The sequence below is a fragment of the Chiloscyllium punctatum genome, chromosome 2 (assembly GCF_047496795.1).
Source record: "Chiloscyllium punctatum isolate Juve2018m chromosome 2, sChiPun1.3, whole genome shotgun sequence".
Lineage (NCBI taxonomy): Eukaryota > Metazoa > Chordata > Chondrichthyes > Orectolobiformes > Hemiscylliidae > Chiloscyllium > Chiloscyllium punctatum.
In genome coordinates this window covers 73748278-73809225 of record NC_092740.1, presented here as the reverse complement: position 1 = coordinate 73809225, position 60948 = coordinate 73748278, and the positions used below count along the sequence as shown (strand labels likewise).

At 41.5% G+C, this 60948-nt stretch overlaps 1 protein-coding gene across 1 annotated transcript; it reads right to left on the bottom strand.

Annotated features, from left to right (window-relative positions):
• Nucleotides 1-2076: 2076 nt before the first annotated feature.
• LOC140485695 (cysteine dioxygenase type 1-like) lies at nt 2077-24916 on the bottom strand. Its single transcript, XM_072584121.1, has 5 exons — nt 24707-24916; nt 9958-10035; nt 8908-9062; nt 5217-5386; nt 2077-2726 (listed from the first exon to the last, which is right to left on the bottom strand). Exons 1-5 carry the CDS (start codon nt 24874-24876, stop codon nt 2697-2699), a joined length of 603 nt encoding a protein of 200 aa, XP_072440222.1. The 5' UTR covers nt 24877-24916; the 3' UTR covers nt 2077-2696.
• Nucleotides 24917-60948: the final 36032 nt, after the last annotated feature.

The window sequence follows — 60948 nt, the reverse complement described above, 5'->3', positions numbered from 1 at the left end:
CCAATGGGCTGAGAAGTAGCAGATGGAGTTTAATTCAGATAACTGCAAGGTGCTGCATTTTGGGAAAACAAATCTTAGCAGGACTTATACACTTAATGGTAAGGTCCTAGAGAGTGTTACTGAACAAAGAGACCTTGGAGTGCAGGTTCATAGCTCCTGCAAAGTGGAGTTGCAGGTAGATAGGATAGTGAAGAGGGCTTTGGTATGCTTTCCTTTATTGGTCAGACTATTGAGTACAGGAGTTGGGAGGTTGCAGCTGTATAGGACATTGGTGTAATTCTGGTCTTCGGAAAGATGGTGTGAAACTTGAAAGGGTTCAGAAAAGACTTAAGGATGTTGCCAGGGTTGGAAAATTGGAGCTATAGGGAGAGGCTGAACAGGCTGGGGCTGTTTTCCCTGGAGCGTTGGAGGCAGAGGGGTGACCTTATAGAGGCTTACAAAATTATAAGGGGCTTGAATTGGAAAAATCTTTTCCCTGGGGGTCAGGGAGTCCAGAACTACAGGACAGGTTTAGGGTGAGAGGGGAACGATATCAAAGAGACTTAAGGGGCAACTTTTTCAAACAGTGGGTGGTACATGTATGGAATGAGTTGCCAGAGGAAGTGGTGGAGGCTGGTGCAATTACAACATTTAAGAGGCATCTGGATGGGTATGAATAGGAAGGGTTTGGAGGATTATGGACTGGGTGTGGCAGGTGGGACTAGGTTGAGACATGTTGTTGGCATGGGTGGGTTGGACCAAAGGGTCTGTTTCCATGCTGTACATCTATGACTCTGCAAGATCACATTAAGCTCAAACCCTGGAGATTACATAACCTTGTTCCTATTCCACATTCCTCCTCAGCTTTGATTGGATCTAATTACTTTAGAGAATCCCTGCAGTGTGGAAACAGTCCACTTGGCCCAACAAGTCAACACTAACTCAGCATCACAAGCGGATTTACCCCACCTATCCCTGCATTCCCCATGGCTAATCCACTTAATACACATCCTTGGACACCATAGACAATTTAGCATGACCAATCCATCTAACCTGCATATCTTTGGATTGTGGGAAGAAACTAAAACACCCGGTGGAAACAGACAGTGCAAACTCACAGGTAGTTGCCAAAGGGTGGCATTGAACCCAGGTCCCCCAGTGTTGAAGCAGCAGTGTACCAATTCTTCAAACTTCTTTCCATTGGCGAGCTAAAAACAAACATTCACTGAAGAGGGGTTGTCTGAGGCAGTTTTCATTTTATAGGATTTGACATCCATGATTATACACTATGGAGACAGATGTTTAATTGTATGCAAGTCTCATTTTTAGAATTTGAATTTCATTTAATTATGTGAATAGCTTTTATTTTTAAAAAAATGGTTGATCTTTCTGGAATTGACTATAGCCAATTCTAGAGAAAAAAAATCAGGTGAATGTGAAGCGCAGTGGTATTAAATGGAAATTCAGATAGAAGCATGCAAAGCCATTAGCTTAGCATTCAGTTCAGAAGAATCTAGGATTGAACAAGTTTAATTCAGAAGATAACTTTGTTGTAATTCAACATAGTATTCTTTTTCCTCCTAGAAAAGAATTTAGGAGGGTTCAAGGACCAGTTACTTCAGCAGGTTTAGCCTGTGGAACATAGTCAGTAGACTTCTGCTAGGTCAGAAATCTCTTGTTAGAATGGAGAAAAAGTTTAGACTGAGATTTGTGAACAGTTCACTGATTATTCAAATCCTTTCCAAATCTTCAATGGATGGCAAGGAAACAACTCCTAAAGAGAAAAAGGGTAACAATGTTATTTCTCCAGAAACTTACTGAGAACATCAGGAACCAAGTTGAAAAACTGTTAAGATCATCCTGAATTATCTATGTTTCTTTTTCATGCAATAAGTAGTTTGTTCTATTGTTAATGAAAGTCTACAACCTCATGATGAATGTCTCAGAACCATGTTAACCAGCTAGATGACAACTTATCAAGCCAGGCTATATTCTGGGAGCAACCTTGTCTAGTGCTGCCAAAGGATCAATTACAGCACTACAAGTTAATTCTATCAAAGTGATTATCTTTAAGTTTCACAAAAAACACTTCAGGAATTTCAAAGCTTAAAGTAATTTATTAAGTGACAAACATTAAAAAACATATGTCTTTTCAAAATATACACAAGTTACTTTAGACAATATTAAGTGAAAAGATGAAAGCTTCAAGCCAATAGATTCGCAATTAAAATCAATACATTTACTGGTGTTTTGTGCAGGATAATATTGCATATCATTTTAAGTAGAAGCCAACATTCTCCCAAAAAAGTGTCAAGAGAAGGAAAACAAACTGACATTTTAATTTAGAATAAAGATGTTCTAAACTCAGGTTGTATTAAATGAGAGAAAAAAAAAAAGACTTCATGGTGCACTGGCAAACATTGTTACAAGTGTACAAGATAACAGACAAACAGTTTGGTTAACATTAACTCTGTAAACCATTCTTGGCTTGGGATGGCAAAGATGATTGATGAAAAAAAGCAATGTTGCTTAAAATCAGGTTACAAATGTAAAGATTACCTATTTAATATTGCAGCACAGGCAAGGTTATAATAATTTTCTTCCTGGTTTATAAATGTAGAAGCCAAAATTAGGTCACCAATAGGTTCACATGTAATGTTGCAATACATGCATTTTCATAAAATCCATTAAGCTGGCCGATAGGTCTACTGAATTGATCAGTTGTTCTCTTGAGTAACAGTCTTCGTCTGCAAGTCACAGAAAAAGAAAAATGAAGCCTATAAAAACTTGTCAAGTTTAAGTTGTTCGTGACTTTATTACTTAACAAAATGGGTTTTAAAACCCATATTTTTCAAATGATGGGCTAAAAATGGAGGAACATCCATTACATTCTGCTTTGTGGATGAGGAACAAAAAAGTTCTGCCTTCTGCCATTTTGACATGTGGAGCAAATCTAATTGGCTGAAAACTAACATCTGTTTATGGAGAAGAGCCTGGAATTGGCCAGGTGGGAAGAAAATCATCCACTCAGCACTGCTGGATGGAGAGATCGTCACAAATTATTTGGCCAGATCACTGTTGGTTTGGACACTTAAAATTAATAGAGTGAAACTCTGGTATAAAGCAGCATAAGTTTTGCCCAACTTTCTAGGAAATCCAGAATGGTCAGCCATTAAATTAAAATGTTAGTTTACCTTTTGAAACTTAAGTTTCAAAATTTTACTGTAAAGCTGTACAATGAAAGGATTGTATATGGAAAATATTACAGTAATCAGTTAACATGCTGGAGGCATTTGGAATCCTCCCAAAGGGAGTTGGAGGATGGGAAATTTCTTTGGGCTGATAATTCCAACCTTTAAGTCAGAGGCATGGTTTTCCCATTTGGACTCAAACTTTCAGAATATTACTAAGGCATAGGTTGCATGTTTGGGAAAATTTAAACTTAAAAATATTAAAAACAAAGCAGCTGGAAAGAGTTATATATAGTTAATCAAGGACCAAGTTGACTTCATACTGAAATTCCAGTGTGTTCGTTTGCTACCTTGAAATAGCATACACATACTGCAATACAGTGAATACCCAATTATATGTAACTAGATACAAAGTACAGGCTGGTGAGCCTTATGTCAGTGGTAGGAAAATTGAAGATTCTTAAAGACAGCATTTATTCACATTGGAATAAATAAATTAATTAGTGACAAGCAGTATGACTTTGGGTAGGGGTGATTGGTTTGGAAATCCAGTGAATAATTTTGCATCCCTGCCCCACCATGGCAAAAGCAATTCAGGGCAGAGTGATGGACTACATACACTTTAGCAAAAAGATTTTGATGAAACTCCTCACAGCAGGCTGGTACAGAAAGTGAAGTGACATGGGATTCATGGTAAGTGGGAAACAAACTGGATTGGATCACGAGACATTTGTAGAAGAGTATTTTTCTGACTAGAGATCTGGGACTTGTGACTAGTGGGGAGTTAAGGATAGTGAGGAGGATTGCAAGATTCTACAGAATAATGTAGACACGGGAGACTTGGGCAGAGAAATGACAATTAATCTCAGACAAGCCTGGTGACATTTTAAGAGAATAAAAAAAAAGGTCTGATACAGAGGGCTTTAGGTGCCCAGATAGAAAGGCTGGGAACATTTTTCACTGGAGTATAGAGTTTGAGAGGCAGCTGTGTAAATGTTAATAAAATCATGAACAGTATAGATAAGGTTATGGTAGTTGTCATTTCCCTAGGATAGGGATCAAAATTGGGGGTACATGGGGGGGGGGGGGGGGGGGGGAAAAGAGATGTGGATACAAATCCAAATGTCTCAATGTTGTAATAAGTACACAACTAGCAAAGTTTGAGAGAAATGGACCAACAGGCAGGTGGGACTAGTTTAGTTTGGAATTATGTTTGGCATGGACTGGTTGTATTGAAGGATCGGTTTCTGTGCTATATGACAAGTGGGAAGGTTGTCAAGGCTGTGTATGGTACTTGCCTTCAGTTGCAGTATGGTGTATAAATATTGGCAAATCACATTGCAACTTATTGAATTTTTTCTTAGGCCACATTTTAGAATATTGTATACAGTTCTGCAAGTGTGACAACCAGAAGCCTACGGAAGGTTTGGAGGGGGGTATGGAAATTGTTTACCAAGAGGATATCTGGTTGAATGGGTTAGCTAGGAGAAATTAGACCAATTAAAAAATGTTTTCACTTGAGCACTGGAGGCTGAGGGCAATCTGGATAGAAGTTTACAAAATTAAGAAAAAGACAAGAAAGAAAGAATGTGAAGTCAGAGACAATTAGGTTAGAGAGAAACACTTAGCAATGCATTCCTTGCCTTATCAAAAAGGCAAACTGCACCAATTCTTGTGACTTTTGTTGATGTCTGCAGAATAAATTGGATAGCTGTACATCAGCATGAACAATTTTGAGCCCAAGTTCAGAGCTCACCATTTAGCAGGATGAAAGTTACACAATTATGTCAACCAAAAAAAAAACACTAAAATATTCAATTCTTGTAGCATTAAAGATAAAAATTTCCTGTCAGGCCATAATGGTGAAGTTGCACCATAAAATTACATTAAGTCATGCACCAACTTTTCAGCAGGTTTATAGTACTAGTCCCAGTAGGGGTCAATACCAGATGGGAATTTCTACAAGGACATTTAGTACTGCATGCATTTTCTTATCACCAACACCTCTCCCACCCCCCGAAACATTCCAAGTCATACAATACTTACAGAAGGAATTATTTCCCCAAATTTGCTGGTAAAGGTAACGCCTACTTTCTTTTTATGCCCAGTTCTTTCATCAAAGCAATTGCAGGAGTCAAAGGGTGGACTATACAAATGAAGGCTGACTGCCACCTCTGTATGACTCAGATTTTCAACTCTGTGCACCCCAAGTGAATCTGAAAATGAAACATCAATTTAGATTAAAAGATGAAAATATTGGGAAATACTCAGGTCTGATGGTACTGGTGGAAGAACTACCATTTCATTGTCAGAAGTTTAACTGCAATTTTTAGGAATTAACTTCAAGTCAATTCCTATGCTATTGCAAGGATACTTTCACTTAGATCTTCCTTCAATATAAAAAGGTAGCCATAAATTTTAAGTTTGAACAGCAACCAACTGGAGACTGGGTTTTGTTCCCTGCAAACTCAAATAAAACTCAAGGGAAAAAGGTAAGCAATAAGCTACATGAAACAAAACAGACTCAAAACATTGGAGAGATAGTAAGAAGAATTTTCCAAAAAATCTTGAAATGAGATCTCTCAAACTTGCATTCCAAAAGAGTTGATTTCTTGTTCTCAGCATTGATAAGTGCTGAGAAAGCTTTGGCTTTCAGTCTCTTTAGTACCTCACTTAAAAAATGCAGCATCATTTCCCTTACGTTACATTTTTAAAAAAATCACTAAAAGTTTCAGTTGGATTAATCATGTGTATAGACCTGGTCTCAAATCAGACAGGTTCACAGAATGCAAAAGGACAAGATGAAACAACATTTTCCACCTCATTGGTTCTTTCAATGGCTGCAGACCAATTCCACATGTCTTTTAGGACTTGCCAGCTCAGAAAAGAGAGATGACTTGGTAACATTTATTTTGGAGGTGGACATGGAATTCCTCACTCAGTAAATTGCACTCATACCATTCTCAAATGGTTCTTTCAAAAGGTGGGTTCAAATTGGAGTACAAGTTCATGAGGTGGGGACTATAGGTGTTGATCAGCAGGGAAAAAAAGTTTCTTGACCATCCATCCATGACTGACATTTTAAGATCTTGAATCAAAAATGGAGTTACAGGGAACTTCTTCCTGACTATATGCCATTGTGTTGCCAACTCGAGTAGCAACCCTCAAAAAGGGATGAGAGATATACATGGATGGAAACACTGATAATTAGTAGATCATATGTTAAGATTTTGGGATTGTTAACCTAGCAAACTAGGGAGCCCTGGCTGACAGCTAAATAGGAGATTCAGAGTCTCCTCATTCTAGGGGCTGGCTTGGGAGTCCATATACTGGGTGTAAATAAAGGGTAAGTTGGTGACAGAATACCAGCCTCTGCAGTTATTTCAGTACAATTCTGGACCATGACAAAAGTCAGGTTGGTGTTTACACAAACTTGAATTGAGGACAGCATTAAAAGTTAGCTTTTCTCAATGTATTTAAGCCAATTCAAAAACTTTAGAATGCAGAAGAATAAAAATATTTTTAAAAAGAAACATTTCACAAGATAGGAATACAGGTAGAATTCCCCCTTCATTGCCCTAAAACAGTGGGCACAGGTGTTGTAACAGAAACCTTAGGGCAGATGAGTGTCCTAAAAATAAAGAAGGAGGAGGTTTGATTGAAGAACAAACAAATTCTGTTGACTGATTTTGAATAGCTCCATTTGAAGTTAGCTGAAAAGCAGCATCCTACAGTTAGGAAAAGTAATGGCCTTGGATGCCTTTACACAGCCCAACAAAAATAAAAAAAAATTAAAGCAGTCAGGTACACTTTGGAAAAATGTAAAACTCATGCTGTTGATACTACATGAAACCTAGGGTGGCCTAGTGAGGAGAACCTTATAACAAAATCAAGTCAGAAGGGTTTGGCAGCTTCAATTATTAGACAACAGTATTAAGTTAGAGGGGTGTTTCCTGTAGAGATTACAGAGCAATCTCCTGCAAACTTAAATACTATGACACTTTACAGTACCTTTTGACAGGCAAAAAAAAAAGTGCCCTCAAGAGCTTGGGAACTGTCATGATTGGAACAGATTTACTATGTCCACACCTCTTAAAATTCAGGAAAGAGTGGGGTCAGCAATTTTCAGTTCAGAAACAAAAAAAACTTGTTCCACAGTCACTTGGCTGTTTAAATAGCCATTATTTGTATTGCCAAGAGGTTTGTTTTGGTAACTGAGGCCATTATGAACATTTGTCAGGATTTCAAGTGTGACAAATCACTTATCCCAGCAGCAAGCTGTTCAGTTTGATTGACAGTTTTATGGACAGGTTCGGGATCATCAGCCTTAGATTACTGGCTAAATCATTTGTAAAAACAAGCCAATGACCAGTTAAAAGGTTGGGGAGGGAAAATACCAAATATGATTAATTTCTTATAGGTTTAGAGGTGGTGTACTCCTGAATGTTTGATTAGGTTTGGCTTGTATTTGTCAGCATTGAAGATGAAGAGCTGACCATGTTAAAATGTCAAAAAATTCTTATTGGAATTCAAGGTGGATATGGGAAGGTAGTGTCCCATTGTGGGAGGGTCTAGGGACTAGAGGGCATAATCTCAAATTTAAGGGGAAAAAAAAAGTGTTACCCATCTAACGATAGACATGAAAGAGGGTAGCAAGTTTCTTAATGACCTAGCCTTCTGCAGCAGAAAAGTATATTCAAAATGGAAACATTTAAATTGGCACAGGAATTAGGGTTATGAGGAGAAGGCAGGGATGTGGAGTTGAAGATTCAGATCAACCAGTGTGTCATTTAAGTGGTGGAGTAAACAGAATTGGCTGGATGGCTTATTTCTGTTCATATGTCTATGGTCTTGCAGTTTTAATGTTTAAAAAATGCCATTGCAATTACACATTGGCTAACCAGTTTTAACACTATGCTGCACACCTCCAGACCATACAAGAGTTGAACAGAGGTCTCTTGGTCAAGATGTATAGACACTACACCACTCCTCCATTGCAATTACATGGTCAGAGGGCTGGAGGGCAAGTGGCAATGGAGGATATAGTGATACATGGATATTGAAAGAGCAGAGAAGGGTTAAGGGTCACAAGGCTCATTTGAGTCAGCTAATCTTGGCACCATTGTAATGTGACAGTGCCTTCAGAATCATGAACACTGACTGCTTACCTCTAGGGAGACAATGTGTTAAATCACAACGTAATTGTAGGTTCAATTAAAATAATTTTTTAAAAAGTCAGACAGTTCCCCATTTAAGGTTCAACATGAAAACCCAGCCTCTAACATTTAAAAAAAGCTGTTTTTCACCAATAAAACATTTTCTCTACCCACCAATTAGAGAATACATAAAACAAAAATTTACTGCAGAGACCTAGTATGTTCTGGGTCCTGGGCCCAGATCCTACCAGAGGAGACAGTGGAATTCACATTCTACTTAAGAGAAACAAACCTGGAAGTAAAAGTCCAAATTCAGACTACAAATCAATTGTTGATTGAAAGAAAAAGCCCCATCTGAGTCACTAATAGCCTTTAGGAAAGGAAACCACCATCCTTACCTGGTCTGGTAAGAGACTCCAGGCCAACAGCAACGTGGCTGATTTTCAACTGCTGTGATTAATAAAATCTGACCCAGCCAGCAACAGCCTCATCCAACAAATGAAAAGTCGAAAGACAACTTAAAGATGAAAACTTTAATCTCAGTCACAAGTACATATTTGAGACCAAAATGAAAGCCTTACCATTGATGTAGGTACATTGATTTTCTTGTAGAATGGTCTCAAGCTTCTTGTTCAGTTCTTTTCCTTCACCATCAGGCCAGTGAAAGAGTGTTTCCTTCAACTGCCCCTGAAGCAGTTTTAAGAAGCAGTGGGAATCAGAATGATCATGGATACTGCTATAATGTGGAAAATAAGAGACTCCAGTATTGTCAAACAATGGTTCTACAAATCTTGATTAAAAACAAATCCTTCAAGGGGAATACAAACTCAAATCAACTGAAAACTCTGAAAAACCAACTTTTTGATTAGGATCAGTTTTCACATTTCAGCCATTATTATTTTAATAAGCAAACAGACATCATAACAGTGTACTTGAATTGTTAGATAAAGTGACATGTAGCTTTGATACCACTTCCACCATTTCTCAAAATGTGGTATTAGGGAGGTACATTTGAGGCCATGGACTTTCCTTTGAAAACGAAAGAAAAAAATAAGCAAAAATAAACAAACAGTTTGTCATATTTTTTGCAGCTTTACCAGAAAAAGAAGTCAATCTGCCATTGCTCAACACAGGATACACCATCACAAAAAGACAAACTCTTGGGGAAAAAAAAAAAGACAAATCAAAAGCAAAATCATTTAAGAAGTAACCAAGCAGAACAAGCTCAAGTTAATAGAAAGGAAAAAAGTTAATGCCAGGTTATAGTCCATCAGGTTTATTTGGAAACATTAGCTTTCAGAGTACTGCTCCTTCAACAGGTGGTTTGTCACAAACTACCTGAAGGAGCAGCACTGAAAACCAGTACTTCCAAATAACACCAGGTTGAGATTTAAACCTTTGTATACCCCAGTCCAACACCAGCACCTCCAAAGTCACAAAGCCCAAGTCTTTGATCAAAAGCAGACAGTTAGTAATGTTGTTCATGAGAATTAGTGGTGTAAAAATGTAACCATCTATGTGCTTCCAGTTACAATCCAACCACAACAAAAGCAAGAAGAGCCAAACTATTAGGTATAGAAAAGGACTGAAGTGATTTAATAGTCACAAACAAAATACTCAAAACAGCATACCTTCCATGGCCTTCGCCCCAGCAGAGTATCATCAGATTAAACTTGCCATTTCCTTCATCAACTAGATTTCTTGTGTACCTGTAACAGGGAAGAATTATAATTAGTGTTAAAACCAAAACTAAGACATTTAAGGTGTTTACAAACCAGAAGCACAAATGCCAAAAAGAAGGTTTTTGATTATGTTGTGCTCAACTGAGTTGGGCATGCAACGCTTGATAGATTTGAATATCAACATTAACCTGGAAAATCAAAAGCTATTTCCAGGAGGGACGATTTCAAAAAAGCCAAGCAAAACAATCCCAATTTGAATTTTAATTTTCCCCCTCAAAAACAGACAGACATTCAATAATGGTTCAATGTTCAATTAATATTTAAATCTCAATTCTGTTTTTTTGTTGAAAGAAGTTTCCCTCATTTATGATTCTAGATTTATATTGTACAGAAACCCTTTTGACCCATTGAGTCTGTACCAAAGGTTAACATGCACACTAGATTGTTTTTCCTGCACTAGGCCCATAACCTTGAACATTATGACAGATGAACAGCACTGACAGACCCTTTGTCCAATTCATTCATGCCGACTGAATATCCCAACCTAATCAGTCCCATTTGCCAACACTTGGCCCATATCCCTCTAAACCCTTCCAGATGACTCTTCAAATGCTGTAGTTGTACTAGCTTCCACCACTTCCTCTGGTAACTCATTCCATGCATGCACCATGCTCTGCATATAAAAGATGCAAGGGGCAACTTTTTCATCTTTCCCCTCACCCTAAACCTGTGCTCTCCAGTTCTGGACTCCCCCACCCCAGGGAAAAGACTTAGATATTTACCCAATCCATACCCCCTCATGATTTTATAGGTCTACAAGGTCACTCCTCAGCCTCCAATGCTCCAGGAAGAAACAGTTCCAGCCTATTCACCCTATAACAAATCCTCCAACACTAGCAACATCTTTGTAAAGCTTTTCTGAACCCTTTCAAGTTTCAGAAGAGCCTTCTGATAGGAAGGAAACTAGAACTACACACTATTTCAGTGGCCTAAGTGTCTGAACATAGAACATAGAACAATACAGCACAGAACAGGCCCTTCGGCCCACGATGTTGTGCCGAACTTCTATCCTAGATTAAGCACCCATCCATGTACCAATCCAAATGCCGCTTAAAGGTCGCCAATGAATCTGACACTACCACTCCCTCGGGCAGCGCATTCCATGCCCCCACCACTCTCTGGGTAAAGAACCCACCCCTGACATCTCCCCTATACCTTCCACCCTTCACCTTAAATTTATGTCCCCTTGTAACACTCTGTTGTACCCGGGGAAAAAGTTTCTGACTGTCTACTCTATCTATTCCTCTGATCATCTTATAAACCTCTATCCAGTCACCCCTCATTCTTCGCCGTTCCAACGAGAAAAGGCCGAGAACTCTCAACCTATCCTCGTACGACCTACTCTCCATTCCAGGCAACATCCTGGTAAATCTTCTTTGCACCCTCTCCAAAGCTTCCACATCTTTCCTGAAGTGAGGCGACCAGAACTGCACACAGTACTCCAAATGTGGCCTAACCAAAGTCCTGTACAGCTGCAACATCACTTCACGACTCTTGAATTCAATCCCTCTGCTAATGAACGATAATACTCCATAGGCCTTCTTACAAACTCTATCCACCTGAGTGGCAACCTTCAAAGATCTATGTACATAGACCCCAAGATCCCTCTGTTCCTCCACCTGACTAAGAACCCTACCATTAACCCTGTATTCCGCATTCTTATTTGTTCTTCCAAAATGGACAACCTCACACTTGGCAGGGTTGAACTCCATCTGCCACTCCTCAGCCCAGCTCTGCATCATATCTAAGTCCCTCTGCAGCCGACAACAGCCCTCCTCACTGTCCACAACTCCACCTATCTTTGTATCATCTGCAAATTTACTGACCCACCCTTCGACTCCCTCATCTAAGTCATTAATAAAAATTACAAACAGCAGAGGACCCAGCACTGACCCCTGCGGAACTCCACTTGTAACTGGACTCCATGCTGAATATTTACCATCTACCACCACTCTCTGCCTTCGACCGGTTAGCCAGTTTTCTATCCAATTGGCCAAATTTCCCTCTATCCCATGCCTCCTGACTTTCCGCATAAGCCTACCATGGGGAACCTTATCAAATGCCTTACTAAAATCCATGTACACTACATCCACTGCTCTACCCTCATCCACATGCTTGGTCACCTCCTCGAAGAATTCAATAAGACTTGTAAGGCAAGACCTACCCTTCACAAATCCGTGCTGGCTGTCCCTAATCAAGCAGTGTCTTTCCAGATACTCGTAAATCCTATCCCTCAGTACCCTTTCCATTACTTTGCCTACCACAGAAGAAGTCTGGTACAGCAGCAACATGGCCTCCCAACTCCTATACTCAATCCTCAATAAAAGGAAAGCATACCAATTGCCTTCTTCACTGTCCTATTTACCTGCAATACTACTTTCAAGGAGTGGGAGCCTGTATTCCAATGTCTTTGGACATCAACATTCCCTAGGACCTTACCATTATGGTTCAAGTCAATAGACAATAGGGCAGAATGGCCTACTCTTGCACCCTTGAGCCAGCACCACCATTCATTATGATCCTCAGTATCCTGTTTCTGCCTTATCCCCATAACCCTTGATTCCACCATCCTTAAGAGCTCTATCCAACTCATTCTTAAAAGTATCCAGAGACTTGGCCTCCACAGCCTTCTGGAAGAGAGCATTCCACACATCCACCACTCTGGGTGAAGAAGTTTCTCCTCAACTCTGTTAAGGTTTGCTTTCCCAAAATACAGCAGCTTGCATTTATCAAAGTTAAACTCCATCTGCCACTTCTCAGCCCATTGGCCCATCAGAGCAAGATCCTGTTTTAATCGGAGGTAACCCTCTTCACTATCCACTACACCTCAATTTTGAGGTCATCTGCAAACTTACTAACTGTGCCTCTTCGGCTCACATCCAAAACATTTAAGTGACAAAAATTAGTGGACTCAGCATTGATCTTTGTGGCATGCCACTGGCTAGAGACCTCCAGTCTGGAAAATAACCCTCCATCATCCTGTACCTTCAAGCCAGCTCTGTATCCAAATGCCTAGTTCGCAGTATTCCATGAGATCTCACCAGTCTCCCATAGGGAACTTTGTCAAATGCCTTACTGGAGTCCACATAGATCACATCCAACACTCTGCCCTCCATCTTACTTCTACAAAATACTCAAATTTGAGACTGATTTCCACAAGGCCTCGTTGACTATCCCCAGTCAGTCCTTGCCATTCTAAGTGGGTGTAAATCTTCTCCCTCAGGATTCCCTCAAAACAACTTGTCCACCAACATTAGGCTCACTAGTCTATAGTTCCCTGGTGTGTCCTTACCACATTAGCCAACCTCCAGTCTTCTGGCACCTCACTTGTGACCAATCGATGATACAAATATCTCAGCAAGGGGCCAACAATCACTTCCCTAAGCTCTCAGGTACACCTGATCAGGTCCTGGGGATTTATCCAGCTTTATGCAGAGATATCCAGCACTTCCTCCACTAATGAGATCTTTCAAGATGTCACTGTCTATTTCCTTACATTCTGTATCTTCCATGTCCTTCACAGTAAACACTGATGCAAAATACTCGTTTAGTATCCCCATCTCCTGCAGCTCCACATAGGCTGCTTTGCTGATTTGAGGGGTCCTAGTTCTCTCCCTAGTTACAAAAACCCTTTAGATTCTCCTTAAACCTGTTTGCCAAAGCTCTCATGTCCCCTTTTTGCCCTCCTGATTTCCCTCTTAAATATACTCCTACTGCCTTTATACTCCGGGATTCACTCAATCCCTCCTGTCTAGAGGAGATGCTTCCTGGTTTTTAAAATGTTGGATCCCCACCTCATTTACCCTCCTTGGGTGGGCACTCTAAACCCCCCACCACCCTGAGCAAAAAAGGTTTCTCAAGTCTCCTCTAAACCTCCCTTTCACTAATGAGTGATCATTTCCTGGTCATCAACTCTTCAAATTAAGTGGATCAGCTTCTTTCTAGTCACCAAGTCTGTGCCCCTTGTAATCTGATACAACTTCTAAACAGAAACCTCAAAACCTCTCTGCAAAGAGATCAACCTGAGCTCATCTAGTCTCTCCATAGCTGAAATGCTCCATAGTCATATGGAAATATACACACCTGTGTGTACAGACATAGTAACCATTAAAGAGATTTGTTTTTACTAGTGTAAAACTGAAAAACTAATTTTCCAAAATCTTAGTTGTGGTCTTTATATTCATAAAGTAGTGAATGAAGAGAATTCAAATTAAAAAACACATTACAAAAGGATGCCTATGTGGAAAACATCAGGAATAGGCAAACAGGTTTGGGCTCTGGAGAGAAAGGCAAAGGGGGTGGGGAAAAGAGGAGAAGTAAACAAACATTGACTTGTTCTGGTGGTGCTTTAAAAATACATCCCATTTAAAATCAGAATTTTGAAGAAAGCTCATTAGCCAGAGACTAGAAAGTGTATGCCAAGAGCAAAATACTATATATAGTTATTGAGAATCTAAGAAAAACAAATTTCTCAACAGAGGTTGGCACCTGCTGAATATTTTCAGCATTTACTACTTGAGAATCTAGCTTGTTACCAGAGGCCACAAAAAGTGTACGAGCCTGACAGAAGGCACCAGGACAATTATAATTATATATTTAAAAAGTTAGCCACAATAAACAGTGAGGCAGGAGTGAGGAGAAAACCCAGTTTGTAAAGCTTGCAAGCTTTAAAAATTTCATAGCTCATTTATATTTGGTTTCAAGGCTTTCAAATAAGTGAGTCCAGAGGAAAAATATTTTGATTAATTTCCCCAGTATAAAGTGCAATCAGCACAGGAAAGGCAGCTCATTGGTGAGTAACATATCTAATCAGCAAAATTTAAATAAATAGTCTCAGATTAGGGGAATGGCAGAAAGGCTCATACCTGTGGAGTACACATCCTGCTGTGGGCAAACTCCTCATTAACCAGAGGTTACAGAAAGTTTTAGTAAAATCGGTGAATGAGTTAGTGAAAGAGAAAATGTAAATAAGGAGCAGGGAGAAAAACAACTTAGTGAAGAATCTCAAGAACAGCCCAAAAGAAAATACAGCCCCATTGTAGTGTGCTTGGTAATTGGAGGAAATCCTAGTTTTCTTCAAATATTGCTCCACAGCAACAGCTCAGGTTTTGAAAAAAAGGATTATAAAAGCTTAGTATTTAGAAAGGTGTAATGGGAGCGGTTACAAGAGAAAGCTAGTTTGATCTGTCAGACTGTTACATCTATTTAAGTTACTGGGAGCTTTAACTGTTAATAGAGTTTACAATATAGGAATACTAAAAACAATTCGCTAGAAGGCTTAGAATGGTAAAGTAGGCAAACAGTACCTGACACAGCTACCTTTCAAAAGCCTAAAAATGCTGTCCCAATCCAAACTTTGAAAGCTAACAGTTAGTCACCATTAATTTTGATCAGAATGGTGAAAAAACAAATTTCACTTTTTAAAATAGCACAATACATATTAAAATTGAATTACTCTACCCTGCAAGGTTATCCCATTCTCCCATAAGTTCAGCTCAAAGCTGCAGATGGGGGTTAGCAGAGGTTGGGTGTGCAGATAAAACACAAACACTATCACATAGCATACCAAGTAAGGTATCCACTGGCAGTGGAATAATTCTACATATTAGATTGTAAATGTTGTCAGTCCTGGGGGTTGCTGTTGTGTAGATTTCTCCAAGTGCAATTAATAAACTGAGATGTCTAGTAAATCAGTACTCAGCTTCTAACATTGCCCACACTTTTCCAATAGGAACATAGCAGTTCTGACAGAGGCAGGATATAGGTCAGGCCAGTGCAAAAGTCCCAATGCAGCTGATTCTGCTGAAATCCTTCAGTGGGCACCAACTAGCATCTGAAACCTTCTGAAAAAGAATGGCCAACTCAAAACTTAGCCAGACAACAAGGGATGCTGAATGCAATGGTTAAGTAAAACTCAAAACATGAAATTGACTTAGTGCAAACAGCAGCCAGCTGCTGGTTATTAGCATAACCAAAAAGGCAATTATTCTGGATAAACATACTCCAACCTATCTACTAAACAAAGGCAAGCCAGACAGAAAGGCACCAGGTACTGCTACACAAAGCAACTAATAGTAGCATGCTATTTAGCAGTTTGAAACAAGTCAATCATTTAAGTGCATCTCCCTGATTGGTCAGGACTATGAAGTTCTAGAACACCATCTATAAATCATTAAACTAGGGCTCATCTGCAAATGTCACTGGGAATTTGGAATTGTCAGAGACCATAGTAAGAGAGGTAGAGACCAGCTGACCAGGGAATTGGAAAGTATTTAACCATAAAGGCCAAATAGGATTAGGGGCAGTATGTTTAGTAAAAGGTTATTGTAACTTTGTTCCTAATAAAGTTGGACTAGAAGTTGCTGCTGATAGCTTATTTATGCTACTTAACTCTGATCTGCCTATATTGCTCACAAGACAAAGCTTTTCACTATGTCTTGGTACATGTGACAATAAATTCAATTCCTTTACACTGGTACCAGCTTACATTCATAATGACTTGTCTCAATGCAAAAGCAGTCACCTGGACAAATACATAATTTTCTGCTCAGTTGACAGAATGGTTTTAAAAAGAGAAGACCACATAACACTGTACCCTCAATTTGCTCAAAATGTTGCCCCACCCCATCCAGCTGGGACTTTTAGGCTTTGGCCTCAGTAGACCAGATCCATCTTTCACATCTTTGTCACCACTTCCACTGCCTTTGCCTTTTGCTCTGGGGTATTCTATGCACTTGCGCCTCTTCTCCAAGAAAACCAGCATTTTCTCTTCAAAGAAAAAAAAAATCAACCAGACTTGAATGGTTCCTCCCCAGCTGCTAAAGGAAACACCTGAGTTTAACCAGCATGGTTTGATATTTCCAACATCCAGAGGAATGTGCTTTCAAACAATTAAGGTTAAGTTTGCCTTATATTTTATGGCCCTTTAGAAAGCCTCTTGAATAGGTTGTGGAAAGTGCAGATCAGAGCAGGACTTGTATACTTCACGATAAAGATCCTGGGGAGGGTTGCCAACAGAGACCTTTGAGTGCAGGTTCGTAGTTCCTTGAAAGTAGAGTCACAGGTAGACAGGACAGTGAAGGTGGCCTTTGGTACACTTGCCAGTCAGTGCATAGAGTAAAGGAGTTGGAAGGTCATGTTGCAGCTGCACAGGACATTGGTTAGACCACTTTTGGAATACTGCATTCAATTCTGGTTTTCCTGCTGAAGGAAGGATGTTGTGTAACTAAGATTCAGCAAAGATGTACAAGGATGGTGGAGGGTTTCAGCTATAGGGAAAGGCTGAATAGGCTGGAGTGGTTTTTCCCAGAGCAGAGGCTGAGGAATGACCTTATACATGTTTAAGGTACTGAGGGGGGTGGGTAGTGGGAATAGTCATGGTCTCTTAGGGTAGGGGAGTCCAAAACTAGAGAGCACAGGTTTAAGGAGAGAGGGTGGAAGATTAAAAAAGGGACCTAAAGGGCAACTTTTTCCATGCAGAGACTGGTGGGTGGAATGAGCTGCCGGAGGAAGTGGAAGCTGGTACAATTACAATTAAAAAAGACAGCTGGATGGATATAAGAATAGGAAGTGTTCAGAAGAATAAAGGTCCAAATGCTGGCACATGGGACTATATTAATTTAGGATATTTGGTTGGCATGGAGGAGTGTTTCTATACTTTACTGTTGCCCACAAAATAACAGCTTAAAAACAGTTCTAAGGTTCAAGTGCTTTCTTCAAAAGGAAGTTCTCAAACAAAAAAAAAGGTACTCCAGACTTTTCACACGTGTATAAGCATTTAAAATGAAGGACATTCCTATATTGCTTTTACATGCAAGTATCCTTCTGTTTTCTTGAAGGTGTTTAAGAGCCTATTTATAGGCAGCTTGCAACATTATACAACCAAGAGAAGACCACTTGGACCTGCTACACTGTTGGAGGGGGGGGGGGGGGTATTGAAACAAAAGAAAAAAGGCTGGAAAATCTCAGCCAGTCTGGCAGCATCTGTAAGGAGAGGAAAAAAGCTGACGTTGCGAGTCTAACTGACCCTTTGACTTTTGTCAAAGCTTTGACAAAGGATCAGTTAGACTCAAAACTTCAGCTCTTCACTCCTTACAGATGCTGCCAGACTTGGAGATTTTCCAGCATCTGTAGTGATTTGCTTTTATAGAGGGGATTTTGGTTGATTTGATTTTAATCAGAATTTTCATTCCTGTAGAATCACCAATCACCTTTCAGTCCTTGGTAAGAAAGGATTAAGTAGGCAAAAATTCTGTATCCATTGCCTTTTAAAGGTACTGCCTCCCTCGACAAGTAATTGGCTTGACATTAGAGGACCAGAGTCAAGTCTGTATCAACTAACAGCTACCTTTATTAGTTTAGCTAAAAACATTATTCATGCCATTGGTTAGGAAAACAGGCATGCAATTCAAACAACCCACAAATCAGATATTCCCAAGAACAGTCAAAAATAAAAACTAATGCCCAAGAATAGAACATCACACTGGCCAGGGGTTTCTTCCAGACATTGGAGTCTTTTCCACACTGAAAATGTGGGCTCCACACTAATGTTGCTCTCTGGAATTTCTGATAGTACATGGAAATTTTTTGTCCTTATCTTCCCAAACTGTCTTGTTCTAGTTGGTTCCCCTGCTTATCTGACAGGGGTGTCTTTCCAAAATAGGCTCACTCCAAGGACACCTTTAAGATTGCCTTGTTATTTTTGCACCAAGTGAGGATTTCCCAGTCATCCCTCACAGCTGAACCAACTTAAACCAGCAGCTAAGACTCAGGTAGCTTCAGTTCACAGCTACTGTTTTATGTGAACAGACTCTGGTCAACAATGATAACGCCAAAAGACTTTCAATCCTCAAAAGGATTGAAAAGTTGAAGGATATGGTCATCTTCAATACTCTGCTTAGACACCATCAGTAATATACATCCCAGTCACAGCCAAGACAGGGGTTAGAACATACAAGCACACATCTTCAGTTAACTTCTTTGTCTTTTGTGCTTGTCTAGTTACTAAGATTGAAGCCATTGATGAGTTTAATATTTGATAGATCTAATTGCTATAGCAGGTAACTGGATTTGTACAAGTTGAAATATGGATTTTCAGCTTGTGCAATGAGTAAAAAGGATGAAATGGAGCTCTTAAATACCTCCTGTCCAAGTAGGAGGCCGGTGATTAGAGACTAAAGCTGGTGGTACAGCTGAAGACATTTACTTTAAGCAACTGAACCTCCTCCTGGCACTGGTCATCTGTTTTGATCAGCTCCTAGTATCTGCTGTTAGAGGGAATGGGGAATTTTTATGACAGTGTGCTGCTGAACAACATGTCTACCCTTTAGCAAGCCCAGGGATATGCAACAGTCACTCTATGCATTTTTATTCTCCACATTAAGGAGTTAGTTTTCAGGATTATTTTGATTGCGAACTGAAGGAGAGAAGTTTTAAAACAGGGCAGTGGAAAGAATTGCTACACCTTTGGGGAAAAACAGTTACTGAATCTCATTATGTGGGGTATTTACACTGCTGCTTTGTTTAAGCAGTTGGTAGGGGCAGGAAACCAGCAGGAATGCACAATGATTTTTGGCCAGTAACATAGCTTATTGCATCAATGACTGATTTGTGCAACTGAGCAAAGTGTCATCAGCTTGATAACTGATTGGAAGCTGAACAGTGTCTTGATAAGTCTAGAAAACAGCTTTTGGACTGCTAGAAGGGGCCAGTTGTGGGCATTTTCAACGCAATGACTCAAAGTTAGATTTTTCTCCCACCAGTTGTTCTAAATTGTTGCCTCCAACTAGCAGCTGTAGTTTTTTTTTCCCCTTTCTATTCATTTTTTGAACTGGGAGGTCACTGGCTGGGTCAACCTTTATTGCTCAAGGTGCCTTCTTGAACCAGTGCAGTCCATGAGCTATAAGGAGACTGACCACTGTCGTGAGAGGATTCCAAGATTTTGAACCAGTGACACTGAAGGAACAGGAATATATTATCAGGTTAGCATGGTGCTTGTGTGGGACTGCCAAGCCTGTGCTCACATCCACTGTTCTGAGCTTCTCGATGGTTGTGGTGATGGGTTTGTAAGATGCTGTCACAAGGATTGTTGCAAAGGAGGTTAAACTTTTAACTAGGGGTACATGTTGATAGCTCATTGCTTGAGCTTAAAGTTTAGATAATTAAAAGAACATAACCATATTTGCCATTAGTTTGATTCAATATAGACATTGAGAATCAAGGAGGGAATGTGCACTATGGGCAATTTTCTCACTTCTACATCAAATCTTGCCTTATATATTTGTACATCTTGATTCTGTTAGAGATATTACAGTCCATTGCTCCTTGCTCATTCGAGGTTTTTAATTTTAATACCTGTCCATCTCATTTTTCAGTGAAGATCATACACCCAAAAATACTGTTGTCAGTTGCTGGTTTGACTAAGGAGTACTATGAAATGTAGTGAGTGAATGACAAACTGACTAAGAGTACCTCACAAGACAAATAGCTTAAGAGCTGTAAGAACAGACTCAATTTAAGCTTAAATGAGAATTCTGTGGGAAGCTAGAGAAGTGATTGCTGGGCCTCTTGCTGAGATATTGTATCATAGATAGTCACAGGTGATGTGCTGGAGGTTGGCAAACATGGTGCCACTGTTTAAGGAGGATGGTAAGAACAAGCCAGGAACTATAGACTGGTGAGGCTAACCTGTGGTGGGCAAGTAGTTGGAGGGAATCCCAAGGGACAGGATGTACATGTATTTGAAAAGGCAAGGACTGTCTAGGGATAGTCAACATGGCTTTGTGCGTGGGAAGTCATGTCTCAAGGTGCTGCATTTTGGGAAAGCAAATCTGAGCAGGACTTATACACTTAATGGTAAGGTCCTGGGAGTGTTGCTGAACAAAGACCTTGGAGTGCAGGTTCATAGCTCCTTGAAAGGAGAGTTGCAGGTAGATAGAATAGTGAAGGCATTTGCTCAGAGTATTGAGTACAGGACATTGGTTAGGCCACTGTTGGAATATTGCATGCAATTCTTGTCTCCTTCCTATCGGAAAGATGGTGTGAAACTTGAAAGGGTTCAGAAGAGATTGACAAGGATGTTGCCAGGGTTGGAGGATTTGAGCGATAAGGAGGGGCTGAACAGGCTGGGACTGTTTTCCCTGGAGCGTCAGAGGCCGAGGGGTGACCTTATAGTGGTTTACAAAATTATGAGGGGCATGGATAGGGTAAATAGGCAAAGTCTTTTCCCTGGGGTCAGGGAGTCCAGAACTAGAGGGCACAAGGTTAGGGTGAGAGGGGAAAGATATAAAAGAGACGCAAGGGACAACATTTACCAAAGGGTGGTACGTGTATGGAATGAGCTACCAGAGGAAGTGGTGGAGGCTGGTACAATTGCAACATTTAAGAGGCATTTGGATGGGTATATGAATAGGAAGGGATTGGAGGGATTTGGGCCAGGTGCTGGCAGGTGGGACTAGATTGGATCAGGTCATCTTGTCAGTGTGGATGGGTTGGACCGAACGGTCTGTTTCTATGGTGTAGACCTCTGAATCTATTCACTATAAAGACATGAAGGCGAACTCAGCAGTACAGAAGGGTTTTCCTAATACGATAGTAAAAGATGGGTGTGTTTGTGGTTTGCAGGGGGCAGGTATCTGATTCCAATTAGAATAGCACTCTAGCCAACTTAGTGATGCCAACTGCATGGGTTCAATTCCTGAATAAGCTCAGTTACCACAAAAAGGAGTCTCCCCAACCTTTCTCCTTGCTGGAGGTGTGGTGACCCTCAGTTTAAGCCGCCTGTCGGAGAACAATCCCATTGTCTGGTAGGGCAATAGCTGCTTAACCTTTAGGGGTAGGAGAAGGCCATTCAGCCCTTCAAGCCAGTTGAATCACCTGTTTTATTTACACTGTGGGTAAAGTGGTATGTGGGAGAGCAGAAATGGGGGTGGGGTATAAAACCAGATTAGCCATTATGAGTGAATGGAACAGTAATCTTCAATAAGTGCCTAGCCCTGCTCTAAATTTTATATTTAGATAAGATAAAAAAAACATTTATATTTTGTTAGATTTGTGACTTCCAACTTTAAAGCTGACTGTTGCCTACCAACCTGCTAGATTGGCTTTGTAGGGACAAGTAGAGAGTCAATTGCTACATTTGACATCTACAGTGACTCCCTCAGGATATATACACAAGAGATTCAGTGATGGGAATGCAATACAACAAAAACAAAACAGCCAAGATTCAGGCTTGTTGGCCATGATCATTTTCTGGCTCTTGCACAGAGAGTGTGTTAGTTGCCACATTTTACCCCAAAACTGATCTGTGACAGTGATGTTCTGGAATGAGTGATTGGCCAACTATGACCAACTTCCTTTCTGTTGGTTAAGACTCCAGCTGGCCGAGAGCTCCCCTGCAGTCCCCTCCCACTGAAGTCAATCTCTGTGCTCCCTGCCACTAGTCAATGTTCACCAAAACCACTCACTTCAAGAATCCAGTTCTTTTCCTCATATGGAGGGGGGGAATTAATTACTGAAAAATTTATTGCCACTGGGTGGTGGTTGATGGTCTTGAGGTGCTAAATAGTCAATGACACCTGCCTTCACCTTGTGACTTCAAGTAGACAAGTGGGAGTAATCATTCTTGCTTTATGGAAAAATCATATCCAGGCAAAAGTAGTTGGCAAAGTTCCAGCTGCACAAGAACAGCTTGATTTTAGAAAAAAGTTGCATATCTTTTAAAAAAATGGTGATGCTTGCCAAATCTTTAGCACAAGCTGTTTTCACTTTCTATGCTTCTTCAGAAGATTGCAGACCTTGAAGTTGGATCCATTTGATTTGGGCCTGAAGCACACAGATCTAACTGGATTGGTTCAGGCACAGTACATTTGCATGTCACTTGTTCAGCCTCATGACCAAATAAAAAGTAGATGAAAAGGTAAAGTCACCATAGTCTTACTAGACTATAATTGCTCATTACAGATGACTCATGATGGTTTAACCAAAGGATCAACACACCCCAGGTGAGGAGAGAGAGGTTGAGGGGGAGAATGCTTCATTATAAAATCTCAGCTAGCACAGAAATTGAACCCATGCTGTTGGTTGCACTAACCAGGAGGATACACTTTCTTTTAAAAGTGTTAACCACATATACAGCTATGATAGACAAAATGATTGGGTAGGAAACTATTCACTAAGCCTCAGGAAAACAATCACCAGCCACCATTAGTAACTTTCTACTTCTGGCCAATCTTACCTATTCATCTCAAATCTGTAAAGCTAATGAAATATAATTTTGTAAGTTGAATGCTGAGGTATGATTCTTCATGAATACAAAATCAATTTTGTGCCACTTTTTAAAAAGAGTGGCAGAAAAGCAAACAAGAATTTGCACAGCATTAGGTCTCCAGACCAACAGTAGTTTGGTGAACCTCAACTGGGCAGTCTTGAAATTGGATAAGTTTGTTGCTACCGAAGACCGATCACATTTTGGAATGCAACTACAATACTGGCTTCACTAAATAATGATGCTAAAACAACATTCTAGAAAGTCAAGGCCCACTCTCTGCAGATTTGCACTACTTCAGCATCAGTGCAAAGAGAGAAAACATTGAGGCAAGAAAAAAACCAAACCAAAAAAATTTGAACAAGCTAAAATATTCCAAAATGCCCAGTTATTTTCTAAGCTTTTTCCAGGCATAGTACATTGGAGTTGTCTGTTCCCACCATAAGTCGTCAATGGAAAGTCACAAAAAAAACATTCCACAACCCTTACAACAGCTACTTAGGGCCCTTCCAGAAGTTTTTTCTGGACACTTGTCCCTCTCGTAGTAAAACCACTAAAGCCGAGAGACTACAGGTCAAAGGTCACATTGCAAGACCCTTTTAAAAAGCTCCAGTAATATGCAAGACGTAAAGTGTTACTCTCAATGAGAAGAGAGCAGAGTTAACGGTTCAAATCTGCCAATTTTCATTGTCACCGACAGATTAAAGATAATACAGTACAACTTGGCAGTGTATTGTTTGTTTACTTTAGGTCTTTGTTCAAAGATTTGCTGTTGGCAAATTAGGTTTGTTCTGTTTCTAGGACTTATTCGTAGCCTTTAGGAAAATTCCATTTAGCAATAACTTTACAGTTCGAACTGCAGGAGTCAGAGTTTACAATTCCAGACTGACAGACACGTTCCACAAGTGATACCAGAGTAGGGGGTGGGGGAAGAGAGAAACAGAACAGCATATTTTAAATAAAACCATCGTACCATTTGAGTGCAAGTCCTCATGGCAGAAGGGACGAAAACACGAAGTGAAGTAATCAATCATTAAATACAAAACAGTTTTAAAGAAACGAGTGCGGGGCACGGGTTACAAAAGTACCCCCTCGGAGTAAGAGTCATTTTTGTCTAAAATCTGTAGGAACATACAGCAATACTATTCTTTGACGTTTGCTGAAAACAGCGCGGAATCCCTGCACATTTACACAGAAAGAAAAAAGTGTCCGGATCTATCAGAGGTTCAGCCTGGCCAGTGGTCACTGTTTTAGCCACAGGCCTGTCTCACACTGCGGCTCTCTAACAGGCTCCGACAAGGGGCTGAGTATTTCCCACAACCAGCCCCTTCACCGAATACAATGCTGATGGCTATTCCCTCCGCAATCCCTCACCTGTACTTATCAAACTTCGCGTATTTCAACCACTCTGAAGGGTCACTCTTATATGACTCCAGCAGATCCCGCACCTCGTCCACGTCAATCTTATCATTCTCAAATATTTGGTGCAAAGCCCGAATTAACTCCACCAGACTCGCCGATTTCAGTTTTCCTGCCTGCTCCATTGCCAACAACGATACGACTCCCCCGGCAACTCTGCAAAACAGCTTCCTGCTATTTATCGATCCAAGCACTGCAGGACCAACCACCATTCGAGGGGAGGGCTTAATTTCGTTCACTGAATAATTTAGATTTTCCAACATTTCAATACATGACGTGGAAGCCATATGAGTTGATAAAGCAATGTAGTTGCATATTACCATATATAATGAAACCGTCATCTCCCTTAGATACGTTAATAACGAATCTGTACACAATCACCCCCTTTACGATAAAAGATGTGACTGGGAACGGCTAAAGTTCGCAATGTAATGAGATGATTTAAACATGCATTACACGGCTGTCAAAGTCATAATAACAATTTGAACTTCGAAACTACGTTTAAGAGTGGGACAGTGCATGGCACATTCATAGAGGTGTTACTAAATACAATTTGATATTGAGACCCTGAAGAAGACATTATGACAGGTCACCAAAAGCTCGGTCAAATAGGTGAGAAGCAACTTGAATGAGGGGGAAAAAAAATTCGAATTCCAGAGTTTAACGCTAAGGTCATAGGAGATATAGCCACTAACACTGGGTAGTTTGAAACACGGAGTTAAACAAGATTCTCTCACCAATAGAAGATTTCACGGCCCTCCGCAGAAGCAATAGAAAACAAATTATGATGCCAATTATCCATGAAAGGATTAAATGGGAATCACAACTTGCAAACGTTGTACCATTCCATGATCAATCAATAACATTTCTGCCAATTGCCAAATTCAGCGTTTAACATTTCTGTAAGTACCATACAAAAACATATATTTTATAATAACTAGATTTTCAAATTCTGCTGTCATCTCTGAATGAAGATCAGGTACTTTGCCTATTTTGCTAAATAGTACACTTTAGAAAATATAAACAATGGAATTTATTATCCTAACTCTGTATTAGAGGAAGTGGTGGAATGGTGATAATGACTAGTAATCCAGAATCAAAAACAGATACTGCTGGAAAAGTTCAGCAGGTCTGGCAGCATCTGTGGAGAGAAATCAGAGTTAACATTTCCAGTGGAGTGACCCTTCCTCAGAATTAATGGTAGCGAGGAAAACATCAGTTTTTCTGCAGAAGATAGGATGTGGGTGCTGGGTTGGATAATGAGTAAACAATAGGTGGGGATAGAGCCCACAGAGAAAGGACAACATTTGGACAGACATAACGATCTGGCTAGCGGGATGAATCTTGGGGCTCTATTTCCATCTATCCTTTACTCCTTACCCCCTTTCCCCCACCCTATCTTCTGCATATAAACTGATATTTTCTTAGCTATCATCAGTTCTGTGGAAGGGTCACTCGATCTGAACCATTAACTTGGACTTCTCTCCACAGATGCAGCCAGACCTGCTGAGCTTTTCCAGCAATTTCTGCTTTTGTTTCTGATTGACAGCACTCGCAGTTTTTTTCGGCTTTTACTTAGTAATCCAAAAGTCTAGGCTAATGATCTGAGGGCTGGCATTCGACTCTCATGGAGGAAGATGGTGAAATCTGAATTCAACTAATAAATATGGAATTAAAACTCTAAAGATGACCATTAAACCTGTGCCAATTACCATAAATCCATCTGGTTCACTAGTGCCCTTTAGAGAAGGAAATCTGCGAAATGTACCTGGTCTGGTCTGCTTGGGATTCCAGACTCTCAGCAATGTTGCTGACTCTTATGTCTTGCAAAATAGCCCACAGCTGCACAAAACTACCATTATCTCTAAGAAAAGGAATGAAATTGGACAGAGCACCTAGCATCCACTTGGCACCAGAATCAACCATGGCAAACATAGCTGAGGCCCATACGTGTGCCCATGGCTACCCGTTTGGTCTGGAGGAGGTGGGAGGATTCGAAGGAGAAATTGTTAAGGGTGAGGACCAGTCCGGCCAAAAGAGAGTGTCGGTGGAAGGGTACTGTTGGGGAAGTCAGGAGAAGAAAAAACGGAGGGCTTGGAGGCCCTGGTCATGGTGGATGGAGGTGTAGAGGGATTGGATATCCATGGTGAAGATGAGGCGTTGGGGGCCGTGGAAACGGAAGTTATGGAGGAGGTGGAGGATGTGGGTGGTGTCTCGAACGTATGTGAGGAGTTCCTGGACTAGGGAGAATAGGACAGTGTCGAGGTAGGTAGAGATGAGTTCAGAGGGGCAGGAGCATGCTGAGACAATGGGTCGGCCAGGGTGGTCAGGCTTGTGGATCTTGGGAAGGAGGTAGAACCGGGCAGTGCGGGGTTCCCGGACTATGAGGTTGGAAGCTGTGGGTGAGAGATTCTCCTGAGGTGATGAGGTTCTGTATGGTCTAGGAGATGATGGTTTGGTGATGCGGGGGTGGGGTCATGATTGAGGGGGCAGTAGGAAGAGGTGTCCTCTAGTTGGTGTTTGGATTCAGCGGTGTAGAGGTCAGTGTGTCAGTGTACCCCCCTTTATCTGCTGGCTTGATGGTGAGGTTGGGATTGGAGCAGAGAGATTGGAGGGCTGCGCATTGTGAGGGTGAGAGGTTGGAATGGGGGAGGGGGGTAGACAGGTTGAGGCGGTTAATGTCCCGGCAGCAGTTGGAAATGAAGAGGTCGAGGGCAGGGGTAATAGGCCAGCACAGGGTGTCCAGGTGGATGCAGTGTGTTGGAAGTGGGCGAACCAGATCAATCATGGCAAACACACTCCTATTGATCTTGCAAAGTCCTTCTTAAAAACATCTTGGGCCAAAATTGGAACAGTTGTCCCCAAGACTAGTCAAGTAAAACCCTAGCATCTCATACTTGCAGATGTGGGCAGCATGGGTTCAATTCCCACCTCAGGCAACTGTCTGTGTGGAGTTTGCACATTCTCCCCATGTCTGCGTGAGTTTCCTCCGGGTGCTCTGGTTTCCTCGCACAGTCCAAAAATGTGCAGGTTAGGTGAATTGGCCATGCTAAATTGCTCCTAGTGTTAGGTGAAGGGGTAAATGTAGGGGAATGGGTCTGGGTGGGTTGTTCTTCGGAGGGTCGGTGTAGACCTATTGGGCCAAAGGGCCTGTTTCCACATTGTAAGTAATCTAATCTAATCTAATCATAATATATCACAGACACCACCATAACCATCCCTGAGATGTCTTCTCTCAACGCTAAAGCAGACCCACCAGAGATGGTAGCACAGTGGTAAACAGTCAAGAGGGAGTAGACCTGGGAGTCCTCAGTTTTGGCAGCGGGCTCCATGTCAGTCCTCATGACAAACATAGAAATGGACAAGGAAACCTCCTGCTGGTTACCCTCTACTGCACCACCCCCCTCACAACAGATGAATTGGCTCTCTTTAACATTGAATGCCAATTGAAAGAACTGAGCATGGCAGGAGCACAAAATGCATTCATGGTGGAGGATTTCAATGTCCATCACCAAGAGTGGTTGATGGCACCATTACTGATTGAGCTGAAAAAGGCCTTAAGGTCTGTAGCAGATGGTGAGGGAATCATCAAGAAGGGTACAAAAAAACCTAATTAACCTCATTCTCACCAATCTGCCTGTCATAATAAGGTCTCATCTTCATACTGAACATACCCTCCATTGCGTTACGTGGCACTCCAACTATGCTAAATGTTTTAGTTTTTCAATAGACATAGCAAGCCAAAACTGGGCATCCATGAGGTCTGGTAGGACATGAGTGACTGCAGAATTGTAGTCAACAACATTCTGCAAGCTCATGCCAAGTATGTCCCCCGTTCAACTATTACTACCAAGCCAGTCGTTCAAACCTGGCTTAATGCAGAACGGCCTGCCAGGAGCAGTACCAAGTATGGTAAAGCATGAAATCAGCACCATCTCCATGCTAAATAGTACATGCAACACACATTACATAATCCCACAACCACAACCCATCCCACAACCAATGGATCAGATCTAATCTCTACCATCCTGCTACATCCAGTTACAAATGGTAGGGTGGACAATTAAAAAGCTGGGGAACCCAGCACATCAATGCAAAAGACGAAGCTGATATATTTCCATCCATCTTTAAACAAAAATGCCAAGTAGATGATTCATTTCTGCCTCCTCCTGAAATCCCAAGCATTACAGATGTCTGTCTTTAGCCAATTCAATTCGCTCTATTTGACATCAAAAACTAGACAAAGGCAAAAGCTATGGGCACTGACAACATTCCAGCAAGAGTACAAAATTCGGTGCTCCATAACATACAATTTCAATGTAGTTTTAATACTAAAACCAGTAATAAAGCTGCAACGAAATTGTTTGGGAAATGAGCACAGTTATGGAGCACAAAACTTTTGTACTCTTGCTGGAATGTTGTCAGTGCCCATAGCTTTTGCCTTTGCCCAGTGTTTGATGTCAAGTTAGAGTGAATTATGGAAAACTGTCTCGCTATGTTCACAAAAAGCAAGACAAATCCAACTTGGCAATTACTACCAAATCATTTCACTACAAATCATCAGCAATGTGATGGAAGTGGTCATTGGCAGAAATATCAAGCAAAATGTCTTCAGCAATAACTTGCTTATTGATGCCTATCTTGGGTTCTGCCAGAGACAATTAACTCCTGCCTCAATACCTCCTTGGTACAAACATTGATAAAAGAGCTGAACTCCAGGAGTAAGAATCATTGCCCTTGACATCAAGGCTGTATTTGACTGAGTGTGACATCAAGAAGACCTTACAAACTTCAGTCAATGGGAATCGGGGGAGAACTCTTCAATAGTTGGAATCATATGTGGATTGAAGGAATTGGTTCTTGTTGTTGGAGATCAGTCATTTCAGTTCTATTGGAGTTCCTCAGTGTAGTGTCCTAGTATCCCAACAATTTCAGTTGCAACATCAATGACCTCCCCTACATCATAAAGTCAAAGGTGAGGATATTTAATGATCATTGGCACTCTTGAGACATTAAAACTGAATTGCCAATGTAGTGTGAGCTTTACCTCTAGCAGGATATTTATACCTGATGTGGAAGTGCTTATGTTAGAATGAGAGCATGGGTAATGTGGTAATTAAATATTCAACAGATGTTTGTTATAACTCCTGATGTATACAAATATTGCAACCTCCAACACACTGCATCCACCTGGACACACTGCATCCACCTGGACACCCCGCGCTGGCCTATTACCTGCCCTTGACCTCTTCATTTCCAACTGCTGCTGGGGCATTAACCACCTCAACCTGTCAACCCTCCTCCCCCTCTCCAACCTCTCACCCTCACAACGTGCAGCCTTCCAATCCCTCTGCTCCAATCCCAACCTCTCCATCAAGCCAGCAGATAAAGGGGGCGCAGTGGTAATCTGGCCCTCCAAGACTTCCGTTTCCCCGACCCCCAACACCTCATCTTCACCATGGATATCCAATCCCTCTACACCTCCATCTGCCATGACCAGGGCCTCCAAGCCCTCCGTTTTTCCCTCTCCCAATGTCCCCAACAGTACCCTTCCACCAACACTCTCATTCGTTTGGCCGAACTGGTCCTCACCCTTAACAATTTCTCCTTCGAATCCTCCCACTTTCTCCAGACCAAACGGGTAGCCATGGGCACACATTATGGGCCCCAGCTATGCCTGTCTCTTTGTTGGCTACGTAGAACAGTCGATCTTCTGTAATTATACCGGCACCACTCCCCACCTCTTCCTCCGCTACATTGATGACTGCATTGGCGCCACCTCGTGCTCCCGCGAGGATGTTGAGCAATTCATCAACTTCATCAACACATTCCACCCTGACCTTAAATTTACCTGGACCATCTCTGACACCTCCCTCCCCTTCCTAGACATCTCCATCTCCATTAATGACAACCGACTTGACACTGACATTTTTTACAAACCCACCGACTCCCATAGCTACCTGGATTACACCTCTTCCCACCCTACCTCTTGCAAAAATGCCATCCCGTATTCCCAATTCCTCCGCCTCCGCTGGATCTGCTCCCAGGAGGACCAGTTCCACCACAGAACACAACAGATGGCCTCCTTCTTTAGAGACCGCAATTTCCCTTCCCACATGGTTAAAGATGCCCTCCAACGCATTTTGTCCACATCCCACACCTCCACCCTCAGACCCCACCCCTCCAACCGTAACAAGGACAGAACGTCCCTGGTGCTCACCTTCCACCCTACCAACCTTCGCATAAACAAAATCATCCGCCGACATTTCCGCCACCTCCAAAAAGACCCCACCACCAGGGATATACTTCCCTCCCCACCCCTTTCCGCCTTCCGCAAAGACCGTTCCCTCCGTGACTATCTGGTCAGGTTCACACCACCCACCCTCCTATCCTGGCACCTTCCCCTGCCACTGCAGGAACTGTAAAACCTGCGCCCACACCTCCTCCCTCACCTCCATCCAAGGCCCTAAAGGAGCCTTCCACATCCATCAAAGTTTTACCTGCACATCCACTAATATCATTTATTGTATCCGTTGCTCCCAATGCGGTCTCCTCTACATTGGGGAGACTGGACGCCTCCTAGCAGAGCGCTTTAGGGAACATCTCCGGGACACCCGCACCAATCAACCACACCGCCCTGTGGCCCAACATTTCAACTCCCCCTCCCACACTGCCGAGGACATGGAGGTCCTGGGCCTCCTTCACCGCCGCTCCCTCACCACCAGATGCCTGGAGGAAGAACGCCTCATCTTTCGCCTTGGAACACTTCAACCCCAGGGAATCAATGTGGATTTCAACAGTTTCCTCATTTCCCCTTCCCCCACCTCACCCTAGTTCCAAACTTCCAGCTCAGCACTGTCCCCATGATTTGTCCTACCTGCCTATCTTCTTTTCCACCTATCCACTCCACCCTCCCCCCACCCCCGACCTATCACCTTCATCCCCTCCCCCACTCACCTATTGTACTCTATGCTACTTTCTCCCCACCCCCACCGTCCTCTAGCTTATCTCCCCATGCTTCAGGCTCTCTGCCTTTATTCCTGATGAAGGGCTTTTGCCCGAAACATTGATTTTACTGCTCCTCAGATGCTGCCTGAACTGCTGTGCTCTTCCAGCACCACTAATCCAGAACCTCAGTGTAAATGTCAGCATTAGAAATCTCAGGAACACAGGCTGGTGAGCACCTCACTGTAATGGCTTGGCAGCTGGTGAGGGAAGAAACTCCCTAGACCACAGGCACTCAGAGAACGGCCAGAGACCAGGTACTTGGTCAGCCCCAGGCAGGAGAAGACCCTGTGATGCCAGTAATTAAGGAATTTATCCACATGCACAGGGAGGAACTAGAGCAGAAGACAGGCACATGGGAGGTAATGAGTCTCTTAGACAAGAGGCTGCAGGAGTGCAGGGAACCAGCTTCCTCAAGTCTACATCTGTGCAGCTTCTTTCATTGATGGGTTGGTGGCTGCCAAGGAAAGCATATCCAGCACCCTCAGGGTCTTCTGGAGAGGGCACATGCTTGTACTCCATTGGCCCAGCCATTACACCTCTGGACCGAAGACATAAAGATAGGGGGGAGGGAAATCTGGCAAACACCCCTCTTAACTCTTCCTCACAAGGAGAAAGGATGTTAGCAGGAGGCACCCAGCCAAATGAGGAACCATACAGAGGCACACTCTCAAGAATCTCCCCTCAGGATAGACCAGAGGTGGCTTGGCCCTTCAACTTCAACCTGCCTACTCCCCTCTGAACTTTGAAAGTTTTAGCTGACGAAAATTCACTTGTTTCTGGCAATAAATCTCTCACACATCAATGCTCCTGACCAATTATCCAAGGGCTAATGGCCATTGCCAAGCAGGGTCCCTTCTAGGACAACACTGAGTTGCTGCAGGAGAGAAAGAAAGATAAAAACCTTTTGAGGTCACCTTGATGAATAACAGTGCACTAAATCCAAATTATCATGTTTGCATAAATTTGCTTTGTTTGTAATATATCCATTTATCTGAGTCCATGAGTCACCCCGAATGTAGCTGTGGCATAATTTCACATCCACAAAGAGTGTACCATGGATTGGTGTCTGTGTTGTGAGCCGAAGCAGCTTGTCAAAATGAGTACAATGAGATAATGGGCAATGGGTTCTGCTGGCACCTTGCCCCTCCTGGTCTAACATCCTGATTCCTTCTTTGGCTTCTATACCCAAAAGTGGTGGTAAAAATGCAGTGGTCAGTGGACAGAGATGTGTACAGCACACAGAGGGCAAGTACATTCAGATCACCAGAGATCAGGGACCCCTAGTCTCTGTCATGTGTGCTGTGTGCACAGGTCTGAGTGTAATGGTGTTTGCAGATCAGTGTGTCTTGCAGCCTTTCTGGATGTGATGCAGCTATTTTGTTTTAGATTGAATACTTTTGAATTTCATAATATTACAGGGTAAAGGTGAGCACTCTTTTTCCCATGGGGCTTTCAGCCTCCATGTCGATGTGTCAGTGACGTGCCCAACATCCAGATACCCTTCATGAAAGCTCTTCCCATGAACCCCACAGGCTTTTTACCTTTCTGGGTCTTCACACAAACAACTAACATGAGCCTTTTCCCTCCCAGCTTTTCCTCCAGAACCCCAGGTTGGACCTGACAACTTGACTGTTACCTTCCCCACTAACTGCACAGCCTTGGATAGGAAATACCCAAACCCCTGACTGTCCTCTGCACACCTCCAAGACTGCATTAGTCCTATCCCAGCAGGTGCATGCTTTGAACCCACAAAACTGACTGTCCTCCAATTTCTGCACTACAGGGACAAAGACCCCTTGAGACCACCCAGCTGGTTGCCGAATGGTGACCAAACCCTTGGACTGGTTGGTATTGTTTCTGAACCCCTGACTGACAAGTGCCTCCATAGACTTTGGTGAGAACTACTCTGCTAAGACTTTAAGACAACTCTGCTTCCTTGCTACACATGCAGTACATTTGCTGCATATACTTCTGGCACATGTGAGATTGGTGCAGTTTGCTATGAAACAGTATGATGTATGTCCCCTTGAACAAGAACTGTGGACCAGCAAGCCAAACTGCCTGGAGGTGTGGCTGTACTAATTAGCACAGCAAAATAAGGCGAGGCAGGGATGCTGTAAACATGCAGGTAGGTGCTATGTGAGCAAATGCTAAGAGAGCAAGTGAGCAGCCCTGTGATGCAGCCTAGTCTACTCCGTCAGCTGGGTACTGTCCACTGCATGCAAAGTGTACTCGTAGCGGCATATCAATGCTTTTCGCTCGTGTGCCCTGCAACGCAAGTCTGTGCTCCCTTAATGTTTTACAAGTAGATCAAGCGGTGCCATGAGGATCATGAGGAATTTGCAAATGTCAGATGCCAATATCTGTGGGTGTGTGTGGCTGGTGCCCATGGATCGCAACTTGAGCTGATGTTTCGAGCTGACCAATTTGGAGGCTGTTCACAGCCAGTGGTGAATTGAAGTCAGCAGGCTTACCGCTCTGACCTCCATGTTGAGAATTCTCAATGTCTAGCTTGTGCGACAAACATGCTAAGAAACTAAACTGAATATTAATAAGCTAGGTTGTACCATTAATAAGGCATTTAACAAGCTCTAATCCCCCCTTAACTGGCAACTTGCTACTGCCTAGCTAGAAACTCACCTTACTGCTCAGTAGTTGCTTAAAATGGCATTACAATATCTTGGTACTATGGAACAATCTTATATTTACACAAACAAAAAGAAAACAACTACAAATGCAGTGGTACCATTATAAGTAAGGGCACAGTCTTCACTTTGAAGTTACTCGTTGTTTATAAGGCATCATCCACAAACTGTCCCTCGTTCATTGGTCGAGTTTGCAAGTTGTTAGAAAGAAAGTGCCTTGTGTTGACCAAGGATATGATTTCCCTTTTGGAAAGTAGCTTTCACCCCCAACTTAAAATAGATTTGCCGCCAAAATTATCAATACCAACCAAAATGACATATCAGTTTTCAAAAATCAATTGGCAAAAAATAGTTTGTTTAAAAATAAACAGCCATTGACTTCAGTGTTTCCCGCCATTCACTTGTCACTCAGTTTTCACTGATTCAGCAATTGATGATGCCAGAGTGCGAAAGATCTCCTGTATGTTAGTGTCATCTTTGGCCGATGTCTCGATGTATCTCAACCCTAAATTCACTGCACGGTGGCACAGTGGTTAGCACTGTTGCCTCACAGCACCAGAGACCCGGGTTCAATTCCCGCCTCAGGCAACTGTCTGTGTGGAGTTTGTACATTCTCCCCGTGTCTGCGTGGGTTTCCTCCAGGTGCTCCGGTTTCCTCCCACAGTCCAAAAATGTGCAGGTTAGGTGAATTGGCCATGCTAAATTGCCTCTAGTGTTAGGTGAAGGGATAAATGTTGGGGAATAGGTCTGGGTGGGTTGCTCTTCGGAGGGTCGGTGTGGACTTATTGGGCCAAAGGGCTTATTTCCACACTGTAAGTAATCTAAGAAAAAAATATGCCGTGATTTGCTTCTGATGGTGATGTAGACCTCATCAACTTCTTGAGTAATTCTGCCACAAATCTTGTCATATCCCACATTGTTCAGGTCGCTTTAAGATTCCACTCTATATAATTTTTTTTTAGATTAGATTACTTACAGTGTGGAAATAGGCCCTTCGGCCCAACAAGTCCACACCGCCCCGCCAAAGCGCAACCCACCCATACCCCTACATTTACCCCTTACCTAACACTACGGACAATTTAGCATGGCCAATTCACCTGACCTGCACATCTTTGGACTGTGGGAGGAAACTGGAGCACCCGGAGGAAACCCACGCAGACACGGGGAGAATTTGCAAACTCCACATAGTCAGTCTAATTGTGGATGGTCTTTAATTTTGCGATTGAGGGGTCAAATAAAATTGGCAAATATTCTGTATTCTGTAAGATGAGTTCTTAGAACGTGTTCATGATTGTTTGCTGAAACAATATGCTGTAGAACCAACCAGACGAAGGTATTTTGGATCTGATATTATGCAATCAGGCAATATTAATTAATAATCTCACAGTAAAAGAGTTGCTTGGAAACATTAATAATAATAAAAGGTTTTGGAAATCTGAAGCACAATGGGACTTGGGAGTTCTAGTTCAGGATTCAATTAAGGTTAACATGCAGGTTCTGCAGTTAGGAAGGCAAATGCAATGTCAGCATTCATTTCAAAACGGCTAGAATAGAAGAGCAGAGATGTACTCCTGAGGCTTTATTAGGGTCTGGTCAGACTGCATTTGGAATATTGTGAGCAGTTTTGGGCCCCATATCTTAAGAAAGATGTGTTGGTGTTGGAGAGGGTCCAGAGGATATTTACACAAGAATAATCCTCGGGATGAAGAGCTTGTGTTTAGAATTGAGATAATGAGGAATTCCTTAGCCAGAGGGTGGTGAATCTGTGGAACTCATTGCCACAGAGGGCTGTGAAGACCAAGTAATTGAGTGCATTTAAGACAGAGGTGGCTAGGTTCTTGATTAGTAAGCAGAATCAAGGATCATTGGGAAAAGGTAGGAGAATGGTGTTGAGAAACCATGATCAAATGGCAGAGCAGATTTGATGGTCCAAATGGCCTAATTTTGTTCTTATATACTCAGGTCTTGTGGTCTCACACAATGTGATTCCATATTAAATTCAAAACTAACATACTTCAATCAGACACAAGAATCTTAAACATAAGCATGAGGAGAGCGCGGGCTAAGGCTGATAGTGTAAACAAGTCTGAAATGTTCAGCAGTATGTAAACAATGTAAAGCATTTAAAGGATCAATTCAAATTGCTGAACATAAATTCATTGCATTAAAATACTAAAAGTCAGCAAAAAAGATCCATTTGTGGCTTACTAAGGAAGTTAAGGACATTGTTACATTTCAAGAAAAAGTTGAAAATGTTGCAAATAAAAAAGCTATAAACCTTTAGAAATATTTTAGACCCACAGTGCTGTTAGGGAGGGAGTTCCAGGAATTTGACCCAGCGACAGTAAAGGAATGGTAATATATTTCTAAGTCGGGATGAAGAGTGGCTTGACAGGAGACTTGAAGATAGTGATTTTCCCAGATAGCTGCTGCCCTTGCAGTTCTTGATAGAACTGGGATTATGGGTTTAGACAATACTATCTAAGGATCTTTGATGAATCTCTGCAGTGCATCTTGTCGCTGCTGAGAGTCAACCAAGCAGACTGCTTTGTTCTGGATGGTGTCAAGCCAACCAGGCCAGATCTCCTTTGGGATCAGTGATTCACCCCGACTAAACCTGTGCTGATCTCGGAGAGCCTCGTGCTCCTCAGGGACATGATCACCTGTATGCAAGACAGGGGCTAGATGCCTGCCTCAACAGTCTGGACCAGGAGAAGGCGTTTGACAGGATACCACACACCTACATATGGAACGAGATCTCTAAAATGGGCTCTGAGGAGGAAATCTGCAATTGAATCGACTGCTCTACGCCAAGATCAGTATTGCAGTCTCAATCAATGGGTGGGAATCAGAAAGCTTCCCAATCAGACCTGGAGCCAGGCAGGGCTGCCACTCTCTCCTGCCTTGTTTGTGTGTTGTACAGAGCCTTTTGCTGAGTCCCTTAGGAAGGATGCGTGTCTCAAAAGGGTGACTATTCCAGGTCTTCAGGTCAAAGCCTCCCTGTACATGGATGATGTCACCATTTTCTGCTTTGATCCACTGTCAGTGTGCAGACTAATTAGAGCATCTGGCCTCAGGAGCCAAGGTAAATTGAGGCAAGAGCGAGGCCATGTTCTTTGGAGACTAGTCCAACTGATCTTTTATCTTCTTCACCATCTGGAAAGATTACTTGTACTTGCTGGGAATATGGTTCGCAGTGGTCAGGGCATGTGCAAAAATGTGGGAGGAGAGTTCGCCAAAGTGAAGCATAAACTGGGCTTCTGGGAACAGCATTCCCTCTCCGTTGTAGCTGAAAACCTGATCATCAGATGTGAGGCAGTCTCTGTTGTCGTATGAAGTACAGGTCTGGCCCATTCCTGGAATTTGTGCTGTTGCAGTCACCTGAGTCAACTTTCACTTCATCAAGAGGTCTAAGATGGACCACGTCCGCAGGGGCTCCATGTATAAAGCTCTGGACAAGGGGGGAAAGAACATACCCAATGCCACTCTGATCCTAATAGCCACCCTTGTGTGTGCCCATCTCAGCTGTGTAAAGATCTTGGATACGCAAACACAAAGTGTCACTACATACTGAGGTTCTGCCTGTCCTGGGTGATGTGAAGGATGGGACTAACCTTGTTGATGTGGAACATTCCATATCACTTGTCTGTGAAGACATTTGCAAAGAAAAACACCTTTGACCACAAGTCCATCAGGCATCTTCAAGACCCTGCAGGAAAAGAAGAAAGTGAATCCTGTTGGGTTGTTCCCTGAGCAAACTGTCAAAGTCATTTGGCAGAATGTCTCATCCCCAGAACTTTCTAACAAACATCAAGACATCACATGGCTGGTGGTGAGAAGTGCACTACCAGTGCGATCCTTCATGTATTTCATCTCTTTGCACTACTGTACGCTGCCCTCAAAGTGGCTGTGGGGCTGTAGAGACTGTCATACATCTCCATCTAGAAGGTGCCTTTGATAAGGAAATCTGGAGAGGCATGCAATGGTTTTTGTCGAGGTTCATCTGAAGCAGCTCCAAACTGCGGGACTCTGCTATATGGTCTGTTCCCTTGGACGTGCACCGAGACCAACATCAACGGTGCCTGGAGGACCATCAACTCTTTGGTTGACCGAAGCTTGTTGGTCTTCCAGAGGAAGGAGTTGACCCCGACCAAATGTAGCAGACTGGCACATTACAAGGTCCAGGACTGTGTACTGAAAGATGCATTAAAGCTTCGGGCAGCTGCTGCCAAGGTGCAGTGGGGAAAGACCATCATCTAAGGTCTTTCTGCAGAAGGACAATAGAGTTCTGTTCAGTTATCAGAATTCCCCAATGCCTCAAATATATGTAAATATAGTCTTGTATAATTAAGAAATGCCTTTGATTTGTTTGTTCGATAGAGTCAAACTTCAATGTTTATTTGTTTGTTTCTTCATATGCTACTATAAAGACCTGAACTGCTTTAGTGACGATATATATTAAGTATTTTTTATGAATAAAGTATATTTTTGAAACAAAGAAAAGTCATTCAGATCAGCAGTCTGATCAACCAACCAAGGAATTTCTTGGATTTTCTCATAATGCAGGAAACATTTGAATGTGTGCTATGTCAAATAGTAGAACAATCCTGGAATGGCTGCCAAGGTCTCCATTATAAACTTGTGCAAGATTCTGAATCTGTGGCCCTATCTTTCTATCCTTTGCAATGTCAGATACACTTCAATGCTCATTTCACTGCATTGATTACACTGCAACCACATCTCTGTAACAGCTGTCTGATCATATCCATTAATTTCTATTTGTGCCATCAATTCTCTAATCATCTGAATACATGCAGCGTTCATAAATAACCCTTAATCCTTTTCTCATTTTTCACTAATGCAACTGCATTTGCTGTTCCTCTTTTTTAATCTTCTACCCATTCTGCTGTCTCTAACCACCCTCTGAAAATGAATTCACTTTTTTGCTACTATCCTACACTATTGACGAAATTGATCCTGACCTGAATTCTCCCTGCAACCACTTAGTTTAAAGATTTCTATAGTTCTATTTATTCAATTTGACATTGACCTTTGGTTCGATTGCAGCCCACTTTCCTCTCTCTCCACTAATTGAAACCCCTTTTGTCCATAAAGATGTTGGACTCAGTTTTCAACTTGATGATCTTCTTTACTGAAAGTCAATTTGCTTATGGTTCAAGTGCTAGTCCAGACATTGGTCCTTGAGTTTTTGTTTTTTTTATTTAGTCTGAGCTGCTCACATTCTCTCACCAGAAACTCTTTCTTAGTTCTACCAATGTTGTCAACACCCATACAGGTATCAATAATTGAAGCTTTCCCATCTCATTCCAAGTTCATCTTCACACCAGAGGAGACATCCTTCACTCTGGCACTGGGCAGACAACACAATCATTTGGAAACAATGGGCTGAATCTTACCAAAAATTGGCTGAGTGTAATTTTTAGCAAATTTCATGGAAGCGCACCATGTCTCTATGGCACCACACTTATCCTGTTCTCCCCCTCGACAGAAACGGAAGTACTTGAAACATGTTGTCGGCAATTATTAACCTCATAGAAATACACATCAGACACAGGAGCAGCAGGCATGTTTGTCAAAGGTACTGGATAAAGGTACTGACATTAAGGTTGCAGAGTGTTCCAATGCTGTTAGCACCATATTGCGTCTAGCATGTGGGCATCTGGCTGCCTCCACGGACAGGTTAGCAACTACCATAGGAGCCAGGTTCAACACCCACAGCTTCTGCTGCACACACACAGAGATCTCCAATCCACTGCTTTAGCCATGATGACAAGGCAATGGGGGATGAAGGATCTTGACCTCACTCTAGGTGCCCCTCCCTCACAAGGAGATAGGGTGGTGCCAGTAAGCACCCAGACAAAGGAGGAACACCAGTTCCCCACGTCAGCACACTCCAGAGGTGGCTCCACCTGACCTGATCCCCTTAGCCCTGGGGAGTTTAAGCTGGAGAGGGTGCATCTGCAACAAAAACAGAAATTGCTGAGGAAACGCAGCAGGTCTGGCAGAATCTGTGGAGAGAAAGCAGTGTGAATGTTTCAAATCCAGTGACCCTTCTTTAGAGTGTATCTGCCTCTGGCAGGACACATTCAGCTTGTCTGGGCCCAGTGGGCTCAAACGCCTGGGGTGACCCAACCAAAACTCCAAAGCCAAGGGTCTCCACTATTGGGCATGCTCTCTCCACCCCAGCTGTAAGCTTTGGAACTGCACTGATATGTAATGGGAGGGAAAGGAAGAAAAAGATTTTCTGAAAATAAATCGGTGGCAAGGGTACCACTTCATTACAAATACATGATCAGATTTGTTAATAAACATTCACATTTTACCATCAGGTATGTAAGAAAATGTCTGTTCAGCTGTAACTAAAAGATTGAAAGTGCAGAACTTGGCCATCCTTCATGCTCCACAATGATTTATAGATCAAGGCAAGAAGAGAGCAGCTACTGCACTATATATGAACTTGGATGGTGCTTGCAACTTTGCCAAATAGGGTGAATGTCTCCAGAACAGAAAATGTTGCTTGTGCATCACAGTCATTAGCAGGATTGATACCTGATGCCATATGATGTAGTCAACAGTGCTTTGTATCCCCTCATTCTGACTCAGCATCCATCTAATCTTCATCTCTTCTCTAATATTCCCACAGCAGCGGCACCTAATACCCTCTTGATCTTTCGTGGCCAGAGCCTCCCAGAATTGAGCATAACCTACCCCCTTAATCCTTCTAGATGACAGCCTTAAAAAAATGAGAGACTAAACCTCTGGCTGATCTCTGTGCAGCCTCCTAAGTGACTTCCCAGACTGTTTTTACTGGATACATGGGGCTGACCATGGATCTCTCCCCAGACTGCAAGCGATCCAGACCCTTACTGCTCCAAGTGGAAGAGTGACTGTACCAAAACTGCTGGACTGATATCAGAGGCTGCTCTTGACTTGTGCAGGATACCCTGACAAAATTTACCCTTGACCTGACTGAGGACGACTCCCCTTAGATTTTGAGACATGGCTATTGGATTGATGCATATGCAACGTGTTTGGCACAGACACAGCAGGAATATGGTGCAGTGTGAGACAGACATTGCACTGTGACATACAGCCAGTCCCTCCCCTTGACTGATGACAGCTAATGATCATGACAAACTGCCTGGCTTTGTGCCAGCTCTGAAAGACAATTCTAGATAGATGTACTGTGAGACTTTATGGACTGGCTGAGAGGCAAAGCACAAAAATGTAAGGTAAGGCAAGACAGACAATCCTGTGAGTATTGAAGTAGGTGCAAAGTGAGTCAGCACTAAGAAAGCAAACAAGGAGACTTGAGATGAACCCTGGTTCAATCCTTGAGACTGGATGCCTGTCTCTTAGCACACCACCTCCTGGACAGCAACATTGCAAGGAAGATTGCTGGCACATCCAAAGAGCATTAGTAATGTGCAGAACCATACTTTATGTGAATTGGAGATATACCATGCTAAGGATGGTATGTGTCAGATGACAAGACCGTGATAAGGTGGTGTATTTGGTCTCTGATCATAAAGCGTACCCTATGTCAATGCTGACTGGTGTTGAAGGTGTAGGTCCAACAGACCAAGCAGCAAGCTGGAGTCACCAGGTAACCGCTGTGAATTTCATATTGGGAATTGTCACTATTTTGTTTTGATTTTGCAGGTTGGCGATCGGGAAACTGCATATCAATGATGTCAGACTTTTCTTTATATTTGTTCACAAGATGCGAGTGTCACTGACTAGGCCAGCATTTATTGCCGATCCCTGTTGCCCAGAGGGTAGGTAACAGTCAACCACATTGTTGTAGATTCACAGCCAGACCAAGTAAAGATTGCAGGTTTTCTTCAGTAAAGAACATTAGTGTAACAAATGGTTTTTAAATGATAGTTCACAGTGTTGCCATTTGGCTAGCTTTTTTTATTCCATATTTCTTTCAAATACAAATTTCTCCATCTGTTATGGTAGGACTAGATCTCATGTCACCAGAACAATTACCTGGGGTTCTGGAATACCAGTCTACTGAATTTACCACTATGCCACCGCCTCCCTTAATAATGAAACATTATAATGCTAACACCCCTGTTACCGTCACTAGTGAGGATCTCACCTTGCTGATCTTGGTAAGAAAATGGGAGTTTTTACCTTTTTCCCTCAGCGCAAGAAACATTTCACTCGCCATTTCACACAATTTTGTCCTTCCTTGTGTTGGCCCACATCATTTAGAAGATACTGGGTAGATTCCGCCCAGTATCAATCAACCTATTACAACTCCATTCCTGAAAAGGCAGAATATTGCAGATGCTGGAAATCTCAAATAGAAATAAAACATGCTGCTGTCCAGTTCCAGCAACACTGCCAAGAACAGGAGCTGTTTGCAGACAATCCCTATGAAGGGCCATGTAAGGTATATGGTACTCCCACGCTGCGGCCAGACATTCAGGTCCCACAGGATGGGTGTGGGATTGGTTCGGGGGCTGGGGTGCACCAAGTAGAGACAACATTTTCTACTGGCTAAGCCTTGCATGGAGTGCAGGCTGCCCAAAAAGGGGAGAACACCCACACGGCCGAACTGCCAAGATTTGGCTTTCTATGAACTTCATCACATGGTATGGGCAGTGTCAACAGCCTTAAGGACCATAATTAGTCACCTATGGGCCTCAATTGTCTGGACTAACACCTGTCCTGTCACGAATGAAATGCCATCATAATCAGATAGTCGATAAACAAGGACCCCTTTGTCATTGGACCCCAGCCAATTTTATGCCCCTTCCCCAGTACCTCCTGTTCCCAGGGAGTAAAATTCTGGCTTTAGAATTCCCTCAGTCACCAAATTCCTATGTAAGTGCTCTGTAAAATCAGTATTCTATTGAAGTGGACTCTGTTCTACTTACTCCCTTACTAATTAAAGGAGAATAATGGCAATTTCTCTAACTGATCTACGTTGCTGAATTTACTCATTTCCAGAATCACTCCCATAGTTCGTGTCTGCATTTTCTCCCAAGCCTTCACATTGTTCCTAAATGTGATATCCAGAATTGGAGGCAACGCACTTGTTGATGATGAATGTTTTATGAAGGTTCATCGTAACTGCCATGCTTTGATACTCTAATCCTCTCTTGTAAAGTCCAGGATCCCAGTGTATACTTTCTTCCAGTCCAAAAAAACCACTACTAACCACCACTTCCAGCCTGTCAGCCAGCTTCATTTATATATGCAGCCATTGTCCCCTTTATTCCTTAAGATTCAAATGTGCTGGCAAAGCTGCTTTGTGCAACAATTCAAATGTCCCTGGAAATGATGTACACAACATCATTTGCATTAACCTCATTAACCATCTGTATTATCACGTTAAAAAATCTATCAGGTCAGTTAAAAATGATTTACCTTAACAAATCCATGCTAGTTTTCCTTAATTAAACCACACTTGTCTCAGTTATTTTAATTTTGTTTTAGACTACTGTTTCTATAAACCTACAATTGACAGCAAACTGAATGGTCTCTTGTGATGTGTTTATATTGACAAAACTTTTTGTAGCATTTGCAAGTCCCCAGTTCTTGCACAGCTCCTGTGTCTAGATATTTTCTAATCAACCTATTAAAAATGTTATGACACATCTCTGGAGTAGGTGGGACTTGAACCCAGGCCTCCTGACCCAGTGGTAGGGACACCACCACTGTAACACAGAGATCCACAACAAATGGAGGCTGCAACAGTACCTTGGCCACCCCTGTGTGGAAGGAGGATTGGAATATTTAAGCCAGTGTTTCTACAATTAATATCCTACATTGAATAGTATCTTTAGATGCTTTCCATATGTTCCTTATCGTTTATCAACTTTAATAATGCCAGTCATTCTAATATCTTCTCTTTTCTAATTTCAAGAATATTTATTATTTTAGCAACTTCTTGCACCATGAGATGGGCACACCTGCTTTCTGGATATTTTCTAATCAATGTTTTCAGAGATGTTATTACACAGCTCTGGAGCAGGCTGGTACCTGAACCTGGATCTCCTGGCTCAGCGGTAGGGACACTATGACTGCACCACAAAAGCCCTGGCATATTTTCTCTTGCTAAAGAGAAATGCAATGTGTTCATACCATGCTTCAGCCATGACCTCTGCCTCCATTCCCCATTCCTTCTCTTACAGTTCTTTTGCTACTTATATGTTCTTAAAAAAAATCTTTATGTTAGGTTGACAGTTTCTCCTCATACTGTCTCTTTGTTGCTCTTGTTTACTTTTTTAATTCCCTCTCTGATCTTTCTATATTCAGCCTATTGATCATTTGTATTATTAGCCTCAGCTCCATATGCCTTTTCTCTGCTTCATCATTGTTATAAATATGTGGGTGTACTGCACCTTTGAGAGAGTTAAAAGCTAGCAGAATTGCCTGACACAACATCAAGTGTTCTGAACAAGATATAATGCCACATTTGGTCAAATAACTTGATTAGCTGGTTGCCTGGAGATGACAAATCAAATTTGTATTAGGCCAATCAGTTTGAATTATACCCTGAAAAATACCATACTCCATTTAAGTTTGAATTTAGTTTGACAATCTTAAAAGCCAATGACACAATCCACTGTTTGGGGGTATAATACCAGGGAAAATTGAACAGTTTGGAGGAGAACTGCCAATCCACCAGCATCTGCAAGCTGAGCACAGAACGACCCTCTTAAATTCATCAATCAGTGACTTTTGAAACAGAAATCTCTAAGGAGAAGAAAATAAGACAGAGGAAGATAACGGGAAGATTTGACATCAGGCTGGTTTTGAAAATGTAAATTTTCAAATTAAATCGGGGGAGGTTTTATCGGACTAGTATTGTAGAAAGGGAAGGTAAAAGATAGGTTAGAGGAAGGAGTTGTAAATAGTTATCACTTAATTATTCTGTGTTTTCCTTAAAAATATAAAGTTGTTAATTTTTACTTTAAATAGTTCTTGGCCTCTCGAATTTTCACAGATTACTGCACGGGATAAATCTTTTCTGTGTTGCTGGTTTACATGAAGCAGGAGGGCTTACCGCGTGTCATAACAATCATGTTTTTCATCTCTTTTGTCAGCTAGGATTTCTGGCTTTGATTATCCTACATTTCCTTCTTGTGAGAATGTCCCTCAACTCCACTCACCTCTTCAAAGACAACACATTGCAGAACTAAAGTTTTGCCTACCAATCTTTGATCACAATTTACATTACCCAATCTTTTCTCATTCCATTGCAATTAGCCTAGCTCTAATTAAGCATTTTTCCTGTGGATTGCTCCTTGTTCCTTCTATTGTTAACCTTAAATCTTATGACGTTACGATTATTATTCCCTTAAATTTTATGGTGGATTCTGAAGACAATGGATTCAGTCTTCTAACTATTCAATTGAAGGAAGTTTTTGCTCAATTAGTGCTAAATATTGGATAGAGACTCTAATGATTAAGAGATAGAGTTGATGTTGAGCAAAATGGTGTTGAGTAGAGAGGAGGTGTCATCAGGGTACATTTGAAAATGATGTTGTTCTTTCAGATAGTATTACTGAGAATCAACAGTAGTGAGAAATAGGAGGAGGGGTCAAAGATAGATTCTTTAGGAATGCGAAACCTAACTATGTTGGAATGGGAAGAGATGTCTATGATCATATTGATCAGGATCAAAGCAGGATTTTGTTGTTCTACCCAGCTGCATTCTACATATTTATTTGGCCATCCAAATACAGTTCTAGAATTGAATACTATCTGGCATTCACATTAGTCAACAGGTAGTTAACACTTTAACCATTCTCAGGTTCCATAGCATAAAAAACAATGTCGCAGCTGTCAGTTGAAAACTGTTGAACGCAAGGTAGTGCTACTCAGCATATCAGAACTATTCCATTATTCCCAACAAATTATTAGTGTTCATCTTTGGAAATGTTTTTCATCGAGAGATGCACCCTTGGTAGTTCAGAACGTCATGTGATTTTTAGTAGCTGTAATAACCAAAACTAGATCAGTAAGAGTCGCTATTCAACATTCATTAAGATATTTCCAATACACAAAATTCCAGGGGCATTACACTAAGACACCAGATGTCCATTAGAGTTCAGAATTGGCAGAAAACTGGATTTTGTCACTGTTAAATCACACCACAATGATAATACACAAATAACCAGCCTGAAAAAACTCATGAAAAGCATTAAGGTATGTCCAGAATCCACACTTTGAACATTTATCTTGGCAAGAACTTTGAGCATTCCTGCATGACCATTAGGCATTGCCTCACTGCATCATGCTGTTTCATTACAAATTTAATCACAGAGCATGAAATTAGTGTTGGATAGTAAAACAAAATGGGTGATTGCAAATTGACAACTCCGTTTACAGATCCCAAATCTAAAACAGAAAAGAGTCAGTCAGTGAATAGGCTTCCAAAGTGCTATTGCCCATTTTGCATTACTAACCAAAACCAATTTTACCCCCGGGAGAGTCTTCAATCATTTTGAAACAGAGTGATAACATTGTGGGATGTCATTGTAATGTCAACGCAAAAAGGACTTGCATGCTTACGGGAAACACCACACCCAGCAAAGAGAAATTACAGAGGATTACCATATTCAGTTGAAATATAATGGACAAAAAAGTACATGATCTAGATCAGATATTTATAGTATGATTTGCAGAGCTGTTTTCACAATAATTGTTCATTAAATGACCATAAGTAATTTATACTTCAAGGTAAAAATGACATCAATGGAATCTCAACAAAATATGAAATAATTGACAGTTTGGAAGAATGGTCACAAGGCTGAAAGTTTAACTCTGATTTCTCCCCACCGATGCTGCCAAATCTACCTAGCTTTTCCAGCACTTTCTGTTTTTCTTTCTGATTTACAACATCTGGAGATCTTTCAGCTTTTATGAAATAATTGGTATTAATTTTTTGGGGATAAGCTGACAGCTCATGACATTTTGCTTCAAGTGCAGCCTACTTCGTCTTTCAGAAACAGGGACTTCCAACATACCTGAAGGGCTACTCTTTTCAAACTGTTGGTAGTTAGGTTCGGAATTTATGAATTTAAAGAAAAAGATTGTGTTCAATTTTAAAAGTATGTGAGATACGCAGTGAATTTTCATTAGTACATTACACGTTATAATCTAGTTGAAGCAGGCAGGGATGCCTGGGGTCAAAACGAAACAACTGATGAAGGGTTTTTGCCCGAAGCTGGGTGTGGTGTTTCTAATAATAAAGAATACTGTGGGAAGAATTATAAACATTGTGCACTCCCCGTGAAAGTGAAACTGCACTCCCAAGTGAAACATTACTAAATACAAATTGCTAAACGTTTATTTAACTGAATATTCTGTTGCTTTCAAACTGAGTCTCAGCCCTATTAAGACTCAAATATAAACATTTAATTTTTGCTTGATTTTATTTATGATAATTGTACTTCCTATCTGACTCACATTTAAGCTCTGCAGAGAAATGTTACACATTTAATGGTTAAAAACCACACAACACCAGCTTATAGTTCAAAAGGTTTAATTGGAAGCACACTAGCTTTCGGAGCGACGCTCCTTCATCAGGTGATAGTGGCATCGGCATCTCCAAATCATGACATTTAATTATTAGGAGCTGTGTCCAATTAGAAAAATAATAGAGGAAAATTATCAGGAACTATAAATTTGAAGGAATTAAAAGAGGGTAGATTGTAAGGTGCCTTGAGCCTACACTGCCATTTAATTTGATCATTAATGATGTGTTTCAATTCCTGAAACAATTTCTTAAAACCTATCCTGTAGAGACTCTTCAGAGTCTTGTACTTTTCAATGATATTAACTCGCTTTCAAACTCCAGAGTTTTTAGGCCCAGCTTACTGAGCCTTAAATCATCTAAGAAGGCTCTTACCATAAGAAGCCCTGTCCTAAACCTGTGTTACATCACCTGTAATGCAATTATAGAAACCAATTTGCAAACAGTCCTCACTGGTTTCACCAAAATCCTACACAATTGTAGCAAGATTTTCATATTTTTACCCTGCAGTTACCTTGTAATGAAGGACAGCCTATCGTTAACCTTCCTAATTGCTTGCTGCATATGCATTCTGTGTGTTCCTTATATGAGTTCCTGATCTAATCTCCCTCATCATCAATATTTGGAAGTTTCATTCCTTTTAAAACATATTCAGTTTGTCTATTTTTGTTACCAAAGTGAGTCGCTTGAGACTTCCTCACATAATGGTTCAACTGCTATTTTATCGCACAACCACTTAATCTATCTATGTCTTACTGCAGGCTCATTGTGGCCTTCTCATAGTGTACATTCATGCCTAACTTTATATCAGCAGGAAAGTTTTATCTTTCATCAGGAGAACAGAGGCAAACCTTAACTCTGATCCCAATCCTATCACATGTTCTAAACTGGTAACTTATTGTCAACTACACAGTAACCAAGTAATACCTTAAAATTGATCATTCAAAAATAAATAATATTATAAGTTACAATTTTATTGATTTTGAAAAGCTTACAAAGTCTTATTGTTACATTGTCTGATATGTTAATAATCATATACAATATTTTCCTTTGGTTGGCAGAGATACCTGGCATGTATGAAAACTCAAAGAGTCATAGAGATGTACAGCATGGAAACAGACCCTTCGGTCCAACCCGTCCATGGCGACCAGATATCCTAACCCAATCTAGTCCCACTTGCGAGCACCAGGCCCATATCCCTCCAAACCTTCCTATTCATGTACCCATCCAAATGCCTCTTAAATGTTGCAATTGTACCAGTGTCCACCACTTCCTCTGGCAGCTCATTCCATACACGTACCACCCTCTTTGTGAAAAAGTTGCCCCGTAGGTCTCCTTTATATCTTTCCCCTCTCACCCTAAACCTATGTCCTATAGTTCTGGACTCCCTGACCCCAGGGAAAAGACTTTGCCTATTTATCCTATCCATAGTGCTAAAGGGAGTGAATGTTGTGGATGAGGTGTTAATGAAGCAGGCTGTTTGTTTCTTGATGGTTTTGAGCATCTCGAGTATGGTTCGAACAGTACACATTCAGGTAAGTGGAGAATATTCCATCACACTCATAACTTGTACATTGCAGATAATGGGCAGACATTGGACAGACAAGAGGGAGTTTCCTGTGGCAGAATTCCTCGTGTCTGACCTGATATTGTAACCATAGTATTTATATGCTGTTCCAGTTCAGTTTCTGGTCAGTGGTCACCCCCAGAATGTTGACAGTTAAAGACTCAGTGATGGTAATACCATTGAATGTCAAGGTCTAATGGTCAGATTCTCTCTTGATGGAGATGGTCATTTGTCTTGTGTGAAGCGAATGTTACTTGTTAATGATCAGCCCAAGCCTGAATATTGTCTCGCTTCCACTGCATATACAAAACTGATTTGGTAGTGGGGAATTGTGAATGATGCTGAACACTGTGTAATCATCTCTGAGTACCACGACTTCTGACCTCGCTAAGGAAGGAAGATCATTGATATTGCAGCAGAGGATGTTTGCTCCACCTTACTAACCTGAGGAACTCCTGCAGTGATGTCCTGGGGCTGAGAAGATCGACTTCCAATAACCACAATCATATTCCTTTGTGCTAGATACAACTTTAACCAATACAGAGTTTACCCCTTGACTTTACTGACTCAAGTTTATACTGGCTTGAATTGATGTCAAGGGTCTTCATTCTCACCTCACCTCCAAAGTTCAACTTCTTTCTCCATGTTTGGACCAAGGCTGTCATGAAGTTGAGAACCAAGTTGCTCAGGTGGAGCCCAAACTAAGTTACAGTAAGCAGGTTATTACTTTACAATTCCTCTTTGATACCACTCTTGATAATAATTTCCATTATTTTGCTAAGACTGATAGGGGAATAATTGGCTGGATTGGAATTTGCCTGCTTATTGTACACAATGCATACTTAGGCAACTTTCCCTATTGGCAGGTCGATGTCTCTGTTGTAGCTGTACTGAAATCTTCAACAGCTTTAACAGAATCCAAGCCAAACTATTGAAAAATCCAATTATTGTTTGTCACATTCTCCCTCAAGGTATACGTCACCCACTTTACCCAACAGCTTATTTGCAGGGTAGCAAGAGCACTCCTAGCACAGTGCTGACAAGTTACTGCTGTGTGTCTGACAAGGACTATCCTACATTTGAGGACATTGACTTGCTGGATCACCAATTGGGAGAGTTTCCAGTCCCAATGACAGCTTTACCTCCTGACCCTATTGATATCTGCACAATCTTCAACAGCGCCTGGGAGCACAGGCAACCAGCTTGGCATTGTAAAAGTTGACTTAACTCATAGATTTTTACAATACAGAACAGGCCCATCAGCCATCGAGTCTGCACGAGCACAAACCTATTTTAAATTTACACTCGTCTCACTTTCTAGCATCGAGAGTTGAAAAGGGTGGCGCTAGAAAAGCACAGCATCCAAGGAGCAAGAGAGTCAACCTTTTTGAGCATAAGCCCTTCATCACGATAGTGTCCTAGGTTCAACTATCTTCAGCTGATTCATCAATGACAATCAATGACTTTCAGCATGTCACTTGAATGTTATGACATATCAAGTGCTCATCCAAGGTTATGAGGTTTTCCAGCATCAACTACCCTCTCAGGCAGTGCATTTCAGACCACCAACCCAATCTGGGTGAAAAATATTTTCCTAAATTTCCCTCGAGACCTCTGCCTTCTACCTTAAAATTATACTCTCTTACTGTTGACCCTTCAACTAATGAGAACAACTGCTTTCTATCCATCCTGTCCATTTCCCTCATAATCTTATACACCTCCATCAGGTCCCTTCTCAGCCTTCACTGCTCTAAAGAAAACCACCCAAGCTTATTCAGCCTCTCTGCATAGCTAAACTGCTCCATCCCTAGCAACCTCCTGGTGAATCTCTTCTGCAATCACTCCAATGTGATCACATCCTTCCAATAGTGCAGAGACCTGCTCATCTAATCTATACCTCAACTGGTAATGGAGAGTATTCCATATGGCTTCTTAAGCACCCTGTTAACCAATCCTACCACCTTCAGGAATCTGTGGACAAGGACCTAAGCTCCCTCTGTTCCTCTGAGCTTCCTTGTGCCCTACCATTCATTGAGTGCTCCCTTGTCTTGTTACTTCTTCCAAAGTGTATCATTTATCAGGTTTAAACTCCATTTTCCTCTGATCTGCCCATCTGACCAATCTCCAAACCTGAGCCATGTTTGGCACTCAATTTGAACAGAAGATAAACTCTATTTAAGTAAATTCTTTTTATTCCTTTTATAACTCAAAATGGTGCCAGATTGTGGCGACAAAATACTTTTCACTGTATCTTCCTAGATATATGTGGCAATAAAATTATTCAGTCATTCTTATAACCTAAGACCTTCTTCCTCACTGTCAATCACCTGGTCAATCTTTGTGTTATCCACAAACTTGCATATCATTCCTCCACATTTTCTTTTATATCAGTTTAGATATCATGAACAATAAGGGAGCACATGGTATCCCTTTGGATACCAGTCTCCAGTCACAGCCTTCTATCTGCACCCTGTGTCACCTGCCCCAAAGGCAATTTCAAATCCACCTTGGCAAGTTTCCCTGGACCCCATGGGTGTTTAAATTCTTTATCAGTCTCCCAAGTGGAACCCTGACAAAGAATCCAAATTTGCAGAAATGTTCTTCTGTAGGTGAAACTATTTGCCTCCACTTGCCGAGTACACCATGTACTGTTTATTCCCCTTCATATCAGACAATTGGCTGCTGGCCCACGGACAGCCAGTACTCTTTATTGGCTGGAGATTCCTGATAATGTAGTCTCCAGGTTTGTCTTGAGCAACATATCTAGAGCATCAGAAAATTGTAGAATTGAGCTCACTTCATGTTATTTGAAAATTAGGGGGAGGCCATTTAGAACAGAGTTGAGGAGAAACTTCTTCAACCAGAAAGGGTGGATATATGGAATGCTTTGTCCCAGAAGGCAGTGGAGACCAAATCTCTGGATACTTTCAAGAAAGAGATGGATACAGCTCTTAAAGATAATGGAATCAAGGGTTGCGGGGATAAGGCAGGAACAGAATACTGATTGTGAATGATCAGTATGATCATAATGAATGGTGGTGTTGGCTCAAAGGGCCGAATGGCCTACTCCTGCACCTATTGTCTATCGTCTATTGCCAGTTCACTTGTGCCCTAACAAATACTGATGTTGTTGATGCTGTGCATTATCTCCAAGTTAGTTACCACAACTTTCTGTCTCTCAGCTCGATAATATTGATGGGGTCAAATTTAGTTTTGGAGGACTAAAATTCATCAAGCCTATTATTCACCTGATTTGGTTATTTGCATACCAAAAGAGGTAGGTGTCTGGGTTGTAGTACATGGGGCCATTAGGGGTTGTTGTGTGAATCATAACAATCACTGTTATATTTAAAATAAAAGTTGATATTGTACCATGGAAGGCAATATCTGGACCAAGTAATGGAATGGCCAGAAGCTGAGCCACCTTGTAGATTTAGAACATAGAACATTGAACATTACAGCACAGTACAGGCCTTTCAGCCCTCGATGTTGTGCTGACCTGTGAAACCAATCTGAAGCCCATGTAACCTACACTATTCCATTGTCATCTGTATGCCAATCCAATGACTATTTTAATGCCCTTAAAGTTGGTGAGTCTACTGCTGTTAAAGGTAGTACATTCCATGCCCCTACTACTATCTGAGTAAAGAAACCTCTGACATCTGTCCTATATCTATCACCCCTCAATTTAAAGCTATGTCTCCTCGTGCTAGCCATTGCCATCTGAGGAAAAAGATGGCGATGGCTAGCACGTCTAACTTATCTAACCCTATGATTACCTTATATATCTCAATTAAGTCACCTCTCAATCTTCTTCTCTCTAAAGAAAACAGTCTCAAGTCCTTCAGACTTTCCTCGTAAGACCTTCCCTCCATACCAGGCAACATCCTAGTAAATCTCCCCAGAACCCTTTCCAAAGCTTCCACATCCTTCCTATAATGCAGTGACTAGATCTGTACGCAATCTTCCAATTGCGACCGCATCAGAGTTTTGTACAGCTGCAGCATGACCTCATGGTTCTGAAACTCAGTCCCTCTACCAATCAAAGCTAACACACCGTATGCCTTCTTAATGACCCTATCAACCTGGATGGCAACTTTCAAGGATCTATATACCTGGATACCCGAGATCTCTCTGCTCATCTACACGACCTAGAATTTTACCATTAGTCCAGTAATCTCCATTCCTGTTACTCCTTCCAAAGTGAATCATCTCATACTTTTCTGCATTAAACTCCATTTGCCACCTCTCAGCCCATCTCTGCAGTGTATCCATGTCCCTCTGTAACCTATACCATCCTTCAGGACTATCCACAACTCTACCGACCTTAGTGAAACAACAGTGGACCCAAAACAGATCTTTGCGTACACCACTAGTAACTGAACTCCAGGATGAATATTTTCCATCAACCACCACCTTCTGTCTTCTTTCAGCTAGCCAATTTCTGATCAAAACCGCTAAGTCACCCTCAATCCCATGCCTCTGTATTTTGTGCAGTAGCCTACCGTGGAGAACCTTATCAAATGCCTTACTGAAATCCACATACACCACATCAACCACTTTACCCTCATCCATTTGTTTGGTCACCTTCTCAAAGAACTCAATAAGGTTTGTGAGGCACGACCTACCCTTCACAAAACTGTGTTGACTATCCCTAATCAACTTATTCCTTTCTAGGTGATTATACATCCTATAACCCTTTCCAACAATTTACCCACAACTGAAGTAAAGTTCACTGGTCTATAATTTTAAGGGTTGTATCTACTCCCCTTCTTGAACAAGGAAACAACATTTGCTATCCTCCAGTCTTCTGGCACTATTCCTGTAGACAATGATGACATAAAGATCAAAGCCAAAGGCTCAGCTATCTCATCCCTGGCTTCCAAGAGAATCCAAGGATAAATCCCATCCAGCCCAGGGAATTTATCTGTTTTTACATTTTCCAGAATTGCTACCACCTCCTCCTTGTGAACTTCAATCCCATTTAGTCTAGTAGCCTGTATTTCAGTATTCTCCTTGACCACATTGTCTTTTTCAAGTCTGAATACTGATGAAAAGTGCTCATTTAGCACTTCCCCATCTCTTCTGACCTCACACACAACTTCCCACTACTATCCTTGATTGGTCTGAATCTCATGACCCCTCCTGGCTGTTCTTCAAGAGGTAGAACAAGAGAGATAAAGAGGCTGAGAAGTTTAAGGAGGGATTTCTAGTCCTTGAAGCCAAGCAGCTAAAAGCATCATCTCCAAAGAAGAACAATGCTTTGGGAATGTGCAAGAGATTAGAATTGGAGGAGCATATAGATGTCAAAGGCCTGTAAGACTAGAGTATGCTACAGAAGTAGGGAGGGTAATGCCGTGAAGGAGTTTTAAACCCAGATGAAAATTTTAAAATTGAGACATGGTTGGACCAGGAGACAGTAGGTGCAAAGGTGACTGATAGGAAATCATGCAGGTTAAGAAAATGTAGCAGAGTTATAGATGACATAAGCTTACATAGAGTGGAGGATGAGAAGCCAGTAGGAGAGCATCAGAATAGTCAACTGTAGAATGGAGCGAAGGTTTCAGCAGTTGATGAGCTGAGGCAAAATCATATTTCGGCAATGTTATGGAGGTGGAAATAGTCAGTCTTGGTAATATGCTAGTTCAGTTGACAGGACAGCTGATTTGTGATGCATGGTGGTACCAACAATATAGATTTGATTCCTGAACCAGCTAAAGTTACCGTGGAGGGCGTACCTTCTCAAACTCTACCCTCACCTGAGGTATGGTCAACCTTAGGCTAAGCCACCATTTGTCATCTCTCTCTCTAATGAAAAAGCAGCAATTTGGTCTGATAGGACTACAGCAATTGCACCTATTTTCTGAGTTATAGGTTCATCTGACGGTCAAAAACAACATCAATGCTGTGAATGGCCTTTCTCTGTATCTATTGCCAGTGATAGGGTGTTTGTAGGAATGCCTGAGAGGAAGGCTAGAAAGTGGAGATTGTGGAGGGATACAAAGAATGGAGCTTCAGTCATCTCAATAATTAATTGCAGGAGATTGCCGTTCATCCAATGTTTGAACGAGCAATGTGAGAAATCAGAGGTGGTGGCAGTGACCAGAGAAATACTGCTGAGGTACAGAAGAATGTTATGACAAGTAGAAAAGAAAGTGAGATTGGAAATAGGCAGCAGGATACAAATAGAGAAAGACTGTGAGTTGGTGATGATGTCAGATTTGAATGCAAGTGAAATCGCGCCTGAACAGATGGAACCATGAACAGTGTAAACTTATTTGGGACCTGGGGTGTGTGTGTGCGTGTGTGTAGATGGGGGTGTAGTTTAGACAGTCAGTAGTTTGACTGGAATTGGCAGAAATAATACTCTTCAAAGACAATATGACTATAGGGAAAAATAAGTCAGAAAATAGAATAACATCGGAGAAAGAAATGACTACAACCTAAGCCAAAGGACATTAAGGCATATTTATTTAATATTTAATATTGTCACTTGTACCTAGGTACAGTGAAAAGTAGTTAATGTTGTCCTGTTCTGCGCCATCTTGGATTACAGAATAAATTACAAAATAAATTGTATAAATTGTAAACTACTGAATAAATTAATATTAAATTGATATTACGAATACTGAAACAGGTTCAAAAGTTCATCATTCTCTCTTCTTTACCCTTCGACTTTACCTTCTCTGCTCCTCCCAGTCACTGCTGCCTGACATTGTCCCCAGGGTCTGGCAACGTGCTCCTTTTCTGCTGCCACTGGTGCCATCACTTTTGCATCCGCCATCAGAGCTGCAGAGTGTCACGCTGCGCAGATCCCGCACCTCCTCTGACACTGGACATTGACTGAAAGAGTCCTGGCTCTGAGTCGACCGACAGGGCCCAAGGTCATTTTCTGATACCACCAGGTGAGATGGAGTGAGGATGGAGATACATGGGGCCCTGGCCTCCTCCTGGAGGAAATCAGGAGTAGAACCCAGGGCAACCAAAACAAACAAACGTTACAAAGCTGGAAAGACAACAAAGCTGTGTGGATGTGGCTGAATCCACCGGGAAAAAGGAAAGAATTGTTGGAAGCAGCTGAATCCATGATTTTGGTTTTTGTGTGAACAACATTCATCAACTTCTAACACTTCTTGTTAGTGTTAGAGGGTGGTGGGCATAAGTAGGTGTTTTATAACATTAATATTTCGTGGAAAAGAGAACGGAGGGTCAAATAAAAGCAAAGTACTGCAGATACTGGAGATCAGAATACAAATAAAAAGGTGAGCTCTGACAGTACATGTGGAGAGAGAAACACTGTTTCCTGTGCCAATATGTGCTTTTAACAGAGATTTATTCTGGTGTGTTCCTCTTGAAGAAAGGTGTTGTAAATCTGGTGTCGCGGCACCTGCACCATGGAAAGCAAAGAAAATAGTTTTGGTTTATAAAATATTACACAAAATACTGAATAAATTAATATTAAGTTGATATTGATAATATTGAAACAGCTTCAAAAGTTAATCTTTCTCTCTCCTATACCCTTAGACTTTACCCTTAGACTGAAGGAGATAGCAAGTGAGAGAAAATCTGTTTTGTTGAATATGCCTTTGCCAAAGGTGTGTTTATGGGATGCTGCTAAATTGAACAGTTGATGAATAGTATATATTTTTTGTTAAGTATTTTGTTAATAAAGTTATGCCCTTTTTTTGGTTTGTATGTTAATCATGGTGTAAGAATAAAGTGTGTTTTGTTCAAAACCTAGTAGCTTGACCAATCAAGTCACATTTGGAATGCAGCACCTTATATTTGGCTTTAAATAAGATAAAAGTTATGGTCTATGCTACTTCCTTGATATGTTTTGTGGGAATTTAGTGTGGTCCATAACATGACATTTCGAATGTGGTATGACTCTTTGGAATCTCAAAAAACATGAAAGATATCTTTGCATTTCAGCATGATCTTTCAATAATGCTACTCTTTAGCAGTGATGAACATGTCATATGAATGCTTTATGTCTCCCAGCAAAATCTGGCAAGGGATAACGAAACCAGTTGTTGCCAAAACTGCTCAAATCTGTGTTCAATATACTTAGAAAAGTGAAGGTGAAGGGTAAACTAGTGGAATGTCAATGGACAGAGGTTCAAATATGGACAAAGCATCCAAACTGGTGGACAGGATTTGATTTCACGAGTTGGTAGCTGCAGACATGTAATGAAACTTGTGGATCAAAGACAAGACTATGTTTGAAACAGCTATTTCAAATGACTTGAGGGGAAGGATTTTCCAGGGCAGACATAGAGAAGGAATAAGCTTGGATGGGAAGGAAACTTTTGGTGTAAATGCTCAGGTTTTGTCTTCCATTTAAGAGCTGACAGAATAAATCATATTTCATTCCTAAAATCTTTACTGTGACAACTGACAAAAAAAGACTAAATACTATTTCTTGTTTAAGGCAGCCTATACTTTAAACTATAGATTGTAGCATTCCCTTTTTATAATTATCACTCATCACAGTCTCCAAGGATTGGCAATCCTTTAGCAACCAGTCAGAGTAGCTTTGAGCTCCAGTGGGTTCCTGTATCCCCGCCAAGTACGAACTCAGGATGTCATCTCTTGTTATCAAATACTGTACTTACTTAAATCCATCACTAGCAACTACACCTATTTTGATGACTATCTTGTCCTGCCCATGACAGAAAGAATCTCCTGCAAGATTGCAGGGTATGTCTCTTTCATGCATTCACTTCTGGTAGCTCACAAAGTCAAACAGCCTTTGCTCAGTGCTGGCCACACAGACACTGCTGTCTGTCAATGGTACTTGTTGATTTATACAGAAACCTATATATAACTTGATCTCAACAATGCCTTCATCTGCCTTCTTTTCTGTGATAATGTGAAATGCATAAACCATGTCCATTTTAAAAATGTTTTCATGGGATGTTGTCATAAATGGCTAGGCCAATATTTATTGACCATCTCTAAATGTCCAAATGCTAATTAGGAGACAACCATATGGCTATGAGATTGAAGTCACCTGAGTAAAGATGGGCTGTACCTTTCCCGTAAGGACATTATTGAACTACAGGTCTTTCTGCTATAACACGATAGTTGTGTTCCTCTGAAACCTTGCTGTAGAAAATCACGAATAGAAAACTGCTATACACGTTCTCAATATCCAAACAACGCCCACAATTTGTTGATTGCGTTATGGCCAATTCCCGCTGATGAAATGTGTGGTATAGCAGAACAACCTGTAAATGTTTTTTTTAAACGCAATCAATGGCAGTTACATGGTCAGTTTTTTCTAAATTCAAATTTAACTATCTGCCATGGTGGAATTTGAACCAATGTTACCATGGCAGATAGACTGGGCTTCTGGATTCCGAATCCAGTGACAACACCAACAGGCTCTCACCTTTTTTGTATTTAAATGCTAATTGCTAAGAAATGCTAATTAGCTGTCTGTCATCATAAAAGCAAATTGACAGTTTGGAATATAATTGTTGATGACCTAATACCATCAACACCCTTCTAAGACTTTAACAACTTAATGCCTACTCATAATAAATTCAGAGACTGTGGCCATTGTCTCCAAGCATTAATGTCTTGCACCACCTTCTTTTTTTTTCTTTCTTTTTTTTCTTTTCTTTTTTTTTCTTTTTATTTCTTTTTTTTTGTGACAAGCACTGCCCTTAATTCCCTGTTTATATATTTTTTTTAATGTAACACCCACACTACCGCCTAAGTGCGGTAGTGCTTATTTTTTTCCCCAGCACCCATGGTGTGTGTGTGCAGGTGTGAGACACAGTGAAAAGACACAAAGTGTGCACCACCTTCTTAGCAAAACAATCTAAGTCCTCATTGGATCTCTACCAATCAAATCACCCAGGTTGACCAGACAGCCAGACTGATGCACAGGTCATATATTCCCCTTCATTTAGCTTCCCCATTCAGAACAAACCAATTTAGAGGAAACTCATATTTGGAGGGACACAACTTTTCAAGTATACTTATTGGCATGAGGAAGAATGAAAAAAATGGAGAAAATATGGCCAATAATCTCAAGGCCAAGGATCAATTCCACCTTCCAGGAACATCTGTCAAACGTGTGGTTGGAATTGCAGCACTAGGATCAGGCTTATCAGCCATACAAGGAACCACAGAGCCTGTGACAGTGACATGGACGTGCCTAGGTGGACATTTGTACTTGTTAGTGAGTGATTTCCAGTGACAATGACAACAGTCCCAAAGTATAAGAACCTTATAAATCGCATAATTGTTACAATAGGAATAACAAGGCCATGTACGAGGTAAGGTCAAGGGAGTAGTCTTGTATATAATTGGGAGTTTATATAGAGAAAGTGATATGGAGAAGAAAGGAAGACAATAAGCTTAAAGGAAAGAACCAGAGAAGAGTTGAAAAGGTGGGCAAAATCCTTGAGGATGAGAAGTCGCTCAGTGCGTAGACTGAGGGATCAAAGTAGAAAACGGTCTTAGGAAGAATCTTCATTTAATACTTGAGTGAATTGTCCAGAGCAAGATTTCAAATTAGAAGTGCAAAGAATGTAATAATGTGAGACGTTGAAATGAGAAGTTGCCAGAAAAGTAGAGACATAGCTAAATAGAGATAAGAGTTGCACCATTGGTGTGGCATATGAAATGGTGCAGCTGATGAAAAGAGGGATATCTCCTGAAGGAGAAAGATGTCATGAACCTCAGCCATGTCTCTGATGGTTATGATGTTGATTTGTTCATTCATAATAAGCTCATAGTTGGCAAGAGTCAAAAAGTGTGGCACAGCCAGTCAGGCAGCATCCGAGGAGCAGGAGAGTCGACGTTTCGATCATAAGATCTTCATCAGGATCTAAAGAGGGAATTGTGGAAGGAATGGTCTCTGTGGAATGCTGAAAGGGATGGGGAGGGAAATATATCACTGCTGGAAATGGCAGAGGATGATCCATTGTGTCTGGAGGTGGCTGGGGTGGAACTTGTGGGCTGGGGTGGGGTTCTGTCCTTGTTGCGATTGGAGGGGTGGGGTTCAAGGGCGGAGGCGTGCAAAGTGGAGGAGATACGCTGGGGGGCATTGTTGACCATGTGATGGGGAATTTGTGGTCCTTGAAGTAGGAGGGTATCTGGGATGTTCTGGAGTAGAATTGGTCCTCCTGTGAGCAGATGTGGACAAATTGAAAGTAAGGAATAGCATTTTTGCAGCAGGGGGTGGGAGGAGGTGTTGTCCAGGTAACTGTGGGAGTCGGTGGGTTTGGAGCAGATATCCGTGTTGAATTGGTCACTGGAAATGGAAATGGAGAGATTCAGGAAGGGGAGGGAGGTGTCCGAGATGGTCCAGGTGAACTTGAGGTCAGGGTGGAAGGTGTTCGTGAAGTTGATGAACTGTTCAACTGTAGGAGAGCGAGGTGGTACCAATACAGTCATTGATGTAACAGAGGAAAAGGTGGGGAATGGTGCCAGTGTAGCT

Coding starts and splice junctions, on each gene's coding strand:
- LOC140485695 (XM_072584121.1), bottom strand. CDS start 24,876: ATGGAGCAGGCAGGAAAACTGAAATCGGCGAGTCTGGTGGAGTTAATT. Junction 10,036..24,706: donor GCGAAGTTTGATAAGTACAG/GTGAGGGATTGC, acceptor TCCCTGTTACAG/GTACACAAGAAATCTAGTTG. Junction 2,727..5,216: donor TTGGGGAAATAATTCCTTCT/GTAAGTATTGTA, acceptor TGTGACTTGCAG/ACGAAGACTGTTACTCAAGA.